This window comes from Erinaceus europaeus, chromosome 11 (genome assembly GCF_950295315.1).
Source record: "Erinaceus europaeus chromosome 11, mEriEur2.1, whole genome shotgun sequence".
Taxonomy (NCBI): Eukaryota; Metazoa; Chordata; class Mammalia; order Eulipotyphla; family Erinaceidae; genus Erinaceus; species Erinaceus europaeus.
Window position 1 is genome coordinate 67,999,112 of NC_080172.1, and position 60,948 is coordinate 68,060,059.

The 60,948-nt window shown below is 41.7% G+C and overlaps 1 protein-coding gene and 1 long non-coding RNA gene across 2 annotated transcripts; one reads left to right on the plus strand and one right to left on the minus strand.

Annotated features, from left to right (window-relative positions):
• Positions 1-6,429: 6,429 nt before the first annotated feature.
• On the minus strand, positions 6,430-41,567 carry LOC132541401 (uncharacterized). The gene is made up of 3 exons (XR_009552599.1): positions 41,405-41,567; positions 39,650-39,765; positions 6,430-6,478 (listed from the first exon to the last, which is right to left on the minus strand). It is a non-coding gene; the product is annotated as an uncharacterized LOC132541401 (long non-coding RNA).
• Positions 41,568-41,718: 151 nt separating this feature from the next.
• Positions 41,719-60,512, plus strand: PSMA5 (proteasome 20S subunit alpha 5). Its single transcript, XM_007529328.3, has 9 exons — positions 41,719-41,871; positions 45,510-45,576; positions 47,690-47,816; positions 50,557-50,624; positions 51,625-51,732; positions 52,041-52,099; positions 53,476-53,578; positions 55,649-55,735; positions 60,272-60,512. Exons 1-9 carry the CDS (start codon positions 41,843-41,845, stop codon positions 60,347-60,349), a joined length of 726 nt encoding a protein of 241 aa, XP_007529390.1. The 5' UTR covers positions 41,719-41,842; the 3' UTR covers positions 60,350-60,512.
• Positions 60,513-60,948: the final 436 nt, after the last annotated feature.

Below are 60,948 nucleotides of genomic sequence, written 5' to 3' on the forward strand. Positions count from 1 at the left end.
TGTTGCAGTGTAAAAGGATTCACATCAGGAGCTAGAAACTGGTTTAAACAATACAAGGTTTATTAGGGTGAAACAGATAAAAGGCAAAATAAGCAATTATCATCAAGGGTTAAGAGTACACTAGGTCCATAAAGTCTGAGTATAGTTTTCAAAAGTTTAGTCCCATAAGATAAACAATTATCAGCTCTGGTAAAGGTTGCTCATGGCTGTAGAGGGGTGTAAAAGTTTACCGGCTAGCAGCGTCACACGTGTTCAGTTCCCAGGAGAAGAAGCCATGGCGCACCTCCACCGAGATGCTTCTGACCAGGAGAAGAAGCAGCAGCCAAAGAGAGCGAAGTGCTCAAAGTCCCTTGCTTTTATATATTCCCTTCTCTGAAGCACCTTCTCAGGGTGACGTCATTTGTATGCTAATAGTCCCAAACTCCTGTTGGGGTCGCAACAAAGATGGTGTCAGAGCTGAGAACAGGACTAGAAAGCTAGATCAGGGCAGAGAGTAGCTCTTAAACTTGAAGAAAATACATAAATACAATCAACTATTTACCAGAGTTTACATCAAAGTTCTGTAAACACCTCCTCTCCCCCCACCCACGGCAACAAACACCATATTTCTCCCAGAGTCCCAAAGTCTTTAAGACATAGACAGTTTTGTCACTTTTTTTTCCAAGTTCTTGTATTTTAATTTCTTATATTTCACGTATTAACAAAACCACCCAGTAATAAATTGTCTTGCACTTCCTTCATAGCCACCTATTTACCTTGTAAATTGGTCTTGATTCACCAACATTTGGTTGTATCACTATGTCAATTTTGTCCCTTCACCCCCACACACACTTTTTTTAACTTTTATTTTGTATTGTTTACCAGAGCACTATTCAGCTCTGGCTTATGGTTGTGGTGGTGGAGGAGTGAATTGAACCTGGGACTGTGGAGCCTCAGGCATGAGAGTCTTTTTGCATAACCATAAATTATGCTATCTACCTCTGCCCTCCCCTCCCCTTTCCTGTTCTTTTTTGTTTGTATCTCTCCAGACCTTAAAGACAGAATTTAACTTCCACTGGGAACAAGGTAGTTTAACAAATGGTCTTGGTATAATTGGTTGCAGTTTGTATTCCTGGTTCTATTCTACCTCTGATCACCCAGTTTAGAGTTTGAATTCCTTTGCTTCTCCTTTTCATGTAGGACTCCTTTCAGTAATTCCTGCAGTGCAGGATTGGTGATGGCAAATGCCTTCAATTCCTGTATGCCTGAGAAGACCTTTGCTCTCTTTCATATTTGGAGAATATTTCGGCAGGGTAGAGTATTTGTGGCTGACACTTCTTATGTTTTAATACTTTAAATATCTCACTCTACTCCTTCCTTGCCTCTAGGGGTTTTTTTGAAGAGAAATCTAATGAAAGTTTGGTATCCCTACCTTTTTATGTCAGTTTCTGACTTTCCCTAGAAGCCTGCAGTATATATTGTTTTTTTATATTTTATTTATTAATGAGAAACACTGAAGGAGATAGAGGAAAGAGAATTAGATATTACTCTGGTTCATGTGCTGCTGGGGATTGAACCCAGGACTCCATGCCTGAAAGCCTAACACTTTATCTACTGTGCCACCTCCAGGACCACCAGCCTGCAATATTTTCCTTTTACTTTCTTTCTTTCTTTTTCTTTTTTCCTTTCTTTCTTTTTCCTTTCTTTTTTCCTTTCTTTTTTCCTTTCTTTCTTCCTTCCTTCCTTCCTTCCTTTCATTCTTTTCTTTTCTTTTTCTTTTTCTTTTTGCTTTTTGTTTGTTTTATTATGATGTGTCTTGCTGTAAGTTGACTTGGATTCAGGAACTTCAGTGTTCATTCAGCTTCCTGGAAGTCAATGCTTTGAGCATGGCCCAGGTATGGAAATTTTTCTGTTATGATTTGTTTGAATATAGTTTCTTCCTCAGGGATCCCAATAATTCTTACTTTCCAATGGAGTCTGCCATTTCATGAGTAATTTCTTCATTTTTCCTAAATCATTTCTCTCCAGCTTTATCCAGTAGACTGCGTGCATTGTCATGTGGTGGTGGGGGGTAAGGTTTAAATCTGCTAGCACATGGGAGCACCACGGCACTGGGAGAAATCCTGGTGTTGTGATGTCTTTTTCTCTGTATCTGTTATCTCTATCTCTGCTTACTCTATATATTGAAAATAAAAAGAATGAACCGTCAACTCCAGCGCTGACTTATGTGTATGTGTGTTTGAAAGAATTTGGCACTGCAAAAGAAAAAAAAATTATGTGACACCCAACTCCAACAGGCAAATAGTAGTAATAATAATAATATAAAACAGTAAAGTAGTTTATTGGGGGCCGAGTGGTGGGTGTACCAGGTTAAGCGCACATAGTACGAAATGCAAAGACCAGCACAAAGTTCCCAGTTCAAGCCCCCAGCTCCCCAAATGCAGGGGGGTTGTTTCACAAGCAGTGAAGCAGGTCTGCAAGTGTCTGTGTTTCTTTCTTCCTCTCTATCTTGCCCTCCCCTCTCAATTTCTCTCTGTCCTGTCAAAAAAAGAAAAAAGAAAAGAAAAGATGGCTGCAGAAGCAGTGGATTCCTAGTGCAGGCACTGAGCCCCAGCGATAACCCTGGAGGCAAAAAAAAAAAAAAAAGTAATTTATTTTCTCCTGTAACTGATAAGTCCATGAGTTTTAGTCATGACTGGTTCCAGAGACCCAAATGATAAAATAAAACCTGGACTTTTTCTCTGTTTCCTGCTGTGTCTCCACTTTTCTCTACTCTGCGTTCATTCAGATCACTGCATTTTCCAACTGGATTCTCCCTCATGATGGTCCACATCACTCTTCTAACAACCCAACAAACCTCCAAGAGTTGCAGGCAGATGTCTAGGTATGGCTATCAGAAACGCTGATGGACTGTGGCTAAAGACTGATTCGATTGTGGTCATATGTTCCATGCTCAGACTCTGTGGGTAGTATCAGTCCTACTGAAACCACAAACTGAAAGTGAGAAAGAATGCCTTTCCCCAAAGGAAAATCAGAGTACTTTTGCATAAAGAAGAATAGACTGAAAAAGCAAAAACAACAGATGCTTACTACATCAGATACCTAAACCTGTTAGAATGGCACTTCTATATTAGCATGCAAATTGGCACTAGTGAGAATTCTTTTTAAAATTTATTTATTTATTTCCCTTTTTGTTGCCCTTGTTTTTTTTTGTTGTTGTTATAGTTATTATTATTGTTGTTATTGATGTCATCCTTGTTAGGACAGAGAGAAATGGAGAGAGGAGGGGAAGACAGAGAAGGGGAGAGAAAAATAGACACCTGCAGACCTGCTTCACCGCTTGTGAAGCGACTCCCCTGCAGGTGAGGAGCTGGGGGCTCGAACCAGGATCCTTATGCCAGTCCTTGCACTTGGCACCATGTGCACTTAACCCTCAGTGCTACCATCTGACTTCCATGGTGCATTGCAACCTCTATGTTGGTAGTTCTGAGCTGTTGCACAGAACTGAGGGAAACAGACCCTGCTCTGCAGAAGTATCTCCCTCTGTCAGTTTCTTAAGTGTGAGGATTTCTTTGGGCTTTATTCTCTGAATAATTAAGTTGTCACACAAATGATCTTTAGAGGAGATACATTGTTGCTATAACCTGACAAGCCATTTTCCCTCTTTGGTATTGTGCTAGCTGATTGTTAGGTTGCAAGGTGGAGCTCACAGAATACTAAATTCACCTAAATTTCCTGCTTTGAGTTTCCCTTTCTGTTCTTTTTTTTAAATATATTTTTATATTTATTTATTTATCTTTTTTTGCCCTTGTTGTTTTTCGTTGTTGTTGTTCCCTTTCTGTTCTTCTTTCTCAACTTCTGTTTATGAGTGAGGTCATCCCATATTCATCTTTATCTTTCTGACTTAGCTGACTTAACATAATTCCTTCTAACTCCATCCAAGATGGGTCAGAGAAGGTGGGTTCATTGGTTGTTTTTTTTTAAGATTTTATTTATTTATTCATAAGAAATGATAGGAAAGAGAGAAAGAACCAGACATCACTCTGATACATGTGCTGCTGGGGATTGAACTTGGGACCTCATGCTTGAGTGTCCAAAGCCTTATCCATTGCGCCACCTCCCGGACCATGGGTTCATTGTTCTTAATAGCTGTGAAAGTGTCTGTCTTAAGTAGATATAAATCCTTAAGCACTAGCAGACGTCCTGCACTAGGAAGGGAGAATTTGCTGAGAATGAAGGCAGCCTCAAGAGAACATAAATGACCAAACCCAGGTCCTTTTCAAATTATTTGAGTTATTGGATCAAACCACTCTTGATATCTTATGAACCTTCCCTCCTGCAGGTGGGGACCAGGGGCTTGAACCCAGGTCCTTGTACACTGTAATGTATGTGCTCACTGTCTAGTCCCCTAGCCACATTTTTATTAATTTTTTATTATTATTATTTTTAATTTTTATTTATTCCCTTTTGTTGCTCTTGTTGTTTTATTATTGTAGTTATAGTTGTTATTGATGTCATCATTGTTGAATAGGATAGAGAGAAATGGAGAGAGGAGGGGAAGACAGAGAGGGGGAGAGAAAGAGAGACACCTGCAGACCTGCTTTACCACCTGTGAAGTGACTCCCCTGAAGGTGGGGAGCCGGGGCTCGAACCAGGATCTTTATACTGGTCCTTGCACTTTGCGCCGTGCACTTAACCCGCTGTGTTACCACCCAACTCCCCCAGCCACATTTTTGACAGGCTGGTGAAAATGCAGGAGTTCTCATAACTCATACAGGTGTAGCAATTCATAAGACTGATTCACAGAACTGAGAATCATGCTATACTCATAATTACATTTTCACTTGTGGGATGCAAATCAGGGTCAACATGGAATGAGGTCTGGGAAAGTCAGTTGAGAGCTTCCACATCCTGTTCTTTGAAGTCAGCAAGTGTCACCTTCCCAGTACAAGTGTGTTCACCAGCCAGGAACTCCTCTGAGCTTCAGTGTTCAGAGATCTTATCGGGGCTCCATTCATTACATCAGCATGATTGATTTGGATTATTACCATGTGCCAACTATGTCAGAGAAAATCTTTTCTCCTCTTTTGTGCCTTCTTCCTCCATGTTAGTTCAACCTCTTATCACCTCTTACTTCCCACTCTTATTCTATGCCAGCTCCCCACTGTTTTGGACTTACTCCACCAACCTCCCTATCTTTGATTAAGCCCTGGGAGACTAACTTATTCTAGAACAAGAGGGGTGGAATTCCTTTGAGACTACTTAATCTGCAAGTACATTTCCACATTTCCCCAAAACATATTGATAGATCACTAAATCTTTAGTCTGTTCCACCATTAAGGACTTAAGCCCCCAATATCTTCTTTTTTGTTGTTTTACTTTAATATTTATTTATTCCCTTTTGTTGTCCTTGTTTTATTGTTGTAGTATTATTGTTGTTGTTATTGATGTCGTCATTGTTGGATAGGCCAGAGACAAATGGAAGGAGGAGGGGAAGACAGAGAGGGGGAGAGAAAGATAGACACCTGCACACCTGCTTCACTGCTTGTGAAGCGACTCCCCTGCACATGGGAAGCTGGGGGCTTGAACCCAGATCCTTACACCGGTCCTTGCGTTTTGCGCCACCTGCGCTTAACCCGCTGCGTTACCGCCGACTACCGCCCCCAATATCTTCTTTGTGTTCATCCCTTCCAAATTAATGCATCTTATATTCTCACTACCCTTCAGAGACTTCTCTTATCAAGGTCAGCAGTAACCTTCAAGTTGTCAAATCTATCCTCAACTTACTTGCCTAATAGCAGCATTTCACCAGTTGTTTTTATTTTTTTTAGTATTTTATTCATACATTTTATATTAATTAATTTATATTTGGCACTAGGTTTATCTCTGGGACTCAGTGCACTAGGAATCAGTGCTTCTGGTAGCCATTTTTTTGTTTGTTTGTTTTCTATTTTTTAAATTTAATTTGTTGGATTGAACAGAGAGAAATTGCGGGGAGAGGGGAGCTAGACAGGGAAAGAGAAAGAAAAATACTTGCAGACCTATCTCACCGTTCATGAAGCATCCCGACTGCAGGTGGGGAGCATGGCTCAAACCCCCGGTCCTTGCACATGGTAATATATGTGCTTAACTCAGTATGGCACCACCTGACCTCCACTTATTTATTTACTGGATAGAGATAGAGAGAATCAAGAGAGTGGGGCCAGGTGGTAACTCACCGGATTAAGGGCACATATCGCAAGCTAAAGGACCCGTGCAAGGATCCCAATTCGAGCCACCAGCTCCCCACCTGCAGGGGGGTAGCTTCACAAGTGGTGAAGCAGATCTGCAGGTGTCTATCCCCCCCATCCCCACCCCACTCCCCCACCCCAGTCTTCCCCTCCTCTCTCCATTTCTCTCTGTCCTATCTAACAACAGTAGCAGCAAAACAACAATGGAAAAAAGATGGCCTCCAGGAGCAGTGAATTTGTATTGCAGGCACTCAGCCCCAGCGATAACCCTGGAAGGAAAAAAAAGAGAGAATCAAGAGAGAAGTGGGAGGTATAAAGGGAGAGAGACAGAGAAACACCTACAACATTACTTCACCTCTTGTGAAACTTATGCCCTGCAGATGGGGATCCGAGGCTTAAACCCAGGTCCTTGTGTATGAATACATGTATACTCAACTAGATGCACCACTGCCTAGACCCCTGTTGATATTTTTTATAAAAATATATTTTGGGAGTTGGGCGGTAGCTCAGTGGGTTAAGCGCAGGTAGCACAAAGCGCAAGGACTGCCATAAAGATCCCGGTTCGAGTCCCCGGTTCCCCACCTGCAGGGAAATCACTTCACAAGCGGTGAAGCAGGTCTGTAGGTGTCTTTCTCTCCCCCTCTCTGTCTTCCCCTCCTCTCTGTATTTCTCTCTCTCCTATCCAACTACAACAATAAAACAACAAGGGCAACAAAAGGGAATAAATAAATAATATTTAAAAATATATTTTATTTATTTATTGCCACTAGGGTTATCACTGGGGTTCAGTGCTGGCACTACAAATCCACCACTCCCACTGGCCATTTTTTTCTTTTCCTTTCTATTATACTTGATATGACAGAGAGAAATTGAGAGAGGGGTAATATAGAAGGAGAGAGAAAGAGATACCTGCAGACATGCTTCACCACTTGTGAGGCTTCCCCCCTGCAGGTGGAGAGCAGGGGCTTGAACTCAGGGTCCTTGCATATGATAATTAAGTGTGCCGAATCAGGTGTGTTACCTCCTGACCCCCTAAAAAGATATGTCTTATTTACTTGTTTGTTTTGTTTTATTGCCATCAGGATTATCACTGCAGTTCAATACCAACACTATGAATCCAACCACTCCCAGTGGCCACTTCCCCCATTCCCTCTTCTATTTTATTTGATAGGGCAGAGAGAAATTGAGAGGGGTGGAATAAATAGATAAGAAGAGAGACAGAGGAAAAGAGAGGAGAGACACCTGTGGACCTGCTTCATCATTTGTGAAGCATACCCCCTTCAGGAAGTGGGTGCATGGTGATGTGTACGCTCGACAGGGTGTGCCCACCTCCACATTTATTTATTTATTCCCTTTATTGCCCTTTGTTGTTATTGATATCATCATTGTTGGATAGGACTGAGAGAAATGGAGAGAGGAGGGGAAGACAGAGAGAGGGAGAGAAAGACACCTGCAGACCTGCTTCACCACTTGTGAATCGACTCCTCTGCAGGTGGGGAGCTGCGGGCTTGAACCAGGATCCTTACAGCGGTCCTTGCATATTTGTGACACTTGTGCTTAACCCATTGGCTACTGCCCAACCCCCCTTTTTTTTAAAACTAGAGCACAGCTCAGCTCTGGCTTATGGTGGGGGGAGAGGGTTGAACCTCAGACTTGGAGGCTTAGGCAAGAAAGTCTCTTTGCTATCATGCTATCTACCCCTCTCCCCACACACACACTTTTTTTTTTATTTCTTTATTGGGGAATTAATATTTTACATTCAACAGTAAATACAATAGTTTGTACATGCATAACATTCCCCAGTTTCCCATTTAACAATACAACCCCCACTAGGTACTCTGCCATCCTTCTTGGATTTGTATTCTCCTCACCCACCCACCCCAGAGTCTTTTACTTAGGTGCAATATGCCAATTCCAGTTCAGGTTCTACTTGTGTTTGCTCTTCTGATCTTGTTTTTCAACTTCTGCCTGAAAGTGAGATCATCCCATATTCATCCTTCTGTTTCTGACTTATTTTACTTAACATGAAGTTTTCTTTTTTTTTTTCATTCCAGCCCTGTTTTATTTATTTTTTATTCTCTCTCTTTCTTCTTTTAATAGGGACCTTTTTTTATTTAATTAGGGAATTAATGTTTTACATTCAACAGTAAGTACAATAGTTTGTACATGCATAACATTCCCCAGTTTCCCATATAACAATACAGCCCCCACTAGGTCCTCTGAATCCTTCTTGGACCTGTATTCTCCCCACCCACCGACCCCAGAGTCTTTTACTTTGGTGCAATATGCCAATTCCAGTTCAGGTTCTACTTGTGTTTGCTCTTCTGATCTTGTTTTTCAACTTCTGCCTGAGAGTGAGATCATCCCATATTCATCCTTCTGTTTCTGACTTATTTCACTCAACATGATTTTTTCAAGTTCCATGCAAGATCGGCTGAAAACGGTGAAGTCACCATTTTTTACAGCTGAGTAGTATTCCATTGTGTATATAGACCACAACTTACTCAGCCACTCATCTGTTGTTGGACACCTGGATTGCTTCCAGGTTTTGGCTATTACAAATTGTGCTGCCAAGAACATATGTGTACACAGATCCTTTTGGATGGATATGTTGGGTTCCTTAGGATATATTCCCAGGAGAGGAATTGCAGGATCATAGGGTAGGTCCATTTCTAGCCTTCTGAGAGTTCTCCAGACTGTTCTCCACAGAGGTTGGACCAAATGACATTCCCACCAGCAGTGTAGGCGGGTTCCTTTGACCCCACACCCTCTCCAGCATTTGCTGCTGTTACCTTTTCTGATGTATGACATTCTCACAGGAATGAAGTGGTATCTTGTTGTTGTCTTTATTTGCATTTCTCTGACAATCAAAGACTTGGAGCATTTTTTCATAAGTTTGTCAGCCTTTCGGATCTCTTTTTTTTAAATATTTTATTTATTTATTCCCTTTTGTTGCCCTTGTTGTTTTTTTTATTGTTGTAGTTATTGCTGTTATTGATGTCGTTGTTGTTGGATAGGACAGAGAGAAATGGAGAGAGGAGGGGAAGACAGAGAGGGGGAGAGAAGACAGACACCTACAGACCTGCTTCACCACCTGTGAAGCGACTCCTCTGCAGGTGGGGAGCTGGGGGCTCGAACCGGCATCTTTAAGCCGGTCCTTGCACTTTGCGCCGCATGCGCTTAACCTGCTGCGCTACTGCTAGACTCCCTTCGGATCTCTTCTATGGTGAATATTCTGTCCACGTCCTCCCCCCATTTTTGGATGGGGATATTTGTTTTCTTGTTGTTGAGATTTGCAAGTTCTTTATGTATTTTGGTTATTAAACTCTTGTCTGATGTATGGCATGTAAAGATCTCCCATTCTGTGAGGGATCTCTTGGTTTGGGTAGTAGTTTCTTTAGCTGGCAGAAGCTTTTTAATTTGATGTAGTCCCATAGGTTTATGCTTGCCTTAGTCTTCTTTGTAATTGGATTCCTTTCATTGAAGATGTCTTTAAAATTTATGCAGAAAAGAGTTCTGCCAATATTTTCTTCTAAGTATCTGATAGTTTGTGGTCTAACATCCAAGTCCTTGATCCACTTGGAATTTACTTTTGTATTTGGTGAAATATAGTGCTTCAGTTCATTCTTCTGCATGTTTCAACCCATTTTTTCCAACACCATTTGTTGAAGAGACTCTGCTTTCCCCATTTAATAGTCTGGGCCCCTTTGTCAAAGATTAGATGTCCATAGGTGTGGGGGCTTACTTCTGGGCTCTCAATTCTATTCCACTGGTCAGTGTGTCTATTCATGTTCCAGTACCAAGCAGTTTTGATGACAATGGCCCTAGAATACAATTTCATATCTCGGAGTGTGATGCCTCCAGTCCTGTTCTTTCTTCTCAAGATTGTTTTGGCAATTCTAGGTCTTTTCTGGTTCCAGATAAACATTTGTAGCATTTGTCCTATTCCCTAAAAAACATGTTTGGAATCTTGTGGGGATAGCATTAAATTTGTATATGGCTCTGGGTAGTATATTCATTTTGATGATGTTAATTCTTCCAACCCATGAACGTGGAATATCTTTCCACTTCTTTGTGACTTTTTCAATTTCTTTGAGTAGTGACTCATAATTTTCAGTATACAAGTCTTTCACTTCTTTGGTTAGGTTTACTCCTAGATACTTTATTGTTTTTGTTGCTATAGTAAAAGGAATTGATTTCAGGATTTCAACTTCTTAGTGTTTGCATAGAGGAATGCCACTGACTTTTGAATGTTAATTTTGTAACCTGACACCTTACTGTATTGCCTGATGATATCCAAAAGATAATTGCTGGATTCCTTAGGTTTTTCTATGTATACTATCATGTCATCTGAAAATAGGGAGAGTTTGACTTCTCTTCCAATCTGTATCCCTTTAATTCCTTGCTCCTGCCTGATTGCCATGGCAAGAACTTCCAACACTATGTTGAATACTAATGGTGATAGTGAGCAGTCCTGCCAAGTACTTGATCTGAGGGAAAATGTTTCCAGTTTTTCTCCATTGAGTATGATGTTGGCTGTAGGTTTGCTATATATAGACTCCACTATCTTCAGGAATTTTCCATATATTCCCATTTCTTGTAGTGTTTTGATCATAAAGGGATGTTGTATTTTGTCAAAGGCTTTCTCTGCATCTATTGATATGACCATGTGGTTTTTGGTCTTGCTTTTGTTGATGTGGTAGATCACATTGATTGATTTACGTATATTAAACCAACCTTGCATGCCTGGGATAAACCCCACTTGGTCATGATGAACAATCTTTTTAATATACTGCAGTATCCGATTGACTAGAATTTTGTTCAATATTTTCACATCTATGTTCATCAGAGATATTGGTCTGTAGTTTTCTTTTTTGATTGTGTCCCTGTCTGTTTTTGGTATCAGGGTGATGTTGGCTTCATAGAAGCTGGTAGGGAGTATTCCAGTGTCTTCAATCTTCTGGAAGACTTTTAAAAGTAGAGGTATTAGTTCTTCTTTGAAGGTTTTGTAGAATTCATTTGTAAAACCATCTGGTCCAGGACTTTTATTTTTGGGGAGATTTTTGATAACTGTTTCAATTTCATTATCTGTGATGGGCCTGTTCATGTTATCCACTTCCTCTTTTTTTTTTCTTTTTTATATTTATTTATTCCCTTTTGTTGCCTTTGTTGTTTTATATTGTTGTAATTATTATTGTTGTTGTTGTCATTGTTGGATAGAACAGAGAGAAATGGAGAGAGGAAGGGAAGACAGAGAGGGAGAGAAAGATAGACACCTGCAGACCTGCTTCACAGGCTGTGAAGCAACTCCCCTGCAGGTGGGGATCCGGGGGCTTGAACCGGGATTCTTAAGCTGGTCCTTGCATTTTGCGCCACCTGTGCTTAACCCACTGCACTACCGCCCGACTCCCTATCCACTTCCTCTTGACTTAGTTTTGGAAGTTGGTAGGTATCTAGGAAATCGTCCATTTCTTCCAGGTTCTCTAGCTTGGTGGCATATAGTTGTTCATAGAAGCCTCGCATGATATGTTGAATTTCTGCGGTGCTATTCTGACCTTACTTTTTCTACTCCTCCTGCTCCCCCCAATCTGTTTCAGTCATATATATCTTATTAGTACTCCACAAGCATTACCAAGCATATTCTTATCTCTGGAACTTTATACTTGCTGATGGCTATACCTGAAATGAGTCTTTCCTCTTCATTTAAATGTTACCTCCTCACAGAGACCATATCTAACATAATTCTTTTCTTTATTCATTGGGATTTTACTCTTTCTGTTTTCTTTTACAGCTGGTAACACTACAGGGTTTGGACCATGTATGTACTTGCTGGTTGGCTCTATAATCAGTCTCTCATGCTAGAATGTGTGTGTGAGGTTCTTTGTTTAACTCCTGGCATCACATATGCCAGAGTGATGCTCTCGTTCTTTCTCTCTCCCTCTTTTGTGTTAATGAATAAAATAAATCTTTTGGGAGCTGGGGACATAGCATAATGGTTATTCAAAAAGACTTCCATGCCTGAGACAGCATAGGCCTCAGGTTTAATCCTTGGCACCACAATATGTGTGAGTTGAATAGTGCTCTGGTTTAAAAAAAAAAAAAGAGGTTCCGTAGGCAGGGCTATGAGCAGGAGCAGATGTGTTTCTCTCCTCTCCTCTCCTCTCCTCTCCTCTCCTCTCCTCTCCTCTCCTCTCCTCTCCTCTCCTCTCCTCTCCCGGATCAACTAGGAATACCAAAGGAAACCACCTAGAACCGAAACAGGACAGGACCAGAACGACTTCAGGAACCCACCAGATCATCAGTGAGTACAAACACATGTGGCTGGTGGACAGAGAGGAGCCTAGGGAGAGATTGGGTGGCTGGTAACAGTCTGGCAGTTTATCAGTTGAAGCACCACCTCCAGTCTGTTTCACCAACAAGGGGACAGCTGAGGGGAGGAGAGAACTCCCTGGGACTCACCAAGTGCAACTCTGAGTCTCCATTGCTATTACCCTCAGAATCTGGAGCAGCAGCAGGGAGGCCCTGTGCTGACACCAGGGGACAGAGAACTAATCAGGAAACTCAGGAGAAGATCTATACCTCGGTGGCATAGCTGAGGGGCTGTGAAAGTCTCTTTGCATAACCACAGGATTATCTCTGTAACACCCTGCTTTATCTCTTGGTCAAGAGACAGTGATTAAGCTAAGAAGCTTACTTACAGTTTAAAAGCCCTCACGCTCCCATAGCCTACAGGGAAGAAACAGCACAAAAGAGGCTTTTAAGCCACTGAGCTCCAAATCAGGAATTAAAATACTATTGAATCAACTGTTAACTTCCACCACTGTGAACCCTTTAATTACTTTACTTAGACAAAAGTCAATCCAGGCAATAGTGATCAGTAATTTGAAAAGTACTGAGAGAGGGACCTCATAGCATAATACACAAAATGGTTAAACCAACAAGAAGAAATATTGGAGAAATGAACCAAGACAAGAGTCCAGCTAAAAGCCCCCAAAGGTTGAAGCACAAAATAATGAGGTCATCATCCAAACACTAGTTAAGGAAATAATCACAGGAATGAGTAAAGAGTTTGAAAGAATTGTCACCAGAAATGCAGAAACAACAAATGAGACTCTGGAAAAAAACACTAATTATTTCAAGATTATTAGAGAACTGAAAGCTGAAATAGCTGAGCTATGAACACAACTAGCTGAACAAGCTAAAACAGTATCAGAACAGGGTAACAAAATAGATGAATTCCAGAAAAGAGTAGAGGGCAGAGAGAATATAATCAATGAGGCTGAAGACAGAATTAGCAAGATCCAGGACAAATTAGAGACAACTAAAAATCAAGTAAAAGATCTCAAAAAGAGATTAAGAGACACTGAAAACAACAACAGAGTCCTATGGGATGACTTCAAAAGAAACAATATACACATTATTGGCTTACCAGAGGAAGAAAGATAGGGAGAGGAAGAAAGCATTCTTCAGGCCACAGTAGCTGAAAACTTCTGTAGTCTAAACAGCATCAAAGACATAAAGGTTTCACCAAATACAAAAGTAAATTCCAAGTGGATCAAGGACTTGGATGTTAGACTAGAAACTATCAGATACTTAGAGGAAAATATTGGCAGAACTCTTTTCCGCAAAAATTTTAAGACATTTCCAATGAAACGAATCCAATTACAAAGAAGACTAAGGTAAGTATAAACCTACATCAAATTAAAAAGCTTCCTCACAGCAAAAGAAACCACTACCCAAACCAAGAGACCCCTCACAGAATGGGAGAAGATTTTTACATGCCATACATCAGATAAGAGTTTAATAACCAACATATATGAAGAGCTTGCCAGACTCAACAACAAGACAAAAAATAACCCCATCCAAAAATGGGGGGAGGACTTGGACAGAATATTCACCACAGAAGAGATCCAAAAGGCCGAGAAACACATGAAAAAATGCTCCAAGTCTCTGATTGTCAGAGAAATGCAAATCAAGACAACAATGAGATATCACTTCACTCCTGTGAGAATGTCATACATCAGAAAAGGTAACAGCAACAAATGCTGGAGAGGGTGTGGGGTCAAAGGAACCCTCCTGCACTGCTGGTGGGAATGTCAATTGGTCCAACCTCTGTGGAGAACAGTCTGGAGAACTCTCAGAAGGCTAGAAATGGACCTACCCTATGATCCTGCAATTCCTCTCCTGGGGATATATCCTAAGGAACCCAACACATCCATCCAAAAAGATCTGTGTACACATATGTTCTTGGCAGCACAATTTGTAATAGCCAAGACCTGGAAGCAACCCAGGTGTCCAACAACAGATGAGTGGCTGAGTAAGTTGTGGTCTATATACACAATGGAATACTACTCAGCTGTAAAATATGGTGACTTCACCGTTTTCAGCCGATCTTGCATGGAACTTGAAAAAATCATGTTGAGAGAGTCGGGCTGTAGCGCAGCGGGTTAAGCGCAGGTGGCGCAAAGCACAAGGACCGGCATAAGGATCCCGGTTCGAACCCGGCTCCCCACCTGCAGGGGAGTCGCTTCACAGGCGGTGAAGCAGGTCTGCAGGTGTCTATCTTTCTCTCCTCCTCTATGTCTTCCCCTCCTCTCTCCATTTCTCTCTGTCCTATCCAACAACAACAACAACAATAATAACTACAACAATAAAACAACAAGGGCAACAAAAGGGAATAAATAAATAAAATAAATATTAAAAAAAAGAAAAAATCATGTTGAGTGAAATAAGACAGAAACAGAAGGATGAATATGGGATGATCTCACTCTCAGGCAGAAGTTGAAAAACAAGATCAGAAAAGAAAACACAAGTAGAACCTGAAATGGAATTGGCATATCGCACCAAAGTAAAAGACTCTGGGGTGGGTGGGGAGAATACAGGTCCATGAAGGATGATAAATGACATAGTGGGGGTTGTATTGTTAAATGGGAAACTGGGGAATGTTATGCATGTACAAACTATTGTATTTACTGTTGAATGTAAAACATCAATTCCCCAATAAAGAAATAAATTACAAAAAAAAAAAAGAAAAGAAAAAATAAGGTCAGAATAAAATGAGATGAAATCATGAGGGCCTGTAAGTTTGATGAAAAGCACTGGAGGATTTTGAAGAGGGGATTGACATATTTTTTTCTTTTTTAAATATTTATTTATGGGGGCTGGACAGTAGCACAGTGGGCTAAGCACACATGGTGCAAAGCACAAGGACCAGCGTAAGGATCCCAGTCTGAGACCCCAGTTCCCCATCTGCAGGGAGGTCACTTTGAAAGCAGTGAAGCAGGTCTGCAGGTGTGTCTTTCTCTCCTCCTCTGTCTCCTCTGTCTGTCTCTCCATTTCTCTCTGTCCTATCCAACAACAACAGCTATAACAACAATAACAACCACAACAAGGGCAACAAAAGGGAAAAATAGCCTCCAGGAGCAGTGGATTCATGGATTTGTAGTGCTGGCACCAATAACCCTGGAAGCAAATATATATATTTATTTATTTATTCCTTGTTGTTGTTGCTCTTGTTTATTGGTTATTATTGTTGTTGTTATTGTTGTCATCATTGTTGGATAGGACAGAGAGAAATGGAGAGAGGAAAGGAAGATGGGGGGGGGGAGAAAGACACCTGCAGACCTGCTTCACTGCTTGTGAAGCAACTCCCCTGCAGGTGGGGAGCCTGGGGCTCAAACCGGGATCCTTATGCCAGTCCTTGAGTTTTGCACCATCTGTGCTTAACTCTCTGTGCTACCACCCAACTCCAGGGATTGATATATTCTAACTGATACTGCTAAAGGATCACTGCCCCCACCCCATCCCAGCAGACTACAGTAGGTGAAGAGTGGAAGGAAGCAGGGTAACTGTCTGGGAGGAAGGGATGTAGGAAAAAGATGATAGGGATCTAGGCTAGAGCAGAAGTGATCAAGATGGTGATATTTGGATTATATTCTTTAAATTTTTTAATAGATATTACTTATTTATTTATGAGAAAGATAGGAGGAGAGACAGAAAGAATCAGATATCACTCTGGTACATATGCTGCCGGGGATTGAACTCAAGACCTCATGCTTGAGAGTCCAATGCTTTATCCACTGAGCCACCTCCCAGACCACTAAAAAATATTTTTTTATTTACTTATTTTTAATAAAGACAGAGAGAAATTGAGAGGGAAGGGGGAGATAGGGAGACACACATAGCTGAAACACTGTTAGTGCATTTATTTTATTTTTAATGAATGTCATTTATTTTTTAATCTTTAAAATTTTTTATTATCTTTATTTATTTATTGGATAGAGACAGCCAGAAATTGAGAGGGAAGGGGGAGATAGAGAGGGTGAGAGGCAGAGAGATAACCTGCAGCCCTGCTTCACTACTTGTGAAGCTTTCCCCATGCAGATGGGGACCGGGGGCTTGAACCCCAGTCCTTACGCATTGTAACATGAGCACTGTATTGTAACATGTACCAGGTGCACCACCACCCAGCCCCCACTGTTAGTTTATATTCTTAAAGATGGATTTATTTCTCTCGTGTGAGAGGGGAACAAGGAAGAAAGAGGGAGGAAGAGGCAGGAGGGGAGAGGAAGAGAGAAACTGAGAGAAGCTGGAGCACTACTTTTTACCAGGTATCAAACTCAGGGTCTCTCTGCACTCTACTGCTGAGAGATAAATTCAGCGCATTTTTTGTTTTGTTCATCCATCAGTTCTGGCTATTGGCATGCCAGGGATCAAGCCTGCAGCCTCTCACATACAAGTCCTTTGTGCAACTGCTATGCTATCTCCCTGACCCTCTGGGTAGATTTTTTTTGGAATGTAGAGTTGGTAAAACATGTTTTTGGTTTAAATGACAGTACTAGAAAAAGAGAGGAGTCAGGACAATTTCATTATTTTTGGTCTGAGCAATAGGCTGAATTGCAGAGTCACTGTATTGCTATGAAGAAATTGTAAGACATTAGAAATTAAGGGTTTGCTTTTTTTGTTAACTGCTGAGTAGTACTCCATTGAATATATATGCCCATTGACTTTTTTTTCTTGTATTTATAAAAGTCAAATCATTGGAGGTCGGGTGGTAGTGCAGCGGGTTAAGTGCACATGGTGCAAAGCACAAGGACCAGCCTAAGGATCCTGGTTCGAGCCCACAGCTACGGTGAGGGGTCTGGGGGATCGCTTCACAAGTGGTGAAATGGGTCTGTCTCCCCCTTTCTGTCTTCCCTCCTCTCTCGATTTCTCTCTGTCCTATCCAACAACAACGACATCAATAACAACAATAATAACCCAACAATGATAAAATAACCAAGGCAACAAAAGGGGGAAAATAGCCTCCAGGAGCAGTGGATTCATAGTGCAGGCACCAAGCCCCAGCAATAACCCTAGAGGCAAAAAAAAAAAAAAGTCAAATCAGTGATTTTTATTCCATTGTTAAAGGCTCCACCTCCTCCCCAAGTATTCCTCATAGGGTACCCCTATCCCACCCACCACCCTGATATGGTAAAGACTATTTTTCTTTTTATTTATTTGTTTGTTTGTTTGTTTATTTTTATATTACAGAATTATATGTCGACAGGGGTTTGAATCTACACCATCCCCACCACCAGAGTTCTGAATCTTCAGTCTCCCCACTGCAGTCCACCACGGTTCCCCTAAAGTTGTAGACATGGTCCAACCATCTTCTCAACAACTATCTGTCCACATTTATACATAGTTGCCCCTTCTTTTTCTGATAAAATCCTCTCTTCCCCTCTAAGCCACACATAACATCTTAGCTACCTCCATATGTACCTCTTCTTTTCCTACTCTCTCTCTGGGTGCTGATGGAGCTGGAGTTCAGAGCCCTCTTATATTCATCCTATCACTTCTCCCCCACTGGGAGTGTGGATAAGGTTATTTATGGGGAGCAGAAGGTAGGAGTTCTGGCTTCTGCAGCTGCTTCTCTGCTGAGCATGGCATCGACAGGTCGATGCATACCCCCAGCCTGTTTCTATCTTTCCCTAGTGCTCGATTCACCATCAGTGGATTCGATTTAATATGCTATAATCTCCATCCTAAACACGGCTGAGCCATCTATGCCAAATTGTGTCTTGCTGACGTTTACCATACAGCCTCTTCGACCTACGACTCCATTACTATTGGAACTATTCAGCTCGTCAACGTATATAAACCTCCCAGTGCCTCATGGGATAATGAGGTCCTGCCTAGCCCGAATCACCTAGCCGTTTACGTTGGAGACTTTAATAGTCATCACCAAGACTGGGGATATTCCTCCACTCGTGCTGACGGCTCTATCTTAGCCGACTGGGCTTCAGCGAGTGACCTCTCCCTATTATATGATCCCAAACAGCCAGGCTCTTTTCACAGTGCTAGATGGAATAAAGACTCGTCCCACCCGACCTGTGCTGGATTAGCACAGTCAACGGCCAAGCCTTTCCCGCTACGAGACAAGTTCTCAAGATCTTCCCGCACAGTCATCACCGTCCAGCTATCATCCACATTGGTCTCCAGCTCCCACTGATTCTGTGCTCAGAGAAACTAAGATGGAACTTTTGGAAAGCAAACTGGCATCTGTTCAGTGATCTTACCAACAAATCTATTCCTGCAATTCCAATTAACTCTATCCCCTCTGATGATTCATACAGGCGCTTCCGCCAAGCCATCTTCAAAGCAGCTTCCCAAGCCATTCCTCGTGGGAGACGTGCTAACTATACGCCTTGTCTTGATGCTGAATGCGAGCAACTACTAAAGCAGTATGATGAGTTGGGCGACCCAGATGTGGCTGACCATCTCATTGCCTCCCTGGATGCAGCACGCCAAGCCCGCTGGCAACAACTCACGGAAAGTCTGAACTTCACCCACTCAAGTAGGAAGGCCTGGAAGCTTCTTCACAGACTGGGTGCCGGTAGCCAACCCCCTCCCATCTCCCATCCTCCCTTATCTCCAAACTCAGTGGCCAGTCACCTAACTCAAGTTGGATTTGCTAAGATCGACCCAGTCTGGAAAAGAGAAATTTCCCATGAGTCGTCATCCCACTTCCGGTTATCTTGTCCATCTCCAAAACTCTCTCCCTTTACACTGTCTGAACTGGAAGACGCTTTGAAAAGGGTTAAACCGGGAACAGCTGCTGGCTATGATAACATCACCCCAGAACTCATTCTTAACCTGCGTCCCGCGGCAAAGAAGTGGCTCACTTCATTCCTGTCCCACATCTTGGAATCTGAGTCTATACCCAAAGTTTGGCGTCGTACGAAGATTATAGCGGTTTTGAAACCAAAGAAAGACCCAACACTGGCCGCCAGCTATAGACCAATTTCTCTCCTCTCCGTGTGTTACAAACTCCTTGAGAGGCTGCTTCTGTCACGTATTTCTCATCTTACAGAGAAATTCCTATCACCCGCCCAAGGTGGTTTCCGCCCAGGAAGATCTACCTGCGAACAAGCCCTGGCCCTCTCAACTTATATTGAAAATGGATTCCAGAAGAATTTAAAATGGATTCCAGAAGAATTTAAAGACAGGTGCTGTCTTTGTTGATCTCACAGCAGCCTATGACACGGTTTGGCACCGTGGTCTCCTAGTAAGATCTCAAGATGCCTGCCTCCATGGGTGGCCAACACTATATCGTTTCTTCTCCAAAACAGAAGATTCCGGGTGCATCTGGGTGACAAGTCTAGCAGATGGAGACTTGTCTCAAGTGGCCTCCCCCAGGGCTCTGTTCTGGCTCCTACGCTATTTAATATTTACATCAATGACCTTCCAGAAACTTCTTCAAGGAAGTTCATCTATGCCGATGACATCTGCTGTGCAACTCAGGCATCCAAGTTCGACATCCTCGAGGAAACACTCACGAAAGACATGTCTCTGATATCTGATTACTGTAAAAAATGGCGACTAATCCCTAGCACTGCAAAAACGGTATCATCTGTTTTCCATCTGCATCATGCCTCGGCCTCGCGTGAGCTTAATGTGCAGCTTGGCGATACGAGAATCCGGCATGAAGCCCAGCCAGTCTATCTTGGTGTTACTCTCGATCGCACTCTGTCATTTCACGAACATCTCATAAAAACTGCAGCAAAGGTGGGCGCAAGGAATAACATCATTGCAAGACTGGCCAGCTCCTCATGGGGCGCGAGCGCTTCCACACTGCGATCATCATCTCTGGCATTATGCTATTCCACTGCAGAATACTGTGCCCCAGTATGGTTCCGTAGCCCCCATGTCCACTTGGTCGATTCCAAATTATATTCCTCCATGAGGATAATTTCTGGAACCATCTGTTCCACCCCGGTTCCATGGCTGCCAGTTCTTAGCAACATCGCCCCGCCAGATATTCGTCGGGATGCGGCATCATCTAAGTTCATTTCCCACGTCTACGCTCGACTGGACCTGCCAATATACTCGGATATCTTCGCCCACCCTGTCCAACGCTTGACATCTCATTACCCAATCTGGTCCCCTATGCCTACACTGAACTTCTCTGTTCCAGACTCTTGGAAACAGAGTTGGCAGTCAGCTGAGGTAAAGAACAAACACCTCATCACAGACCCCTGCAAGCGTCAACCCGGCTTTGACCTAGCACGTTATGACTGGGCCCTCCTCAATTGCTATCGAACAGGCCATGGCTGGTGCGCCGCTATGTTCCATCGCTGGGGAGCCAGAGTCAACCCGAACTGCCCCTGCGGCTACAGACAGACTATGACCCACATAGTCGACGACTGCCACCTCTCCAGATTCAAAGGAGGTCTCGAAACTTTACATCAGGCTCAACCTGACGCTGTTGACTGGCTACGGAAGAAGGGCAAACGCTAGAAGAAGAAGAAGTGGACCAGAGCTCTGGAGTTGCAAGGGTCCAAGACACATTGGTGAAGTTGTCTGCCCAGAAAAGTGGGGATGGAGTCATGGTAGCATCTATAACTTGGTGTCTGGAAGGTGGCATGACCTAAGTTGAAACAAGATGGTTAATGAAGAAGAACCAAAAAGTAGGATCAGAGCAGATAAGATTAGGGATTTTAGGGTAGGAGAACCATTTTAAGCATGTTCCTAGGTGCATACAGCTGTAGTAGTTTTGCTTGAGTTTGGTAGCTAGCCTGAGGTTGGATAAAAATATTATCTGAGAGAATGGTGTCAGAGTAGAGAAAAGGGCTAGAAAGTTGGATTAGGGGAAGGAATAGCTCCCATTATTAGAAAAAAAAAATCTGTGGCTAAAATTAACTACTTACCTCCATCCACTTGCTCCAGGGTCCATATATAAATAAATACATATTTATATTTAGCACCAGAGCCCGTGTAACCTCTAAGTCCCTATTGGTCTGAGCTTATAGCTTCATGGTCACATCTGAGAAACACTGTAGGCTGCAGTCATTTCAGGACCAGTCTTTTTCAAGTGGCAGGGTAGGATACACCCAGCCTCCCTTTGGAGACTGGGACTATCCGTACTGTCATTGCTTTATGGTAGAGCCAAGGTCCTAGAAGAACCCACAAGATGCTGTTCCTTATGGAAGCGACCAGTGGTAGTGGAGAGAGGGACCCTTTAGAGGTCAAGGCCCATCATATGTGTATGGGAATCCAAGGATAGCCTAACTAGGGCCCCAGATGATCAGGTGGTGTGTTACTGACCAAACAGGCCATTATTAAGTGGCCAGTCTCTTGCCCTTATCCAACTTTTGTAGTTCTCTCTTTATCTGATTATCTTAGATGTTCTCTCAGTTGTTTAGGCATTGAGTATCATCTGTTGAGCCCAGCCAGAGTTAGGTTTTGGGATCTGTCTTCTTTGGGCCTTTCTGCTTAGGCTGTCCTGCTAATTTGGTCTAAACCCAATCAATTACAGAATTTATGATGCCTTCTTTAGGCACTTCAACTATTACTAAGCACTTTGACTTTGAGTTATATGATTGCCCCTTTCGCATGGATACATGTACACCTGTATTCAGTACCCTAAACTCTAGCCTAATCTGGTATCTGTTACTTAAGTAACATGCCATCTAACTTGGATGTAGGTAGTCCCATGTATTAGGAAAGATATCACCAGATTTGAAGAGTTGCGAGGTTGACTTCTCAGGCTGGTATCTCTGGTAACAGTCCACAGTAGGATTTAAGTAGCATCATAATGTGGGCTGGCAGCACCAGGAGCAATTTGATGGAAGTCGACAAAGTTGGTATGGCGGCAAGGAATTATAGAGACGGAATTTCAGAAAGTAGGGGCATGTCCTAGAAGTCCCAGGAGGAGGAGACATGCGGGTCTTAAAGAGAATGCAAGGGGTTTCTTAGAGTCTTACAAAGTGAAACTATCAATAATTAATTACTATAACCAGGTTAGTTGGGGGGGTTAGTATTTTTATATTAATATACTTCACTATGCTTTGAACCCTTTTTAGTGGTATCTGAACCTCTTTGTATTTTAAATACTTACAAGGTCAAAAAGTAAAGAAAAATTTTCAAGAGAGAGGAAATGAGCAATTGGTTGTACAGCCCAGGAGGTGGTGCAGTGGTTATAGTACAGCACAGCATTGGACTCGTACATAAGGTCCCAAGCTTGATCCTTGGCATTGCATAATCTACAGTGATGATCTGATGCTTTCACTTTCCTCTCTTGTGTTACTAAATTATTTATTCCTATTTATTTATTTTACCAGAGCACTGCTCAGTTCTGGCTTATGGTGATGTTGGGGACTGAACATGGTACTTCAGAGCCTCAGGCGTGAATGTCGATTGCATAACAATTGTGCTGTCTCCTAAGCCCCCCTCCCCCTTCTTTTCTTTTTCTTTCTTTTTTAAAATTTTATTTATTTATTCCCTTTTGTTGCCCTTGTTGTTTTATTGTTGTAGTTATTATTGTTGTCGTCACTGTTGGATAGGACAGAGAGAAATGGAGAGAGGAGGGGAAGACAGAGAGGAGGAGAGAAAGACAGACACCTGCAGACCTGCTTCACCGCCTGTGAAGCGACTCCCCTGCAGGTGGGGAGCCGGGGTTGGAACGGGGATCCTTATGCCGGTCCTTGTGCTTTGCGCCACCTGCGCTTAACCCGCTGCGCTACAGCCCGACTCCCTTCTTTTTCTTTCTTTCAGAGCACTGCCCAACATTAGTATAGGGTGATGCAGAGGACTGAACCTTAGACATTGGAGCCTCAGGCATGAAGAGTCTCTTTGCATAACCGTTATCTATCTACCCCCCCTATTTTTTTTAAACCATCAACTGGTGAAATGCTGCTGTTAGGTTCAGTAAGTTGCAAATTGGATTTGGCAACACAAAGGTTAATGCTTGATAAGTCTCTGAAGAGTAATGAAGATAAAAGATTCATGAAAGGTCTTTTCTGTCACAAAAATTTAAGATAGAGTAGAAAGAAAGTAATGAAGGCTGGCGGGCTGTGAGGGTTCAATATAAAATATACACCTATGTTCAGAGCAATACTATTTGTAATAGCTCAAACACGGAAGCAAACAGATGTTCAGCAACAGATGTGTAGCTAAGAAAATTGTGGTATATACACACAATGAAATACTACACAGATATTAATAATGATGAAATCATCTCCTTTGCAGCATCATAAATGAAACTTGAAGGAATCATCTTAAATGGTATCAGCCAGAAGGAGAAACATGAATACCAGATGCTGTAACAAAGAGGTGGAATGTGAAAAACTAGGAAGAAGGTCCAGGTGGTAGCAGACCTATTTGAGAACACACGTTACGACGTACAAGGACCCAGGTTTAAGCCCTTGGTTTCCTCCTGCACAGAAGAAGCTTCACAAGTGGTGAAACAATGCTGCAGCTGTCCTTCTCTCTCTCTCTCTCTTTCTCTCCTTCTCTATCTCCCCATTCCACTCAATTTCTCTGTCTCCATCCCAAATAAATAAATAAGAACAGCAAGGAAGGAAAGGCAAAATACAGGATGAAACTTGGACTAGACTTGGTCTGTTGCAGCAAGGCCAAGGATGGACTGAGGGGGCATTGGGGATCCAGCCCACAATGGTGGAAAAGGACCTAAGTTGGTGGTAGGATTGGTGTGCAGGTATATATATATTTGCCTCCAGGGTTATCAGTGGGGTTTGGTGCCCATGCTACGAATCCACTGCTTGTAGAGTCCATTTTTTCCCCATTATTTTGCCCTTGTTGTCATTATTGTTGTCATCATTGTTGTTATTGCTGTTGTTGTTGGATAGGACAGAGAGAAATCGAGAGAGGAGGGGAAGAGAAAGGAGAGAGAGAGGGAGAGAGAACGATAGATGCCTGCAGACCTGCTTCACCACTTTTGAAGCGACTCCCCTGTAGGTGGGCAGCTGGGGCTGGAACCAGGATCCTAGCACTCGTGCTTGCGCTTCATGCCATGTGCACTTAACCCGGTGTGCTACCACCTGGCCCCCTGATGTGCAGAAACTTATTATGGAAAGATGAAGAATTATACCCATGCGACAACTGTCTTCTAAATAATTATTTTTCCTAATAAAATGTAATAAAAGAGAAGTTTGAATTATAAAGGAAAGTAGAGCAAGTGGTATAGTAGCTAGAGAGATAAATGCTGTGAAGGGAGGGTCTCTTGCAGAAGAGAGGAAGGGTGGGCAGAGAATATAATGGTTATGCACAAAGACTCTTAATATCCTGCGCCTCTGAGGACCCAAGTTCAATCTTCTGAACCACCACTAGTCAGAACTGAGCAGTGCTCTGGTAAAAACAAAACAAGCAGAAGAGGGGAAAGGTTGGTGATGCTGGAGAAAAGGTATATGCATGGCAACAAAGTCCCTGTGGTTGTATTTTGTAGATACTTGAATGTTTTTCCCTGGAGTTCCAGAGAGTTGGAAGTTGGAGATACAGAATATGGAACTATTAATTTACATATAATTAGAACAAATATGGGAATGGATGAAATTGCTTGGAGAAGAAAGGCAGAAAAAGGCAAGAGCAAAATCTTGAGGAGTGGAAAATTTGAAGCAAGGAAGTAAGTGGATCAGAAAGGAAGATTAAGTAGGAATGTCCTCTATTTTTCAATTTTTATATTTCATATTACTTTTTTTTCCTTTTCAGATGCCTTTAATGCTTTCAGGTGGTGGAGGGACAGTCAGTACAGGTGTCACTGCCCGCCCCTCGGGCTGGGGGTTGCTGGGCTCCTAGGAGCTCACCATGTGGTGGCCCAACCAGGTCTGGTGCCCTGCAGCTGGCGCCAGGTGGGTGATGACCACCTCCACAGTATGCAGCTTCTCATTCTTGGCGGGATGGAACACACCCTGTAGGTCACTTTGTCACCTTCCGCAGGCACGTACTCGCCTTCCACCACGTCGGAGATGTGGCAGTCCGCCGGCGAGATGAAGTCGTGGCCTGCACTGTTGCAAAGAAGGTCCTGGTGCAGCGAGTGGGCAGCGGGCTGGCGACCACATTGCCCCGCAACGGACAAGGAGCGCTCATCTCCCTGCTGGGGACCCAGCAGCAGGACCAAGCAAGGTTGGGTGGGACTGAGGGGGGGGTCAGATGACATGACTGACCCAGAGACCCACTCCTGCCACTCTGTCAGCGGTCCCTTATATTACATTTTAAGGGCCACAGTACCCACACATCGTTTCCCATTTCATGCCAGAGAAGCCTTCTCTTCCCTGGATTCATTCTCGTCTACAGATCTCTATACATATCTTTATTAGCACTTATTTCAATACGTTTTACCAACCTGAAATCTCTCTGCCAAAACTGTTTTCATCTTTGTGCCTATGACTCTTAACATAGTGCATAGTAGGTGCTAACCGCATAATACATAGAAGCTGGGGAGAAGTTAAGCCACAAATAGCACGTGTAATATACAAGCATTAGAGAGTGTGAATATGCTTCTTATGCCTCACTAAAAGCAATCTATATGTTGGAAAGAATTCACCAGTGAAGCCATCTGGAGTTTTCTCTGTAGGAAGATTTTTTTATTATAAAGTCAATTCTTTTAAGATACAAAATAAAGATTTTAATTTTTATCTTTGTGTCAATCTTGGTTAGTTTTTCAATATTTTTAAATTTTTTATCTGATTTATTAATAATATGTTGTTTCTAAGAGCCTCATGTTATTTATTTTTTTTAATATTTATTTATTTTCCCCTTTTGTTGCCCTTTTTTTTACTGTTGTGGTAGTTATTGTTGTTATTGATGTTGTTGTTGTTAGTTAGGACAGAGAGAAATGGAGAGAGGAGGGAAAGACAGAGAGGGGAAGAGAAAGATAGACACCCGCAGACCTGCTTTACCGCCTGTGAAGCGACATCTCTGCAGGTGGGGAGCCGCTGGAACTGGGATCCTTGCCCAGGGTCCTTGCGCTTCCTGCCATATGCGCTTAACCCCCTGTGCTACTACCCAACTCCCGATATCCTATTTTTTTTATTGCTTATATTGGTGGTGTGTGTTTTTATATGTTTTCTTGATTAGATTTGCCAGGAGTTGATTTTTATTAACTGTTTTGAAGAAAAATAGGTTTTGGTTTTATTGATTTTCCCTTTTCTAATTATACATTTTATTCCATTGATTTCTGATTTTTTTTTTTTTTTGCCTCCAGGGTTATTGTTTTGCCTGCACTATGAATCCACTGTTCCTGGAGGCCATTTCCCCCATTTTTGTTGCCCTTATTGCTGTTATTGCTGTTGTTGTTGGAAAGGACAGAGAGAAATAGAGAGGGGGGAAGACAGAGAGGGGGAGGGAAAGATAGACACCTGCAGACCTGTTTCACTGCTTGTGAAGCGACCCCCCCTTCAGGTGGGGATCTGGGGACTGGAACCGGGATCCTCACACTGGTCCTTGCACTTCACGCCATGTATGCTTAACCCACTGTGCTACTGCCTGGCTCCCAATTTCTGGATTTTTGGAGAGAGAGAGAGAGAATGAGAACCGGAGCCCTAAGCATCACTCTGGCACATGGAGTTTGACTCCGGTTTGAACTCAGGACCTCATGCTTAATTAAGAATCTAATGTGAGAGTCCGGTGGTAGCGCAGTGGGTTAAACGCAAGTGGCACAAAGCGCAAGGATCGCCATAAGGATCTCGGTTCGAGCCCCCGGCTCCCCACGGGCAGGGGAGTCGCTTCACAGGCGGTGAAGCAGGTCTGAAGGTGTCTATCTTTCTCTCCCCCTCTCTGTATTCGCCTCCTCTCTCCATTTCTCTCTGTCCTATCTAACAACAACGACATGAATAACAACAACAATAACTACAACAACAATAAAAAACAAGGGCAACTGGTGGGGGAGACAGCATAATGGTTATGCAAACAGACTCTCATGCCTGAGGCTCCTAAGTCCCAGGTTCAATCCCCCGCACCACCATAAGCCAGAGCTGATCAGTGCTTTGGTGTTTCTCTGTCTCTCTCTCTCTCTCTGCATCTCTCTCAAAAATAAAATTAATTAAAAAAACAAGGGCAACAAAAGGGAAAATAAATAAATATTTAAAAAAAAAGAATCTAATGTAGGGTGCCAGGCGGTGGTGCACGTGGTTAAGCACACACATTACAGTGTGCAAGGACCTGGGTTCAAGCCCCTTGTCCCCACCTGCAGGGGGGAGGCTTCAGGAGTGGTGAAGCAAGGCTGCAGGTATCTCTCTGTCTCTTTCCTCTTCTATCTCCTCTTCCCCTCTCAACAAATCAATAAAATTTTTTTTTTAATTATCCACTGTGTCTCCTCCCAGGCCACTGAGTTTTGATTTTATTTTTATTTACATTAAATTTGCAGTGACTTACTTTAAATTTTTCTCTGAGCTCTGAGAAACTACCCATATGTAGTTCTCTACCAGAGTGACTCATTAGAGTCGAGTCAATGATCAAATAAATGAGTATGTCTGGGTCCCTATCTGTAGGATGGAAGCTTCATAAGTAGTGAAGCAGTGCTGTGGGTGTCTTTCTTTCTATTTTCCCCTTCTCTCTTGATTTCTCCATGCCTCTATAGAACAAACAGCAAACATTTAAACAAGAAAGGAAAAGGAAAAGGAAAGGAGGAAATGAGCCGGCATTGGTACCCTACCAGGCAGTCACTGTTTAGGAATCACTTGTAGGAATGTGGCCTCACTTGTAAACACATTGGTAGATACTTAAGGTCTGTACCTGGGACTACTGTGCTCAAGAAGGTGACTCATTTTCAAAACAAGCACAGAACAGTTTTTTTTTTTTTTTTTTGTCACACGGACTACTTAATACAGATTTGGGGAGTCTTCTATGGCTCTCAGAAGTCTCACTTCACGAATGGACACTTCAAAGAGGTAGCAAGGTGAACTGGTAGTCGGTTTGGGAGCCTCAGAGCCTCAGGCATGCAAACTATTGTGTAACCATTATGCTTCTTTTTGCCTACTCCCCCACCCCCCATAGAGTCTAAAGTAAGTCAGCAATAGTCACAGCTTGTAGTTCAATAGGGACTTTTTTGTTGTGTCCTCTAATGGAAGTGCACACTCTTTTGAAAGCAGTACTTCAGCCTTAGAGGTTCCAGATTTGTGGATATGGGAAAGATGATATCCTCTAGTGGGTAGTGAAGGCAAGTGGGACTATTCTTATAGCCACTCGTTGGTAAGTAAACTCATGTAGTTTTCCTATTTATTGCACAATGGCTTCTGATTTATTGTGTATAACATATTCAGAATGATTGCCTGTAAGTGATAGTTCACATATACCTTTAGAAACTCACTGTAGGGGCTGGGTGGTGGCACACCTGGTTGAGTGCACATGTTACAATGCACAAGGACTCCAGTCCCTACCTGCAGGTGGAAAACTTTGTGAGTGGTGAAGGAAGGCTGCAAGTGTCTCTCAGTCTCTCTCCCTCTATATCTCCCCATTCCTCTCGATTTCTGACTGTTCTATCCAATAAATATAATAATTTTTTAAAATATTTTTTTATAGGTTTTTTTTTTAATATTTATTTTTTATTTATTTATTCCCTTTTGTTGCCCTTGTTTTATTGTTGTTGTTGTTGGATAGGACAGAGAGAAATGGAGAGAGGAGGGGAAGACAGAGAGGAGGAGAGAAAGATAGACACCTGCAGACCTGCTTCACCGCCTGTGAAGCGACTCCCCTGCAGGTGGAGAGCCGGGGTTCGAACCGGGATCCTTATGCCGGTCCTTGTGCTTTGCGCCACCTGCGCTTAACCCGCTGCGCTACAGCCCGACTCCCTATAATAATTTTTTTAAAAAAGTAATCTTTAAAAAATAAAATAAAACGAAACTCATTATAATTCTATTATGAGACCAGCCTTTTCTTTTCTTTCTTTACATTTTTATTATCTTTATTTATTGGATAGAGACAGACAGAAATCTAGAGGGAAGGGGGAGATAGAGTGGGGGGGAGACAGAGAGAAACCTGCAGCACTGCTTCACCACTTGTGAAGCTTTTCCCCTGCAGGTGGAGACTGCGGACTTGAACCTGGGTCCTCACGCATTGTAATATGCGCGCTCAACCAGGTGAGCTACCACCCAGCCCTCAGGCCAGCTTTTTCTATGTGGCAGGACAGTGACTCCCATAGCTGGATACCCCCCCTCCACACCCTTTTTTTTTTTTAAAAAAAAATGTTTTATTTGGTTTTATTTCATTAAAAATACTTTATTTGGAGTCCGGCAGTAGCACAGTGGGTTAAGCGCACGTGGCACAAAGCGCAAGGACTGGCGTAAGGCCTGGTTGGAGCTCCCGGCTCCCTACCTGCAGGGTAGTCACTTCACAGGCGGTGAAGCAGGTCTTCAGGTATCTATCTTTCTTTCCCCCTCTCTGTCTTCCCCTCCTCTCTCCATTTCTCTCTGTCCTATCCAACAACGAACGACATCAACAACAATAATAACCACAACAAGGCTACAACAACAAGAGCAACAAAAGGGGAAAAAATAAAAATAAATAAAATACTTTATTATTTTAATGAAAAAAGAGAAAAGCAAGAAAGACCAGAAAATCTGGGCAGTGATGCAACTGGTTAAGTGCATGTGTTACAACATACAAGGACTAAAGCCCAAGCATCCAGTCTCTCCCTGCAGGTGGGAAGCTTCAGGGGCAATGAAGCAATGATGCAAGTGTCTCTCCCTTTCCATCCCCTTTCCTGTCCTATCAAGTACACTTTTACTTTATTTATGGTAAAATAAATAAAATATTTGAGGTCTGCTATCTTCAAAAGAACCTAGCAAAAGTGCTACCTGATCTTTAAAAAAAGGGCTAGGGATACAGCATAATGGTTATGCAGAAAAATTGCATGCCCGGTCTTTTAGTTAGTTTTTGTTTGTTTGTTTGTTTGTTTGTTTTTACCAGAGCACTACTCATCTCTAGTTTATGGTGGTGTGGGGGACTGAATTTGGGGCCTTAGAGCCTCAGGCATGCAACACTATTGCATAACCATTATCCTGTCTCCCCAGACTCCCCCAGCACTTTTTTTTTCTTCATGAAGGAAACAAATACCCTAGTTGGGTGCTCTATGACTTAGAGGTTTATGCTTGCAAAGTAAGCCATTCCATAAACACCTCATTCAATGGTGCTGGCTGATGAAAAGTGAGTGGAAAGGTGAACCCATGTCCCCAGAAGATATCCATCACTATGAGAATAAACCACCGGCCCCTCTAGGATAGAAGAGATCCAAAGTAGTCAATTTGTGACAGAGTAGCCAGCTGATCTTCTTGGGAGTTGGGCAAGCAACTCCTGTTGATCTCCTTGGTAATCACCAAGGAGCTCAACATTGGTCTCTCTCTCTCTTTAATATTTATTTATTCCTTTTTGTTGCCCTTGTTTCATTGTTGTAGTTATTGATGTCATCTTTGTTGGATAGGACAGACAGAAATGAAGAGAGGAGGGGAAGACAGAGAGGGGGAGAGAAAGATAAGACACCTGCAGACTTGCTTCACCATTTGTGAAGTGACTCCCCTGCAGGTGGGGAACTGAGGGCCTGAACCCGGATCCTTATGCCGATCCTTGCACTTTGTGCCATCTATGCTTAACCCACTGCGCTACCGCCCAACTCCCTGGTCTCTCTTGATGACAGGTTGGACACTGAGTCATGTTGCCATCACTTTGCCTACCCCCTTCATCAGCAGCAAGCTTGTTTTTAATCTCAGGAGTATTTTTCTAAGAAAAAAAGATTTATCTTATTTATTCAATATAAGATAAAGTTCTAGATGAGAAGAAGAGAAAGAGTTACACCAGAGAACTGCTCCAGTACTTTATTTTAAACCAGAGAGGCTGCTATAGAGGAAGATACAGAGATAAAGACAAGAGCACTGCTCAGATCTGGTGGTTCTGGGAATTGAACCTGGGACCTTGGAGCCTCAGGACTTTTGTATAACCATTTTGTTGTCTCCCCAACCCCTAGTTGAGCTATTTCTTTTTTTTATATTTATTTATTTATTTATTTATTTTCCCTTTTGTTGCCCTTGTTGTTTTATTGTTGTTGTTATTGATGTCATCATTGTTTGATAGGACAGAGAGAAATGGAGAGAGGAGGGGAAGACAGAGACAGGGCGAGAAAGATAGATACCTGAAAACCTGCTTCAAAGTTACCTCCCTGAAGGTGGGAAGTTGGGGGCTTGAACCAGGATCATTATGCGGATCCTTGTGCTTTGGATGTCATGTGTGCTTAAACTGCTGTGCTACCGCCCAACTCCCAGTTGAGCTATTTCTATGGCTGCTGTCTCCAGGAGTTCTTGCCAGTGTTTGGATGTGTGTTTCAACCAAGCGTTTCATCAGTTATACCTCAAAATAGTTTTTTTGTTTGTTTGTTTGCTTCCAGGGTTATCACTGGGCCTTGGTGCCAACAGTATGAATTCATCGCTCCTGGAAGCCATTTTTTTTTTTTCCTATTTTATTTGACAGGACAGGGAAATTGAGAGGGAAGTGATGATAGAGAGGGAGAGAGAGATAGACACCTGCAGACCTCCTTCACTACTCATAAAATGTCCCTGCTGCTGGTGGGAAGCAGGGGCTTGAACCCAGGTCTTTGTGCACTTCCTTGTGCCTAACCTCAATATCTTTTAAAAGTGCCCCCCCTCCGGTCTGGGAGGTGGTAAAATTGCACAAATAGGTTTAGAGACATAATATTTAGGAAGAGCAAACTGATCTAGACTAGATTGCTCTTTTTGTCTATTATTCTTTTTCCATTTTTCTATTTGTGATTAATAGTAGGTTACAAGATTATAAGATTACAGTGTATAGTTTCTTTTTTGTCTTTGCTTTATTTTTATTTATTTTATTTATTTAAAATTTTTTTTATTTATACAGTGTATGGTTTCACACCACACTCACCACCAAAGTTCTATGTCCTCACCCTCCCACCTCCCAAAGACAACCACCACAGTTCTCACAAGTCTTAGAAACAGTTTACTTGCTTCTGGTTTGTTTTACTTTGTTTACATTTCACCTAAGAAGGCTGTGACAACAATCACTATTTTACCAGGAAAGCCCACAAAGAAATAATATAAAAAAAAACCCCACCACTAGTTTAGAATTAGAATCTAAGTGCGACAATTTGAGCAGAAGGTTCTATATTCAATGCCCATCAATGCACTGTGGAACAGTGCTCTGGCATTTCTCTCTCTCTCATAAAATAAGTAAATCTTTTTTTTTTTTTCCAAAAAATATTTATTTCCTTTTTATTGCTCTTTTAAAAAATTGTTGTTGTAGTTATTGTTGTTGATGTAGTCATTGTTGGATACGACAGAGAGAAATGGAGAGAGATGGGGAGGACAGAGAGGGGGAGAGAAAGATAGACACCTGCAGACCTGCTGTCACCACCTGTGAAGCGACTCTCCTGCAGACTCTCCTGGGGGTAGAACCAGGGTCCTTAAGCTGGTCCTTACGCCATGTGCACTTAACCCACTGTGCTACCACCGGACTCGGTATGTCCCTTTTTTTTTTTTTTTAAAGATTTTATGTATTTATTAATGAGGAAGATAGGAGGAGAGAAAAAGAACCAGACATCACTCTGACACATGTGCTGCCGGGGATCGAGCTCAGGACCTCATGCTTGAGAGTCCAAAGCTTTATCACTGCGCCACCTCCTGGACCTCAGTAAATCCTTTTTTTAAGTAACTTTGAAATACTGAATTTTCTACTATATCTACTTCTCCTAGTGACACATATATTAATGTTTATAGCAATCAGTAAATGCCTGTCTACATACTCAACAAATATTTCCATAAGCTGGGCTGAATAAGACACAATATTGAGTCCTTAAAAAAATCACATTTCGGGGATCAGGCCGTGGCGCTCCAGTTAAGCACATGTGGTGCCAAGTGCAAGGACTGGCACAAGGATCCCAGGTCATGTCCCCTGCTCAAGCCCCCAGCTCCCCACCTGCGAGGGGTGTAGGGTTGCCTCAAAGGCAGTGAAGCAGATCTGCAAGTGTCTCTCTCTCTCTCCCTTTCCTCTCTCAAGTTCTCTCTGTCCTATCTTACAGCACACCAATGGAAAAAAGATGGCCACCAGGAGCAGTGGATTCGTAGTGCAGGCACTAAGCCTCAAGGATAACCCTGAAGGCAAACAATCAAACAAACAAACAAAAAACACCTCAGATTTCAATTGTTTTCATTTAAAAATTTTTATTGATTGATTCATTGATTTTGGACAGAAACAGAATTTAGGAGGGAATGAGGAGGCAGAGACTGAGTCAGAGACACCTGCAGCACTGTTCACCTCTCTTGACAGTTCCCTCCTGCAGGTGTGAATCAGGGACTTGAATCCGGGTCCTTGTGCACTAAATGTGTATGCTCAACCAGCTGTCACCACCCAGCCACTCATTAAAAAAAAAAAAAAAACAAAAAAAAACCCCTGCATTTATGGGGCAAGTAAACTAGCTTATCTGGGAGAATGTCTGCTTTGCTATGCATGCAATCCAGGTTGGAGATTCCTGGTATACCACGTGGGAGTACTACACCATTATGTTAAGATGTGGTGCTGTGATGTCTCTCACATGCGCTCCCACCAGTTCACACTGAGTCCATCCAAAGTCTTTATTGGATTGTGCTTGTCCACCCCCATGAATGAAGCTGTTCTATATATATAGTGGTTGTTGCTGTTATTGAATTCTCCTCCCCACCCACCCCAGAGTCTTTTACATTGGTACAATACACCAACTCTAGTCCAAGTTCTCCTTAGTGTTTTCTCTTCTGATCTTGTTTTTCAACTTCTGCCTGTGAGTGAATTAATCCCATATTCATCCTTCTGTTGCTGACTTATTTCACTTAACATGATTTCTTCAAGCTCCATCCAAGATGGGCTGAAAACAGTGAAATCACCATTTTTAATAGCTGAGTAATATTCCATTGTGTATATATACCACAACTTGCTCAGCCACTCATCTGTTGTTAGACACCTGGGTTGCTTCCAGGTTTTGACTATTACAAATTGTGCTGCTATGAACACAGGTATACACAAATATTTTTGGATGGGTGTGTTGGGTTCCTTAGGATATATCCCCAGGAGAGGAATTGCAGGGTCATAGGGTAGGTCTTCCTCTAGCCTTCTGAGAGTTCTCCAGACTGCTCTCCACAAAAGTTGAACCAATTTACATTCCCACCAGCAGTGCAGGAGGGTTCCTTTGACCCCACAACTTCTCCAGCATTGTTGCTGCTATCTTTTCTGGTGTATGACTTCTCACAGGAGTGAAGTGGTATCTCATTGTTGTCTTTATTTGCATTTCTCTGACCATCAGTATCTTGGAGCATTTTTTCACAAGTTTGTCAGCCTTTTGGATCTCTTCTGTGGTGAATATTCTATTCATGTCTTCATGTATTTTTGGATGGGGTAATTTGTTTTCTTGTTGTTGAGTTTGGTGAGCTCTTTATATATTTTGGTTATTAACTTCTTATGTATGGCATGTAAAGATCTCCCATTCAGTGAGGGCATCTCTTTGTTTTGGTTGTTCTATATTTTCATATTATGTACCTTCTTTTAGTTATTTCCTATAGGTATAGCTTAGTGGTAATGAATTCCTTTAGCTGTTATTTGAGTTTAAAGTTATTCACCTCAAGTTTTACTCTTAAGTAGAATCTAAAAGAGCCATCAAAGAGCAATGAACTATTGGCAAGTAGCTGATAATGACCACATAATCTTCATTGGTTTCTTGAAGCTCTGGGCATTTTTGCTGCTAAGGCTTCACTGAGGAGGTACACATTTGCATGATTCTACCCTTCCAAGCAGATTCTCCCCACCCATTCCCCCCCTTTTTTTTGTCCAGAAGAGAAAGAGAGGAAGAGAGAAGATAAGAGTAAAGGAGAGGTACCACAAAACTTTTCCACTGCTCATGAAGCTTCCCCTTTGCACAGTGCTCCCATATGGTGGCAGGGACCTGTGCATAGTAAAGCATTTGCTCCCATGGGTTAGCAATGTCCTCAGATTATTCTTCTTCCTTTTCTTCTCCTTCTTCTACTGGAGCACTGATCAGCTCTGCCTAATGGTGGTACGGGAGCTTGAACCTGGACTTTAGAGTCTCAGGCATGAGAGTCTCTTTGTGTAACCATTACGGCCAGATCCTCCTCCTCCTCCCCCTCCCCCTCCCCCTCCTTCTTCTTCTTCAATATTTTTAAAACATATTTATTTATTTATTTTTCCCTTTTGTTGTCCTTGTTTCACATTGTTGTGGTTGTTGATGTTGTTGTTATTGGATAGGACAGAGAGAAATGGAGAGAGGAGGGGAAGAAAGAGGGGGGAGAGAAAGATAGACACCTGCAGACCAGCTTCACCACCTGTAAAGCAACTCCTCTGCAGGTGGGGAGCCAGGGGCTCGAACTGGGATCCCTAAACTGGCCCTTGTGCTTTGCGCCACGTGCACTTAACCCACTACGCCACCGTCCGACTGCCTAGATTCTTCTTTTTATAGTAATCATTTCTGTGGGTCAGCGAGGTCGCAGCAGCAGTACATGTGCATATATTGCATACATGAGGTCCTGGATTTGATTCCTGCCACAACATGTGGGGGCTGGGCGGTAGTGCAATGGGTTAAGTGCACTTGGCACAAAGCCCAAGGACTGGCATAAGGATCCTGGTTTGAGCTCCTGGCTCCCCACCCTCAGGGGGTGTCTCTTCACAAGTAGTGAACCATGTCTGCAGGTTTCTTTCTCTCCTTCTCTGTCTTTCCGTCCTCTCTCTATTTCTCTCTGTCCTATCCAACAACAATGACAGCAATAACAACAATAATAACAACAACGATAAATAACAAGGGCAACAAAAGGGAAAAAATAGTCTCCAGGAGTAGTAGATTCGTAGTGCAGGCACCAAGCCCCAGCAATAACCAGAGACAAAAAAAAAAAAGGTATCTCTCTTCACCTATCTTTCATATTAATAAGTAAATAAAACCTTTAAAAAATATCTGGATGTTAGGCATGATCAGTCCTTTCTGGTTTCTCCATTTGAATATTGTCTCCAGTTACCCTGACCGTTCTACCATTTTATTTTGCTCCTGGATCCATGTGTCTAGTTTTTGTTTGTTTGTTTTTCCAGAGCACTGTTCGGGCCCAATAGGTGGTACAGTAGATAAAGCACTAGACTCTCAAGCATGAGGTGCTGAGTATGATTCCTGGCATTACATCTACCAGAGTGATGCTCTGATTCTCTCTCCCCTTTTCTCAAATAAATAAATAAATAAATATTAAAATATTTAAAATATTTTTAACTTGTTGGGGGAGGTGGCTCAACCATAGAGCTCATGGTTTCCATGTGCCAGGCTCTGTTCTCCCCAAACTGCATTAAGAAACAAACAACAATAAAAAAGTAAGGATTTCTAGTTTATGTGCAGTTAATTTGATGGGGGGATCAGGTGTTGGCTCACCTGGTAGAATACACTTATTACAGTGTGCAGGGACCCAAGTTAAAGCACCTGGTTGCCACCTGCAGGAAGAAAGCTGCATAAGCAGTGCAGCAGGTCTCTCTACCTCTCTATCTCCCCGTTTCCTATTGATTTTTTCCTGTCTCTATTATTTTTAATATTTCTAAAAAGAAATCTTTGGTGGCCCAGGAGGTGGTGCAGTGGATAAAGCATTAGGCTTTTAAGCATGAGGTCCTGAGTTCAATCCCCAGCATCACATGTATTAGAGTGATGATCAGAGTTCTTTCTCTCTCTCCTCCTATCTTTCTCCTTAATAAATAAATAAAATCTTAAAAAAACAAAAAGACAGAGAGAAATATTTGGATGATAGGCAATTACTCAAAGACTTCTGGTGATCAGTTCTTTCTGGTTTCTCCATCTGGGTATTTCTTCAGTTACCCTGACTGTTCTACCATTTTACTTTGCTCCTGGATCCATGTGCCTAGTTTTTGTTTGTTATGCTATTCCACTGCAGAATACTGTGCCCCAGTATGGTTCCGTAGCCCCCATGTCCACTCGGTAGATTCCAAATTATATTCCTCCATGAGGATAATTTCTGGAACCATCTGTTCCACCCCGGTTCCATGGCTGCCAGTTCTTAGCAACATCGCCCCGCCAGATATTCGTCGGGATGCGGCATCATCTAAGTTCATTTCCCACGTCTACGCTCGACCGGACCTGCCAATATACGCGGATATCTTCGCCCACCCTGTCCGTCTCGTCACCCAATCTGGTCCCCTACGCCTACACTGAACTTCTCTGTTCCAGACTCTTGGAAACAGAGTTGGCAGTCAGCTGAGGTAAAGAACAAACACCTCATCACAGACCCCTGCAAGCGTCAACCCGGCTTTGACCTAGCACGTTATGATTGGGCCCTCCTCAATCACTATCGAACAGGCCATGGCCAGTGCGCAGCTATGTTCCATCACTGGGGAGCCAGAGACGACCCGAACTGCCCATGCGGCTACAGACAGACTATGACCCACATAGTCGACGACTGCCACCTCTCCAGATTCAAAGGAGGTCTCGAAACTTTACATCAGGCTCAACCTGACGCTGTTGACTGGCTACGGAAGAAGGGCAAACGCTAGAAGAAGAAGAACAGAACACTGTTCAGCTCTGACTTATGCTGGGAATTGAATCTAGGACCTAAGGTGCCTCAGGCATGAAAGTCTTTTTGTGTAACCATTACGTTGCTATCTCTCCAGTCACCCAAGATGTTTATATACTTTTCTCAATCAAGCTCATCTCTCATTATTTACTACATTTCTCTCCCTTCTATCTTTTTACATTTCCTTCATTAATTCTTTCCCCAGAACAATTGAATCAATTATAATTAGTATTATTTCTGCCACCAGGGCTTATTGCTGGGGCTTGGTACCCACACTACAAATTCACTATTCCCACTGGCCACTTTTTCTTTCTTTCTTTGATTCTTTCTTTCTCCCTTCCTTCCTTCCTTTCTCTTTTTTTGTTGATAGGACAGAGAGAAATTGAGAGAGGAGAGGGAGATATATAGAGAGAAAGAGAAACACCTACAGACCTCTAGTTGGACAGTGAGGTTTGAACTCAGGTCTTTATGAATGGTAATAAGTAGCTCAGCTGGGTGCACCACTGCCCAGCCCCATTGGTTCAAGTTTTTTTTTTAAATTTAGAATTTTACTTTATTTTTATCTGTCATCATTATTATTTTGACAGAGAGAAATTGAGAGGGAAGGGAAGATAGAGACACCTGTAGCCCTGCTTCGCTACTCCTGGGGAACAGAGCTTGAACCTGGGTCCTTGTATACAGTAATATGTATGTTCAACCAGATGTGCTGCTACCACCTAGGCCCCCTTGGTTAAAGCTTTTTTTTTTTTTTGTCTCCAAGGTTATTGCTAGGGCTCAGTACCTGCACTACAAATTCACTGCTCCTGGCAGCTATCTTTTTTAAAATTGTTTTCGCTGTTGGATAGGACAGAGAAAAATTGAGAGAGGAAGAGAATACAGAGCTGGAGAGGATAGACGCCTGCAGACCTGCTTTACCACTTGCTAGGCAACCCTCTGCAAGGTGGGGAGCCCCGGGATCTTGCTTCAGTCCTTGTGCTTCACACTATGTGTATTTAATATGGTGTGCTACAACCTGCCCCCCCCACCTTGGTTCAAGTTTTAATGAAACACTGAACTAATTATGGAGAAGAAATAATAGGTACTGAATTTTTGTGCTATATTGATCCTCTTTCCTTCCCCCCCCCCCCCAATTTTTGTCATCACTTGGGCTTCAATGCCTCAAGCTGACTTTTTCAGATATAAAAACAAGAGAAACATACCACAGCACCAAAACTTCCTTCAATATGGTAGGGGAGCAGGCTCAAACCTGGGTTGTACAAATGAGCAAACACACACAAGTGAGCTATCTTGCCAGCCCTTGATCTATTTTCTTAGGAGAAAACAAAATTTGCCTTCTTAACCACAATTAACAGTCAAGTAATTCATTCATTACCATATCCATTATTAAAGGAGGTGCTGAGCACCTTGTAATCCTAGGATGCAATGTCCAGGAATTATATTCTAGTACTTACATAATTATATATATATATATGTATATATATATATATATATACACACACATACATATATATGCAGAGATACAGGTAGCTACTACGTACCAATTTCAAAAGAACTTTGAAAAAGCAAGCAGAGTGAATTTAACAAACATTTTCAATAGAAAGGTACCAATGCTCGAGGGGCTAGGTCCAAGTCCCCGTTCCCCAACTACAACGTGGAAGCTTCATGACCAGTGAGCAGTGTTGTAGGTCTCTCTCTTCTTGCCCAACCCCTTCTCTCTGCTCCTACCAGGGGAGAAAGAAAAAGGAATGAAATAAAATAAAATAAAGAAAAAATAATGGCAGCCAGGAACAGTGTTGTGAGGGCAGAGCCCCAGAAATAACTACGATGGCAAAAAGTAAAATAGTGGTCTGGGAGGTGGCACAGTGGATAAAGCATCGGACTCTCAAGCATGGGGTGCTGAGTTCAATACCCGGCAGCAAATGTACCAGAGTGATGTCTGTTCTTTCTCTCTCTCCTCCTATCTTTCTCATTAATAAATAAATAAAATCTTTAAAAAAAAAATAAAATAAACTTATGAAAAAAAAAAAAGAAAAAGTCACATTAGCTGGCTAGATATCTGATGGCTCTGCTCTTCTCAGAAATCTAACAGATTCTTGAGGACCACTACTAGGACAGTCTCAATTTTATTTGTGTCAAAAGTCTGCCTGACCAGAGACCACAAAATGAAATTACTATTGAAGTCATAGATAAAGTAAATGATGGGTAAAATAGATATTAATACTCAGCACACTTCCATAACCACTGAAATGTCTTGTTCCTAATCTAGGTCTAAGTGTAAATTTTATTTGAGAGATTAAAAAGAAAAAAACTTAGGTTAATATAGTAGTATCACACTAACTGAATAATGGAATCTTGACATTTCCATTTCAGCGATACCCATTAGATGACTTATAAACACAAAACAAAACATTTCCTTATGTATTTGTGAGAGATGGGGAAGAGAGAACCAGAGCATCATATTAGTTAAAAGGGATCTGGGCACCTTATGCTTAAAAGTCCAGGGGTCCCAGGTCGCTAGATGCCATTTATTTACTTATTTATTTTTGTCATCTTTGGGATTTCACCACTGGAAGCTGACTTAATTGCATAGACACACAGCAAAAGGGAAAGAAATCACAGCACTTAGGCCTCCTTCAAGGCAGTGGGCCAGGCTTGAACCTGAGTTGTGCAACCGGCAAAGCAACTCCCAAGTTAACTGGTGAACTTTCCTGAACAAAAATTATTTCCAGTGTTTCTATGAAATTGTGAGGTTGCTCTTCTATCCTTGGGAAGGGAAGCAAAAAGTAAAGAATAAAGAGTGGCACTGACAGTCGGCTAATTTTCCATGAGACAAAAAAAGCGATGAACCATTTGAGTCGCGGAGCACAGGCCACCAGGGCTAAAATCTGTACAGGACGGCGGGAGAGGGGTGGAGAGTCGAGCCGGTGAGATGACTTTGTTCAGGCAGAAACGAGAAAACCTTTTTTTTTTTTTTAATTATCTTTATTTATTGGGGGGGGGGTACCTGCAGCCCTGCTTCACCACTCGCAAAGCTTTCTCCCTGCAGGTGGGGACTGGGGGATTTGATCCTGGGTACTTATGCATTGTAATATGTGCACTCAACTAGGTGGGCCAGGAAACCCAGCCCCAGGAAACGAGATAACTTCTACAGACTAAAACCCACCAACTTTTCAAAAATGAATGAGCCCTGGCAGGGGTGTCTGCTTAAATGACAGGGCTGGCCGCCCCTCGCCGGCCACGTCGGGTCCCGGGCCCTCCACACAGGCCCCGCCAGAGGACAGCGCCATTGCCGGAAGAGAGGGAACCCCGGGAAGGGCGGGGAGGAGGGAAGGTGGAGAGCGTGAAGGAAGTGGGACCCACCGGCTCTGGCAGGGGTTACGGGAGCCCGCGAGGGTTCAGATCAAATCAAGGGTCTGGACAGTCCACTTCTGGCTACAAGTATTCCCAGTTGCTAAACTCGGGACGCTGTCACATCTTCTTTGGAGGGAGAACTAGCACCACGCGTCTCCCGTCCCAAGCGCTCCTAGCAACCACCAGTAATTTAAAGAGGAAGAACGACCCTCGATCCGCCCTCCGCGGTCAGACGGGAAAACGTGTTGGCCCAATCACCTCGGCGGAAACTACAACCAACCAATAGGGGGCCGGAATGGGGAGGGCGGGATGAAGGGGTCGGGGCGCATGCGCAGTTGGGAGGAGGACCCTGGTTAAGTGGCGGTGCGGGAAGAGTTGGGTGCCGGTGTACTCGTGTTGGCCCTCAGAATCCCCGCGTTTCTCATACTGCCTTCTCCAGCTGTCATCATGTTCCTCACCCGGTCCGAGTACGACAGGTCTGTGTGACTTGGGGGGGGGGGAAATGAGGCTGCTGTCCTGGGTGGACAGACTGGGGCCTGGGCCTGGGTTCTGCCATGTCATGGGGCGCCGCGGGAACCCGCGCCTGGCCCAGTCTGGGGATCTCCCGCCTCCCCCGCCGTCCGCCGGGGCTCACCGGGCCGGACTAGCCCCGGTCGGCGGCACTTGGCCTGCAGCTGAGTCACCGCTCGGCCCGCAGTCGGTGCGGAAGCTAGGAGCTCCGCTTTGTGCTGCGGGGCTGGGATTTGTGACCTTTAACCTGAGGCGGGTCAGGGGTCAGGCCTTCCTCGTTCATTTCCTTGCCTTTAAAAAGTATTGTAAAGGTACTGCCGGGAGGGAAACGCAACTGAAGAGGTTATTTGAATTTCCCTGCCCCATACAAGAATCACCTGTTTTGTTTTGCCTTTCCTCTGACTGGAGGTGGAGAATAGGGGGACAAACTGACAAGTGTAGAGTTTGCAAAAGCTCCAAGACAGTCTGGAGCCTGACTTTTGTAAGGACTCGAATTCAGAGAACATGAACCATGTAGATTCTACTAGATTTAGGCTGTTTGAGAAGTTTTAAGGACTTAATTACGTTGCATTGGAGTTTACAAGTAGCAAGGTTGTGAGATTGTATTACTGTTATTACTACTTTAAATGAACTTTCAGACAATGAATCTGGAAATGCTAAATAATGCTGTACACATTTACGCCATAGACATTTTTTATTTTCACTTTCTCTTTTGGTCAGTTCAGTTTTCATATAGCTGTTAAAGTTGTGTCTTTGTGTGTGTGTTTCCTTCCATTAACTAGGAAAGGCAGGTGTTTTCTTTGAGAAGCAGCATTTTTTTTTTTGTCAAGTGTCGGTTGACCCTGTCAAAAATTTTGTCACCTGAAATTTCCCACTGTGTTATTTTGTTATTGACTCATAGAGGATGTATGTGAAGTTTGACATCTCTTCCAACTCTCTTATGAAGCAGCCTTGTTAGTCAGTAGTGATCTTCCAGGTCACTAGTGAGAATCATCTTGGAATGGTAGACTTTTGAGTTAAGGTGTATATGATAGGAATTGTTATCCCTGTCAGGAAGGCTTTGTGATCACTTACTGTCTTTTTGTTACTCATTTTTGTGTCTTCCCAAGATTGCCTAAAACCTGGCCTTTGAAAAATGACTGAGCTAATAATGTACTTGGAGGGCTTGCTGTGGACAGGCACTTTTCTATGTACTGGTCCTGTAGCAAGATCCTTATTTTTAAGGGGGACTCTTTTTTAAAGAACTGTTTACGAAAGTAACTAGTTCAAATCAGATGTAATCATGTCAGCAAAATCAACACTGTGGGAGTTTAGAGAGATGGTATTTGATATTAGGAAATAATGGAAATTTTCACAAAGGAGTTGATACTTAAGCTGAGTAGAGTAAGATGGTCAGTGAAAGTTAGTGCTTTTTATTTTTAATTTATTTATTGGGGAATTAATGTTTTACATTTGACAGTAAATACAGTAGTTTGTATATGCATAACATTTCCCAGTTTTCCATATAACAATACAACCCCCACTAGGTCTCTGAAAGTTAGTACTTTTAAAGCAGCGAATTTATAAGGTGAACGAAGAAAGCTGAGGGGAAGAATACAGTGCCTGTTTGAGAAAATTCTCATCTGGCTTACACACATACATGTGTAGGTACTGCTAAAAAATATATGGAAAGCGGGTAGTGCTATATATGAAATGATTTTTAATTTAAGGTTAAGCAGCTTGGGTCTTATTCCGTAGGAAATTCATTTTCATTTTAAGAAGTTTTAAGGGGCCAGGTGGTGGCACAGCTGGTTAAGTGCACATTACAATGTTCAAGGACCCAGGTTAAAGCCCCTGGTCTCCACCTGCGGGGTGGGGGAAGCTTCAAGAATGGCAGAGCAGGTCTGCAGGTGTCTGTCTGTCTGTCTCCTCCTTCCTTCTCAATTTCTGCCTACCTCTATCAAGTAAATACATTTTTAAAAGAGAAGTTATATAGTCATACTTACGTTTTTAAATCTTTAAAATTTTGAATTTATTTTTATTTATTTGGGGTAGAGAGAAGTTGAGAGGGAAGGAGTATTAGAGAGAGAGAGAGAGATCTACAACACTGCTTCACCACATATGAAGCTTCTCCCTGCAGATGGGGCCCAGGGGGCTTGAGCTCAGGTTCTTACACATTGTAATATGTGCACTCAACCAGGTGTGCCACCACCCAGCCCTGCATAATTCTATTTCTACTGGTGTTGATTGTCTCACAACAAAGAGCATGTCGACATTAGAAGACTATTACAAAAGTTAGGTGAAAGGGAATGAGGACATAGAGTATAGAAGAAAGAGAGTGATAGTTACTGTGGAGGAGGATTTGGTGTGACTAGATTATAGTTAGCAATGGGAGAAGCTGGAGAGGAATGAGGTAAATTAATATGAACTTTTTAGTTTGGGGCTGGGAGATTAGAGGGGTGTTTAAAATGAATTAGGTGTGTGTGTGTGTGTGTGTGTGTGTGTGTGTGTGTGTGTGTTTAGAGAGCATAATGGTTATGCAAAGAGACTCTCATGCCTGAGGCTCTAAGTTCCAGTTTCAGTCCCCTGCACCATTATCAACCCGAGCTGAGCAGAGCAGTGCAGTACTCTGGTAAAAAAAAAAAAAAAAATTAGGAATGACAGACAGAAGTAGTTGACTTTGTAATATATATGTGTGTCTGTGTGTGTGTGTGTATACACACATAATATATATATATTTTGTAGCATTCACTACCTTAATTTTCAGAGGACCTAGTGTATTGTTATATGGAAAACTGGGAAATGTTATGCATGTACATATATATATATATATGGGTGCATGTGCATACACACACACAATACACATGTTCTTCCTACTGATTTGTCTCCTCTATAACCTGTACGTCTTTAAAATGACTTAAGGATATTTCCTCTGGGGCAAGATGAATCTGGGGTTTTGGGATTCTCCTTTCACTTCTGACTTAGGCAGAATCATTCCTAGTACAGTAAAACATGAGGTCCTGAGTTGGATCCCTACCATCATATATGCCAGAGAGAGAGAGAGACCTGCAGCACTGTTTTACTGCTGGTAAAGCTTCCTTCCCCCAAGATAGCTTGAACTGAGTTCTTGCACAGGTAGTATAATGTATGTACTCAACCAGGTGTGTCACCACCACCCAGCCCCTCTCCATAGGATTTTTCAGTAGGTTCTATCGAGAAAAGGTGAGGAAGGACTTTAGAGAGAAAAGTTAAATGTACATGGCATAAATATGTATGAGTAAATGAACTCAGTAAAGTTTTAGGAACTATACTAATGTCAATGCATTGTTAAGATAACAGTACTAATTTATATAAAGAAATAGAAAATGTGCTTGTAACTGATTTTTACTAAACAGTATGATAAAAAGTGTCAAATGTATAAAGTGAAGAAGATGGGATAGGGATTTATATAAGGAATTCTAGATTGATTTAAGATTAAGACAGTCATCAGTTGTCATTTGATCAGTTTGAAGTCTTGCTGGGATGGGACTTAAATGTTGTGTAGGTAGCGTCCATTCTTTTGAAAGGCTGTTAATGAACAAAATTTCTGACACATTTTCAATACTTTTTTTTTTTTTAATTTTAGGGGTGTGAATACTTTTTCTCCTGAAGGAAGATTATTTCAAGTGGAATATGCCATTGAGGCTATCAAGGTATAGTATCAAGCAACAACAAAACATTTTGCTCATACAACATTTGGGATAAATATATTTTAGCCAATCTTTAGAAAATGTTTTTTTTTTTAATCTCCCTTTAGCTAACCACAATGATTTTTCTGACAGTTATTTTAACAGATAACTACTTTGTAGTTACGTAAAGTAGCTTTTTAAAAAGATTTATTTGTGTGTGTGTGTGGTGTGATAGAGAGTGTGCCCGAGGACACTATACACATGCATTGTCGGAGATTGAACTTGGGAGCTTATCGTTACAAGTACCTTAAGGTCACCGTATTTATAATCTGATTAGTTATAAAGAAAAGGGTATTCGAAATCCAGAATTAAAAATTTGCAAGCTGACTTGTTATCTTGAACAAATTAACTGATCACTTGTATTCTTATTTTTAAGATTTATTTTTTATTGATTACATATGAGAGAGAATTTCACATGAAACAGGAAAGAAAGAAACCTGAGTACACTGTAGTACTTGTGGTGCTGGAGATTGAACCAGGAACCTCAGGCATGCAAGCCCAATATTCTGCCAGCTGAGGCACTTCTCTAGTCACCAACTACATTCTTATTGGTAAAGTATTGAATTTGGACTAGAATTTTCAGGGCTAAGTAAGAGCTATGTCCTGTAATCTAGCAGCAAAACCGAACAGTTTTTTTAAAAAATTTTTTTAATTTTAAATTTATTTATTTATTTATTTATTTATTCCCTTTGTTGCCCTTGTTGTTTTGTTGTTGTAGTTATTATTGATGTCATTGTTGTTGGATAGGACAGAGAGAAATGGAGAGAGGAGGGGAAGACAGAGAGGGGGAGAGAAAGACAGACACCTGCAGACCTGCTTCACCGCCTGTGAAGTGACTCCCCTGCAGGTGGGGAGCCGAGGGCTCGAACCAGGATCCTTCCGCTGGTCCTTGTGCTTAGCGCCACCTGCGCTTAACCCACTGCGCTACCGCCCGACTCCCCTTTGTTGTTGTTTTTTTTTTAAAAGCTCTCCTTAAGGTTAGCTATCGTGTGGCATGTGGTATCTATACTTGTTGGACTTGTAATAATCAATGAGAAAGGGAGGGAGAAAAGAACACAAACCAGAGACCCTTTCTGGCACATGCAATACCAAGAGTCAAACCCAGGACCTTGTGCTAATAATGCAGTACTCTAGCTACTATGCAACTTTCTGGGCTGCTGTATTTGTTGCATTATGGGTAACTTAAATTCTGATTTGAAGTACCTAAGTAAGGTCTAGGCAGTTTTTAAGGATTACTGCAATCATGCTAATAAAAGAGAAACCAGGGAGTCGGGTAGTAGCGCAGCTGGTTGAGCGCATGTGGCGCGAAGCACAAGAACCAGCGTAGGGGTCCCGGTTTGAGCCCCTGGCTCCCCACCTGCAGGGGGAATCATTTCACAGGCAGTGAAGCAGGTCTGCAGGTGTCTGTCTTTCTCTCGCCCTCTCTGTCTTCCCCTCTTCTCTCCATTTCTGTCTGTCCTATCTAACGACAACGGCATCAATAACAATAATAATAACTACAACAACAATGAAAAACAACAAGGGCAACAAAAAGTAAAATAAATTTAAAAAAGAGAGAAACCAGATAATCACTGTGGTATATATATGGTGCTAGAGTGTTGGTATGCTTCTAAATTCTGCTTATAGGACTTTCTGTTTTGATCATCACATTAGGTTCACTTATATTACTTATTAAATGTGATCTATTTACATAATCACTGTTTTACCTGGGTCTTGCCCTACCTGCAGGGTATTGGTTTAATTCCCACTGGTTAGATGGAAGCTTTCTATGTTCTGTTCTAGCTCTTTTTTTGCTCCGCCCCCTCTCCTAGTCATTTTCTTTCCCTTGCCACTTCCGGTGAAGAGATGCATAAAAGACAATGTATCTGATTAATAAACGAGATACTGCTTCCCAGCTCAGCCATTAGTCCCTGATCATCTCTCTACCGTCCGTGAAGCTAGCCCAGCCTGGCACTAGAGATCAAACTGGGTAGCTCAGGCATGAGAGTCCATTGCTCAACCAGTTGAGCTATTTCCCCCGCCACGGTGCGACTATTCTTTGACCTATGTATAATAATCATAATATGTTTCTCTTTAGCTTGGTTCAACAGCCATTGGGATACAGACATCAGAGGGTGTGTGCCTAGCTGTGGAGAAGAGAATTACCTCTCCACTCATGGAGCCCAGCAGCATTGAGAAAATTGTGGAGATTGATGCTCACATAGGTAAGGAGCAGGGATAGCTGCTATTCTGTAGGATATTCTGGCCTCAGTTGATTTAGTTTTCTTTGATGTTCCAAGGGAGGTTCATTCGAAGAGCATGTAATCTTGTTAGCTATCACTTACCAGATAGAAGACCACTGTGCATTATATAGGAGTAGGAAGCAGGTACAGGACTTAGTTATATTTAGCCTCTCAGAAGGTCCTTTCTAACTCAAATTTAAACTTGTCAGATGTGGTGGTTATTGAACTATGTAAAGGTTGAATCAAAGTCACCATCCGTGATAACTGGATCTGTATTGATGCAGAATGTTTAGCTCTAGGAGCAGAGAAGAGTAATCATGTGAAAACTACAAGGTCTACTGAGAAAAGGCAGAATATCTTTTTGTTTTTATCTTATTTATTTATTTATTTATTTTTGTAGTGCTAGAGAATGAACCCAGGGCTTCAAGCATGTGCGATACTACTGAGTTACTGCTGACCCCATTCTTGTTTAAAATTATTTATTTATTTTCCCTTTTTTTGCCTTTGTTTTTTATTGTTGTTGTAGATGTTATTGTTGTTATTGCTGGACTCCACTGCAGGTGGGGAGCCGGGGGCTCAAACTGGGATCCTTATGTCCATCCTTGTGCTTTGCACTACCTGCACTTAACCCACTGCGCTACCGCCCATCTGCCCCAGTTTTTATTCTTAGAGAGGAAGACTAGGGGGATAGAATCCAAAGCATGACTCCATCTTCTGAGTTCTGTTGGTGATTTTATGTGGTGCAGGAGACTGAACTCAGTCAGTGCCTTATCTACTGAGCCAGCTCCAAGGCCCTGAATAAAGAATTTTAAAGATCTTCTGAGTAACTAAGGTTCACAGTATAAGAGTAATGTACTTTGACCAATTACTTGAAGACAACAAAACCAAATGCCATGGAAACTTGATGTTACTAGCATCGAGTCTTTTAGGTTAGAACATTGTATTGCTTTATCTCAAGTAGGTTGGTGTCACTTTATTCAACAAATTGAGAGCCTTCCTATGTGCCAAGCATTGTACTCTAAATACTAAGGAAACAGGAATGAGACATAGTCCTTGTCTTCCAGAACCACACAGTTTAACTGTGTAGATGAATATACAGATATGTAAATACAATTAAGTGATGTAGGGGTTAGGATTGTACTTTGTGTTCGGTGGGTACAGGAAGGAGGAATAATTAGTTTTACCTGGGTCCTGTGGTAGTGAGGTTGCAGAAAAGGATTCCATAAAGGTAATCTTTGAACTGAGTTGAATTCTGAAAGACAGGGAAGTTTTTCAAGCAAACAAGTGTTTGAATTGAGCAGAGGAGAACAGTCTAGTCAGGAATGGAAATGAGCAAAGCCTTGGTGATTTGAAAAATAAATCACCACCACCCAGACAGTTTGTTATGACTGCGAGGTGGACCATAGCAAGAGATAAGGTGGTTCCCATTTTTTTTCCCCATTGTATAAGAGTTATATATATATATATATATATATATATATATATATATATATATATATATATATTTTTTTTTTTTTTTTTTGCGTTGATGAGAAAGGCTTTAAACATTATGGTAACATTACCAGATGATGATTTTAGAAACGACCATTCTTGATAACAGTGTTTACCATAGAGTGAAAGGGACTTGTCACTGAAGACAGGGAAACTAGATAGGAACATATACATGTACATACATTCCACCATAGGTGATAATGAGAGCTTTAAATAAGCCAGAGAATGGAGAGCTAAGGACTCAGGGTAAACACGTTAATCAGAGAGTAGTAGTATTTCAGATCTGATTGGTTGTGAGGACCAGAGAAGGATCTGGAATCTAAGGAAAAATTGATTCAGTCTATGATACATCCAAGTAAATATATTAAGGGAATTATTTGGCTCTATAGATCTGAAACATGGGAGATTGAGATTTGAGTTAGGACACAGAAAGTAACAATCATAGTGGCATTATGGCCTATTTGGTAGACTTTCTGATGCAATCAGTAGATTTGTATCATATGGTGTGAAAAACACCAACAGAGTAGGTTTTTTTGAGGGAAAGTGGCATTTAACTACTAGCATTCAACTTTATTAAAAAACAAAACTAGGTGCTTTGAGAAGTTAACTCTGCTTTTTAAGGTAGTGACCCTCAAATTTGCCAATATATATTTTTTAAGATTTTTAAAAATTTATTTATGAGAAAGATAGGAGAGAGAAAGAACCAGACATCACTCTGGCACATGTGCTGCCAGGGATCGAACTCAGGACATCATGCTTGAGAGTCCAAAGCTTATCACTGTGCCACCTCCTGGACCTAATATTCTTTAGATATGTTTACTGCCAGTCTTCCACGATTGCTCATTATTTTTTTCCTCCTTATTTCTCCTGATAGGAGAAATAAGAGTGTTTGTTTAGTTTGGAAATGCATCATTGTCTATAAGGATGGATAAAGGGGCACTTCAGGATGTAATATGTGGAAGCTCATGCTTGATTAGCTACCTTGTTACTGTTCTGTCTTCTGTTTTAATGGCCAGGTTCCTATGTCAATGTGGATCTTTTTTTATTTATTTGTAATGTAATTATGCTCGTGTTCAGTGCAGATAATTTCCCATCTGATTTCTTGAATATATTGCTATGGGATGGCTGAGTGGCTCCTGTGATTTGACTTAGGAATTTCAGTATTTCCTGAGAGGCTGAAAGAGTTCTACAAGGATTTAGCCACTGGGTCATTGTTGCTTTTACATTGCAGGTTGTGCCATGAGTGGGCTAATTGCTGATGCTAAGACTTTAATTGATAAAGCCAGAGTGGAGACACAGGTAAAATAAGCATCATCTCTCTTTTTTACAGTGATGCTTGAGTTCCTTGTTTAGTATTTATGTAGCTGCCAGGGCTATATTGCAGGCATCTGTGTCAATATCAGATATAGAAGTGATTTTTGGGTAGAATTCCTACTTTAATCATAAAGACTAAAGCAAGCCCTGAAGCATAGCACCAACAGTGTCTTGCTTAAAAAAATATAACTTTTTGTCAGAGCACCATATCTAGAGGTGGACATAGCAAAAGGATATCCCCCCCACCCCCCCACCTTGCTGCTAGTTTGCAAATAACAACTCCTGTGGTGAGGACTGATATGTAGCAGGTGACATATACTGGTCAACTGAGTACTTATTGCCTGTTGAGCAGAATAGTAAGAAAAAATAATTAGTAAAAATTTTTTAAAAAATTTATAATCTTTTATTTATTTGGATAGAGAAATCAAGAGGGAAGGGGGCATTAGAGAGGAAGAAAGACAGAGATACCTACAACAAGGCTGCACCACTCACAAAGCTTTCCCTGCTGGTGTGGACTGGGGGTTAGAGTCTAGGTCGCTGTGCATTGTAATGTGTGCTCAGCCAGGTACACCACCCCAAATTTTTGTACTTTTGCAAGTTTTCTGTCAGTTCTTACGAGTAAGTTATTAAAACACTACCAGAGTGATTTTTTTTTTTTTTTTTTTGAGGGAAGGGACATTGTCACTCAATTTCTAGCACTTCCTTTATGAAAAAACTCAGTGTGGTGCTTTGCGGAGTAAATTTTTTTTTCAGGGAGTAGTCCTCTAATTTGTCATTGGTTAGAGTCCTTTTGATTTTTATTGTTCAGGCAACTTTTCTCCCTCTGATACAGTCCTAAAATTTGAGTTTTGTGCTAAGGGAAAAACATTGGAGTTAATCATTCAGTTTTCAACTACAGTTTAAAGAGATTTATGCAGTGAAAGAGGTGGGCTACTTTAAAACCCTGTGTGCTTGACAGCTAGACCATGTTTTGCTCCTTTTCTAGAACCATTGGTTCACCTACAATGAGACAATGACAGTGGAGAGTGTGACCCAGGCTGTGTCCAATCTGGCTCTGCAATTTGGAGAAGAAGATGCAGATCCAGGAGCCATGGTGCGTGTGATATTTATATCAAGCCCTTTCTCCTTTTTTTTTTTTTTTTTTTTTTTTTTTAAAAAAAAGATTTTATTTATTCATGAGAAAGAACCAGACATCACTCTGGTACATGTGCTGCTTGGAATCAAACTCAAGACCTCATGCTTGAGAGTCCAATGCTTTATCCAATGCGCCACCTCCTGGACCATTATATCAAGCTTTCTTACTGTTCTATGGGACTTAGGACATTTGTCCTCTTCCCCCAGTTCCTCTTGTGCACCTACTTCTAGCTATTCCTCTTAATGTCTCATGCTTTTTCATTCTAGTCTCGTCCCTTTGGAGTAGCACTGCTATTTGGAGGAGTTGATGAGAAAGGACCCCAATTGTAAGTACCATTTTGTCATCCTCCCTGCTTCTGGGGGGGGTATTATTTTAATTTCATACAGAAATGAGTAGTTTAAGTCGACAGGGGGAGATTATTATAGAGTTGTAAAAATTGAAGGGCTTCTAGTTGAAGTACTCTATGCTATTTATATAAAGATAAATGTGGGCTCCCCTATTAGAGACGGTGATAATTCTGGGAAGAATTAGAAGTAGGTTTGTTAATTATAGTAAGGGGTTGCTGTTGAGTTTTCTTTGGAATATTAATTTGAATTTTATCTTCAAATGTTATTTAGATAAAGCATGCACAAGTACCATATTTTTATATACTACACTAGACTACTATTATGTTTATGTATTTGTTGTTGTTTTTAAAGCTTTGTTTATAAGAGATTGAGAGTGATGGGGTTAGAGAGAGAGAGAGGAAAAGTCAACTGCACCACTGCTTCACCACTCATGGTAACTTTTTTTTTTTTTTGCTACCAGGGTTATCACTGGGGCTCATCTGCACAACAAATCCACTGATCCTGGTGGGCATTATTCCCTTTTTTAATTTTATTTTTAAATTATGATTCAGAAATAGGGCAAGCGAGGGGGAGAGAGAGAGAGACCTGCAGCACTGTTTTAACCGCTCATGAGGCTTCCTTCCTGCAGGTGGGGACTGGGAGTTTGAATCTGAATCTGTGCATGGTGATATGTGCACTCAACCAGGTGCTCCACAGTGTGGCCCCTGTACTACCATTTTAAATTCCTGAGATCCTTCTTTCCTTCCTTCTTCCCTCCTGCCCTCCCCCTCTCACTTCCTTCCTTTCTTCCTTCCTCGTTTCCTCCATCTATCCTTTCTTCATCCTTCCCTTCCTCTCTTCTCCTCCCCTCCCCTCCCCTCCCCTCTCCTTCTCTCCCCTCCTCTTCTCTCCCCTCCCCTTCTCTTTCTCCTTCCTTCCCAGGATTATTGCTGGAGCTTAGTGCCTACACCATGAATCCATGATCCTAGTGGCTATTTTTTTTTTCTAGTTCTTTTATATTATATAGAACAAAGAGAAATTCAGAGGAGAGAGAGACCTGCAGGTCTGCTTCACTGCTCAAAGCTTCCCCACTGCAGAAAGGGATTGAGGCTCAAACCCAGGTCACTGCATAGTAATGTGTGTGCTTAACTGGGTGAGCCACACTGCCTGGCCCCAGAAGTTGATTTCTTAAACATATTAAAAAGAACTGGCTTCTTTAAGTGTAGAACATCTTTTGAATTTGTGCTTCTGTATTTTGGTGGAGTTTTATAACAGCAGGACCAAACATTTCTATTTTTTAATGAGAAATTTATTACATATAATGTGGCAACTCTTAAGAATTTTGATCCTTTTCTATTTTGGGGTGGTTTTATAGGTTTCACATGGATCCATCTGGGACCTTTGTACAATGTGATGCTCGAGCAATTGGCTCTGCTTCAGAAGGTGCCCAGAGCTCATTGCAAGAAGTTTACCACAAGGTAATTAAATATCCTCACAGTTCCAGTTATTTGTTTATTTATTTTTACAACGAAGGCACAATTGACATATGAGAAAAGGTAGAGGAGAATTTAAGAGTTCAGGTCTATGAGCTTTGAAAATTGTATGCCCTTGTAGCCATGCATTAAAGCAGTAGGACACTTTCACCCTCACCCCCAAAATACTTTCCCCTCTCTAATAAGCTTCTCCTTCCTTGCAATCACATTTTACCTCTATGAGTTAGTTTTGTCTGTTATTTTAACAAATATAGTTACATGTGTAATATTTTTGTGTCTGCTCCTTTTTGTTCAACATACTTTCATAAAAATTATTATTGTTTAGTTGTTTTAATGAGAGATACAGAGAGAGAGAGAGAGAGACCAGAGCACTGCTCAGCTCTGGCTTATGGTGGTGCTGGGGATTGAGTTTGGGACCTTGGAGCCTCAGCATGAAAGTCTCTTTTGCATAACCATTATGCTGTCTCCCCAGCCCTGTTCAACATACTGTTTTAGAGATCTATTAATGTCCTTGCATGTGTCTGTAGTTGCTTTTTACTACTGAATGGTATACCATGGTTTAGATGTACTATAATTTGTTTATTCTTTATCTTCACAGCTTTACTTAGTAGTTTATTCTTCCTAATCTGGCTCTTGAAGCAAGTAGGCATTTGATTGTTTTAATCTTTGTTAGTTTTGGGTAACTCATTGTGGTTGAAGGATAGCACTTACCATTCCAGTGATTTGTACAGATATGCCTGCTTATATCAACCCCCAATAGAGCTATGTATATATATGTTTTGTTTTTTCCCCTCCAGGGTTATTGCTGGGGCTCAGTGTCTGCACTATGTTTCCACTGCTCCTGGAGGCCATTTTTTTCCCCCTTTTGTTGCCCTTGTTTGTAGCCATGTTGTGGTTATTGTTGTTGATGTCACTTGTTGTTGGATAGGACAGAGAGAAATTGAGAGAGGAGGGGAAGACAGAGAGGGAAAGAGAAAGATAAGACACCTGCAGACCTGCTTCACTGCCTGTGAAGCAGGTGGAGAGCTGGGGGCTTGAACCGGGATTCTTAACACTGGTCCTTTTGCTTTGCGCCACATGCGCAAAGCCACATGCGCTTAACCTGCTGCGCTACCGCCCGACCCCCAATCGAGCTAATTTTATGTGAGAAGGAAGTAAGATGCAAATGGTAAGAAAAGAGCAGATTTTTCTACACCAGTGGACTACTTTCTTAGATCTCTTGTGAATTACTATTCAATAAGACATTACAAATATTATCTTGTTTCTAATTTAAGACAATTATAGTCTTTCCCTATTCAAGTACCAATCTACTTAGCTCCTAAAATCAGACAAGACTGGGTGGTATGAGTTAGGCCAGGACTCCCATATGAAAATTGATCATTTTGTTCTGATTCAAATTTTTTTCCTCTGAATATATATATATGTGTGTATAGTGTGTGTGTGTGTGTGTGTGTGTGTATTTAAATAGGACAAAGAAATTGAGAGGGAAGGGGAGAGAGGGAGAAAGACAACTATAGGCCTGCTTCACTGTTCATGAAGGTGGGGAGCAGTGGCTTGAACCCAGATCCTTGCACATGGTGATATGTGTGCTACAGTCCAGCCCTCCATATTCTACTTACTATTTCCCTGGATGTTGGAAGTTGTTGTAATGCACTGTATTAAGATATTTGATCTGGGAGTCGGGCAGTAGCGCAGCCGGTTAAGCGCATGTGGCGCAAAGCACAAGGATCGGCATAAGGATCCTGGTCCGAGGCCCCAGCTCCCCAACTGCAGGGGAGTCACTTCACAGGCAGTGAAGCAAGTCTGCAGGTGTCTATCTTTCTCTCCCCCTGTCTTCCCCTCTCCATTTCTCTCTGTCCTATCCAACAACAATGATGTCAATAATAACTACAACAATAAAACAAGGGCAACAAAAGGGAATAAATAAAATCTAAAAAAAAAGATCTGATCTATTAATAATCAAATCATTTGCTAAATCATTTCTTCAGGGTAAAATTTTTGTGGAAGGAGGGATTATATATAACTAGTGACTATTCTGATCTTCTTTGTTTCAAGTCTATGACACTGAAAGAAGCCATCAAGTCTTCACTCATTATCCTCAAACAAGTAATGGAGGAGAAGCTGAATGCAACTAACATAGAGGTATTTTTTCTTTTAATATTTATTTATTTATTTATTTTACCAGTGCACTGCTCAGCTCTGGCTTATGGTGGTGCAGGGGATTGAACCTGGGACTTTGGAACCTCAGGCATAAGAGTTTCTTTGCATAACCATTATGCTATCTACCCCTGCCTGAGGTATTTTTTCCATTTTACTGTTTTGTTTTGATTGTGTGTGGAAAGACATTAGAGAACTGTGCCACCATTTATGATGTTCTATTTATTTTATTTTTTGTCTCTCAATGTTGTTATATAGTGCCAGGGGTTGAACTTAGGCCTTATTCAGTCAAGGCTTAAATTCTCCCACTGAAGCCACCTCTTCAGCCCTCTGTTTTACTGTTTTTATTGATATCATAGCTCCTGTTGTTGAATATTGAATAGTTCAGAGTAATCACTACTTAGCTCTAGCATATGGCCATGCTGGGGATTGAACCTGAATCCTCTGGGGCCTTGGGCATGCATGTCCTCTGCTCTATCCCTCACACCCTTATTTAGAATGCAAAGAGAGAGGAGAAAATGGAGGTAATAGGGAGCTCAGATAAGGTAGGTTTGGAGGTGAATTGAGAGATCTTTTGTTTTCTTTATGATTGTTTAATATTCTGCTGAGGGTCAGTGAATACAACAGTGAAATTAAGATAATGGAAAATATTTAGAGAAGTCATGATGGATGGGGATAAGGATGCACACAAGGATTACTAGGTCACATCAGAATACTAATGAGGCTGATATCACAAAACAAATTGTAAAAAGTCAAAACTGGTTACTCTTGGAAACGTATATATATACAATTTAATTTTTTAAAATATTTATTTACTCTCTTTTGTTGCCCTTGTTGTTTTATTGTTGTTGTTATTGATGTCATCATTGTTGGATAGAACAGAGAGAAATGGAGAGAGGGGAGAGAGAAAGATAGACACCTGCAGACCTGCTTTACCGCTTGTGAAGAGACTCCCCTGCAGGTGGGGAGCCGGGGGCTCGAACCAGGATCCTAACGCCAGTCCTTGCTCTTTGCACCACCTGTGCTTAACCCGCTGTGCTACTACCCAACTCCCTTTAATTTTTTTATATATTTATTTATTTTCCTTTTTGTTGCCCTTGTTTTTTATTATTGTTGTTGTTGCTATTGATGTCATCATTGTTGGATAGGACAGAGAGAAATGGAGAGAGGAGGGGAAGATAGAGAGGGGGAGAGAAAGATAAGACACCTGCAGACCTGCTTCACCGCTTGTGAAGAGACTCCCCTGCAGGTGGGGAGCTGGGGGCTAGAACAGGATCCTTACGCTGGTCCTTGCACTTTGCGCCTTGTGCGCTTAACCCACTGTGCTACCAACCAAGTCCCTTTAACTAATTTTTATAAGGACACACACACACACACACAGAGAGAGAGAGAGACAGATAGACAGATAGCTCTAAAACTAAACTCATTATCATTCCTGGAAGCCATTTTCTGCATGAGAAAACTATCGGGTTTGCTTCTTATTCAGACCAGCAACCTGGAAGACTTTTGATATCCTTTTTTAAAAAAATTTTTACTGGGGGTCGGGCGGTGGCGCAGTGGGTTAAGCGCATGTGGTGCAAAGCGCAAGGACCGGCGTAAGGATCCCGGTTCGAGCCCCCGGCTCCCCACCTGCAGGGGAGTCGCTTCACGGGCGGTGAAGCAGGTCTGCAGGTGTCTGTCTTTCTCTCCCCCTCTCTGTCTTCCCCTCTCTCCATTTCTCTCTGTCCTATCCAACAACGAATAGCGTCAACAAGGGCAATAATAATAACCACAACGAGGCTACAACAACAAGGGCAACAAAAGGGGGAAAAAATGGCCTCCAGGAGCGGTGGATTCATGGTGCAGGCACCGAGCCCAGCAATAACCCTGGAGGAAAAAAAAAATTTTTTTACTATATTTATTTATTTATTGGATAGAGACAGCCAGAAATCAAGAGGTGAAGGGGAGGTAATATAATGGATAAAGAATTAGACTCTCGAGCATGAGGTCCTGAGTTTGATCCCTGACAGCACATATACCAGAGTGATGTCTGGTTCTTTCTCTCTCTCTTCCTACCTTTCTAATAAGTAATCTTTAAAAAAAAAGAAAAAGAAAGAAAGAAAGAAAGAAAGAAAGAAAGAAAGAAAGAAAGGGCAGTTGGGCGGTAGCGTAGCGGGTTAACCGTAGGTGGTGCAAAGCACAAGGACTGGTATAAGGATCCCGGTTCAATCCCCCATCTCCCCACCTGCAGGGGATTTGCTTCACAGGCAGTAAAGCAGGTCTGCAATTGTCTGTCTTTCTCTCCCCATGTCTTCCCCTTCTCTCTCCATTTCTCTCTGTCCTATCTAACAACAATGGCATCAATAACAACAATAAAACAAGGGCAACAAAAGGAATAAAATAAAATTTTAAAAAGGGGGGAGGAAGAGAGAGGAAAAGACAGAGAGACACCTGCAGCACTGCTTCACCACTCACAAAGCTTTCCCCCTGCAGATGGGGATGGGGGCTTGAACCCAGGTCTTTGTGCATTATAACATGTGCACTTAACCTGGCCCCTGACCTTGATATCCTTTACCTTCATTATGTCTCTTGCTGTGTTTCTAGATACAACTCCAAGCCTGGACTGGCATCATCACTCCTTTGTGCCTCTTTCCCTGCTTAGTTCTGTTTTAACACTTCACATTAAAAAACAGTTGACATCTGTACCCTTAGTAAATAATACAGCTTCTTTGCCTTTGAATCCCTAGTGTCTGGTATATCTGTAAGTAGGACTTAGTTGTTGATTATTGATGGTAGTTAACTATTTACTGATCAGCAGGAAAAAAAAATTAAAAAAAAAAATGTTTGACCAGCCTCACAGAGGTCTTTTGAAAGTAAAATAAGGTGATCGGAAAGTATTTTCCATATTCATTATGTAAATAATTTTATCATTATGCAGATGATGGACTATTTTTATTCATCTGGTGATGAGTATCTTCCTGAAGACAGTAGTTGATTCAAGTCCAATTATCATTGATTTGTAGCCTAGCTCTATAGGAATGTTCTATTCAGAGCTTATCCAGTTTCTGGTTTTGTTTGTTTAAGCCCCTACACTGGTTTGGGAGAAGTATTCATGAGCCAGGCGTAACTGACAACAAATCCTTAGCTCCTTATTTATCTTTGTCCTTATGTCCTTAGGAGAAGTAGTAATAATGTTTATTTTTAATTGCCTTGGACTCGAACTCACAGCGTAGATGGACATTAGTAAAAAGTATATTTTATAGATAGATTTGGGACTTCTGACATTTCCATATATATATATATATATATATATATATATATATATATATATTTATTTATTTTCTTTCCACTTTGTTGAGAGAGAGATACACTGGTTGGCTCTGGCTTATGGTGGTGCTGGGAATTGAACCTGGGACTTCAGAGCCTCAGGCACAGAAATCTTTTGTATAATCATTATGCTATCTCCCAGCCTGACTTCTGTTATTTCATATAATTAGATCTCCTGCGCCATCATCCCCATCCCTCTTGATTTCTCTGCTTCCACCCCAAAAAATAAAATAAAATACAAACAAAAAGATAGTATGGGTCAGAAAGATACTTCATCTGGGAGCATGCCTCCTCTACCATTCATGCAAAGCAGGTTCAAGTCCCTGTGACACTATGGAAAGCATTGATGCTTCTCCCTCTATATATAAATCTGGAAAAGTAGCCTTGGAGTGGTGAAGAAGTCCCAGTAGCAACAACAAAAAAATTGAGGCAAATATGAAATGGCATATTTTTCTTGGTATTGCCCCCAAATGTAGGGGTATGTTGTCAGTAGAGATGGTTGAAAACCTGGTAACTGTAATTAAATTTGAAATAGTCTCTGATCCATGACTTATATTACATAAATAGATCCTAACTTAGACTGCTGGTTGTTACTAATATCTTTAGTCACAGCTATTGTGTTAATGGAGTCTTCTCATGATCAGTCCTTTGAAAAAATGAAACAAACCTTTTTGTTGTTCAGTTATCGCATGGGCACTTTTTAAGAAAATAATAGCCAAGAATAATAGTTATTATTTTGTACACATCGTCATGTTCTAGGCACTATTCTACATACCTCACAGCTACCCTCTATGTAAGTTGCTGCTTGTCCCCATTTTACTGCTGGCCACATAACCCAAGGTTACACAAGTCTGACTTGCAGATGTGTTAGTATGTTTTTCAATATATTTCTAAAGGAATCCTTAACAGAAAAAAATTAAATACTGACCCCATGTCTGCTTCTTTTGTGATCTTTATCAAACTAACTTCAAGACATTTGGTTAATAATGTGGTAGGTTAGCCTCAAAATAGAACATTAAGTCAATAGGAAATTTTATTTTGGAGTCAGAGCTATTTCAGGAAACTGTTGCTGGAAAGGATACCCCTGGGACAGCAGATCTCATAGCCCTAATGAACAGCTGCATCACCAACCAACTTCTGACTGGACTAGAACTGTCAGCAGGGAAATGGAGTCTAACTTATCAGTTCTTCTCTGTTTTTTTTTTTTTTTTCCAGCTAGCCACAGTGCAGCCTGGCCAGAATTTCCACATGTTCACAAAAGAAGAACTTGAAGAAGTTATCAAGGACATTTAAGGAAACATGGGTCCTCAAAACTTCTCTGGGACATTTTAAATGGCCCTTAACTTTTATTTCCAAATGTTATCCCGTGGGAAATCTCCAGTGTTTGTGCTTTTTTTTTTTTTTATGATGTCTGTACATAACAGCAGTTCTGAAATAAAAAAATTAAAAATAAAAATATTTGTTAATAGATTATTCTAATGCAGTCTTTTGTTCAACATGCTTAAGTTAGGGGGCAGAAAGAACAGAGGTATTAATATCCTTGTCCTAGGGGGCCAGGTGGTGGCGCACCTGGTTGAGCACACATGTTACAATATCCTTGTCCTGTCAGGGTATCTATTTTAAAATGATTTTAGTGTTTCTAGAGCAGAATCAGCTATATCCAAGAATCCCTTGGTGTTGGCAAATAAACTCAAACTATTCCAGCTCCTCCCAGTGGCTAAAGATGTTAATACTACTGTAAGCCTGTTTCTGCTGTGGCTTGAACCTGTTTCATTGCACATGGTAATGTGTGCATTCCACCAGGTGAACCACCAATTGGCCCCATCTTTTTGTCTTTATGCAGTGCAAGGCATATGCACTTTTCTATTGAGCCTCTTCCCTCGCCCTTCACT

Coding starts and splice junctions, on each gene's coding strand:
- PSMA5 (XM_007529328.3), top strand. CDS start 41,843: ATGTTCCTCACCCGGTCCGAGTACGACAG. Junction 51,733..52,040: donor ATGCAGATCCAGGAGCCATG/GTGCGTGTGATA, acceptor TTTTCATTCTAG/TCTCGTCCCTTTGGAGTAGC. Junction 52,100..53,475: donor GATGAGAAAGGACCCCAATT/GTAAGTACCATT, acceptor GTGGTTTTATAG/GTTTCACATGGATCCATCTG.